Source organism: Pyrus communis, chromosome 5 (genome assembly GCF_963583255.1).
Source record: "Pyrus communis chromosome 5, drPyrComm1.1, whole genome shotgun sequence".
Classification (NCBI taxonomy): Eukaryota; Viridiplantae; Streptophyta; class Magnoliopsida; order Rosales; family Rosaceae; genus Pyrus; species Pyrus communis.
Window position 1 is genome coordinate 614,508 of NC_084807.1, and position 68,869 is coordinate 683,376.

The following is a 68,869-nucleotide window of genomic DNA, read 5'->3' on the forward strand; positions in this document are numbered from 1 at the left end:
TTGGAGCGTACATCTAATCTTCGTCCCAAGTCGAATTTGTGTTCTTCAAGTTAATCATAATCTATATATATATATATAAAGTGAAAAGGCAAAAATGGGGAAACATTCAAAATGGCAAGAAATGCCCCTCCCTAATTAAGAATTTCAAAACAAAACAATTTGATTAATAAGGGTAAAATGGTAAACCACATCATTTTGAAGATTACAAACAAAGCACCCACTACTTGGGTAATTACTTAATAAAAGTAATACTAATATTTGACAAAAAAAATACTAATACATAAACATAATAAATAAAAAAGCCAATTAGCACACACGTAGACGTGTGCTAAGGGGCTAGTAAGTTTCTAAAGCAACAACACAAGTCACACAAGCTAACGTACAAGTCGGATCAATATAGAAAGACATCTGTATTGTAATTTTCACCGTTAGCAAAGCAGGGAAAACAGAAATAAAATAGGAAAAAAATAATAACTAATTCATGATGATTGTTCTTACCAATTTGAGTTGAAATTGAGCGCACTCCCAAAGGTACTTGCTCCCTGAGCACCAAACCAAGTAATTTGGTTGTTGAAATGAGAAGCAACAAAAAATGAAATTAAAAAAGGACACTTAGATCTGCCTAAGTTGCGATTCTCAATTAGACAGATAACTTTTATTTTGTAATTTATTTTTTAATTAAATTGTAAGAGATTTGTTAAATACTAAGATTTACATTCATTATATGTTTGTTCCTCACGTTTTCAATATGTATACTTGTTCTTTATGTTTTCAATATGTTCTAATATTTTATAATCTATTATATCATTCTATTTTTCAATTTATGTATTCTAATAAAATTATGTATTTTTTAATAGACATTTTTTTTTTGTTACATAAAAATTAAAGATCCACCTAGTCTGACTAAAACCCGCCGCCCGATTAACACCTTGTGTCGTTTACGACCATAGTTATATTCCATACGACCGGAATAAAATAAAAACAAAGACTTGTCAATATACTTCTGATGCCGGCTGGGTCCTTAACGTTATGTTGTATTTTGTAAACCCATTTGCAAATGCCGGCTTGGTCCGAACCGGACTTATAAAACAATAAACGTTAAATTGGAATACTCCAGCTACCTGCAGGCTGATGATGCCATTCCTAAAAGTGAAACTACAAGTACCACAATGGAACTCGTCCGAATAAAACCTGATCATTAACACAAATAATCGACATCCTCATCTGTAGACATTCATCCAAGTCACAGACGGGCACATTGCATAAGTGTCAAAATCCTCAACATACACTCATCCGCTCGGTAATAACTTTATTTAGAATTCTGTTACATGTAGTTTACGACAACCGAGCATGTCTTCTCTCCCACAACTGGATAGCCATCCTGCAATCAATTCTGCGTCAAGAATATAAAAAAAAAGTTAGATATTAGGTGTTTATACCGGTCACTGCATTTTGACTTTCACCTTTATTAACAAGCAAAAGACGAATCCAAGAGTAGTTACATTTCAGTCTTATATGCATACAATGCTTTCAAATCCATGCTCAGTGTAAAAATCAATAGTAGGAAGTAATGAGGTGGGACTGAAATTATGATCGAGTGCGCCAAAATGAGAGAAATCGGATAGTACAAGGTTTGTTTTCGGCCTCATGTTCCACAAGAGCGACAATTAAGTTCAAATGAGTGTATGAGAAAGAAAAAAATATTCATACCTCCAGTATCATTCAAGGGAAATATATACTGCAGGTAAAATTATACTTAAAAAGAAATTAAAGCTCCTGAACCACACCTTGCAATCCACTCGAGTATCCTACTTGCAATTGCAAAAACCAGCATGAGAGCTGCGCATGTGTTCTTGTTGCGAAAAAATCATGCACATTTAAGCACACGGCACTTTTTCACTGAAATCATCAATGAAGGGAAAATCATCAATGTGCAACTCTAATAACCTCCTACGGTCCAACCATGTGGTTTCAGGGTGTGCCAATCAAAAAGATTTTATGCACTTAGTATGTTGTACTTGACAACTTAACCTTCAGATTAGAGGTCTGCCCACTAATACATTTCTGGACAACAGTATAAGTAAAGAACCAGAATCCAACCACTGAATAAACTTACATTGGAATATTGTAACGGCATTATTCACCTTATGTGTAGGTCAGCAAGAAAGTCTGACAACCTGGAAAATACCATAGTTTAGTATGAAAAGAACAGTATATGGAGAACTTGAACAAAGGTGCAGAGTAAAACCTAATATTTGTGGCTATCACTGTCTGACCATCTTCATTTCCAATATGACGCAGTGCTGCTTCCTCCAAACGGCCATCTCGGTATGCATGCTGCAGTCAGACCAACAGCCAAGTTCATTACCCAATTACTTTAAAATAAAAAAAAGGATCTGGACCAGCACAGTAAACAATAGTGCATGCAAACAGCACAAAGAGCATAACAGTAAACACCACAACAGACTACCGGCAGAGAAAGTAAAAAGCAGATTCAAACATACTTTGAGACGGAAGTGTACATGACAGTAGACAGACCTAAAATAAAAGCCGCATTGCAGATAAAATTAGATGAGGAAGACAGAATGCATGACAAAGTAGACTTTGTTTGCCCGTAGCAATTGCCATGTGCACCTAATTTTATAGACAACACACTCCAAAATGGGGCAACATGGTGACTGGTCAGATAAGTTTACAACTAAAAGATTATAGCATGAATGGAAATCAAAACCATAGAACAGTTTCGTTCTTCCTTTTCCTTTTTTTTTTTCAGTAAACTAGCCTTCAAATTTAAAGTTAACTTTTGTATCGTTAGCATAAATATCACACTGTTCCAATGAACACTATCCAAGATTCACAAAAATTAACCCCGTTAATAGGGGGTAAATCTGCACATCGTTCATAAATAGGAGTTGTTAAATACAATCCACAATCATAACACAGCAACGCCAAAACCAAGTAGGAAATTTCAGATGATACAAATGGCTAAATCTAGTATCTCAAGGCCATAAATCTATCTCGTCTTCACTCGAGTCACTTGTATACAAACCCATCTGCATTAATGACTCCCTCTCCCATGAGTTTAAAACTTCATTTTCTAAATCTTCAAATATATAATCATCCAATTCTTCTAAGTGCTCGAACATATGAAATATGACATCCATAGGCGCAATATCATATCGCCGTGGAGGAGGCCTTCTCGGAGGAGGCCTTCTTGGAGGTGGCCTGTGAAATTTCCATACATATGAGCCTGGCTTGACCGTATGCTGGAATACAACAAACATTCCATCCATTAAAGGTGTCACAAAGCTAATCCTCTCCGGAAAGTAAAATGAAAAACAAAAGGTACATGATTCTAAGGTTTTACAACTAATAAATCAATAGAAGGTTTTAATATTCTATGATAGACTAAGTCACATACACCGGATGGGGAGACAGAAAGAGAGACAAAGAGAATGAGAGAGAGAGAGAGAGAGAGAGAGAGAGAGAGACTGTTATAAACCCATTAAAGTAGCAAAACCACTTGCAATGATTAGAAAAAGAACATGTTATAAACTAAAACTGCTTCGTAAACCATCTACAATCTGGTGTCACCATCATCACAAGAAAGATACTAAACCAGAGACGAGAAACTATTCAAATTTAAGGCCACGGATGCATAATAGATGCACAAAAAAGAAACAAAGATAATGATGAACCCATTGGTCCTCGTTAGAAACACTAATTTTAGATTGAAGCAATCTGTTATCCAATGTAGCCCCGTGTTAACCAATACCTAGTTGAGCTGGGTAAAAAGAAACTAGAGTAAGCCATTTGACTACAATCCTATAAAGCATACACCACTGCAATCCCTTGGGAGAACTAAAGATGTCTAAAAAGATTATTCAACAACTAAAAATCCATTGATTCTAAATGTTACTAGTTATCGTTGCACGGGCATGAGCATGGGATAAATCAAACATATCACTTGAATACAGACTGCAAATGCCTAAACGACCAAAGCATTAAGCGTAAATTTATTAAAAAATTAATATGGAATAATAAACCACCTTATCATTACCTACCAGCCACTTAACAAGTACGCACTTCAACTGCAGCCAACAAGCCATGTAAATTTTGGTTGGTGACATGGAAATAATGTTTTCATAGAGAAAACTAAGTGTATTATATAACTCAATATTTGGTTAATCATAAAGGATACAAAACAAAGTGTATTATAACACAAAACCTCAAGTACATTACAAAAGCTACACTCTTACACCACAAATTAGGCATCTGCCCCACATTCAATCAGAACAACAATTGACAAGAAAAAAATAAAGCAAGTCCTAAATAGAAAAATAAAAAATAAAAAAATAAATTCAAGGAGCTTAAGCCAAAATCCATCACATAATATACCACATGACTCCACAAACACAAATAAATAATAACAGAGGTACAGTGTCCAGGATTTTCTGTTTGAGGCTCAACATATGCGACATTAACAGATTCAGCAAGTAGACTAACCATCATATACTTATCCAAATCACCATTAGATTGTTGACATGATTAATTGCACTCAACATGACAGAAAAACCAATGCGAATAACAAATGCATCAGAAAAACTCCATGTAGCACTTCTTGTTACCTTATAAAAACAACTAGTTCCAAATGGGCAGTTCCCATTTCCAAAATCGAAGTGCTTGCAATCAATTGACCTGCAATATAAAATAATTATAACTACAAAAAAAATGAGGAAGAGAGAAAGAGATCCCAAAATTCCCACTCTAAAGCCCTTTCCAACTTCAAATCACAATGGTAATATAAACAGTTGATATTTCTGTCCTTCAAATTGAGTAACTTCTTTATATCTGAGATAAAAATAGTAAAAAATATCCAAGAAAGAAGACAGGGCACTTGAATTCCAGCTTTCAAAAGAAAATAAGACATCTGCGAAGAAAACTACCTGAGCCTTGCTTTGTAGCTGTCAACAATTTCCTGTTTCTCTTCTTTTGACTTATACCAAATGACACTTGGAATGACAAAGTATGACAGCTTCCGACATATTGGACAAGCTCTCAATGCGCTATTGACATCCATACCAGATGTTGGGGAACTACTGCGCCAATTTCTAATACAAGATATGCAAAAAGGATGATCACATTCTGAGAGTATCCCAAACTTCCGCTCAGCAACTGTGGGCTTTGACAAAACACGTTCTAGGCAAACACTGCATTCTATTTCTTGACTGCATTTCAAAGCCTCAAGTTGCTTCTGCTTTTCCTTACATATCTTCATATGCTCCTCCCTTTCCAAATGTCTGTAAGGATGCAAGCAATGTTTTCCACAGCTGGGGCATATATCTCCATGAATATGAGGACATTTTTCTCCACGAGGACAATTACCAGCTGCAGCAAATGAACAAATAGCACGATCTTCTGGTCTAGTATTCCTAGTCTCCCCAACACTACCTTCATCATCATCATAATCACCATCCAGAGAACCATTCCAGGCAGGTTTTGAGGGAGCTAAGAAAGGACTACTTGAAGCAGAGAGTTCTGAAAGAGAGAGTGGCGCAAGAGAAACTCCACTTGCTAAGGTTCTTGCAGGAAGAACCAAAGATGCAGAATCAATAACCAGGGATGGCTGAGAATTTGTTGATGAAGACGAACCGAAAGACTGAGCCCGAGAAGCTTTGACATGTTCATATCTGCATCTACTACCAAATGCACAAGCTCCTTTCAGATAAAAGGTACATATCTGTTAAGAAGGACCAGAAAGAAAAGTTAAGAGGGTAACAATTGTTGATCACTATTACTTAATGCATATGCAACTAAAGTAAGTAGCATAAATAGTTTACATTATTTGGTGAAGCCTTCCAATCATGTGAAAACTCACAATGCTCCCCCTTCAAACAGGCGCCATGTGCAAAAAACTTGCAGAGAACCCTGAGGTAATCAGAAATGGCAATACAAGTAGTTCAATTATCTACAACAGCCAATGAATCCTCTTTGTTATATGGCTACTGTCAGGATACAGAAATTAGCAAAACACGCTATTACGTTGAAAATTTCTCAAATTCAATCATCTCCAATACTACCCTACTCTCCAAGTAAGGTTTAAAAAAAAAAACATGCGAAGAGCCGCTTCAACTACATGAACTAAAGGATTTCTTCCATCACTTTTTATTGCAAATCCTTAAAAAGATCAGATTTTGGAATGATACAACGACTCAAAGTTACAAACTCGTCCCAATATTTATCACAAATGATCTCATACCACCATTTCTTAAATGTAAACCAGCCTGAAATGTGTTAGAAATTCACAATAGCAGTAAATATTAAAACAAACAAAAAACATTGATTCACAGAGGACCTCTAACCTACATTACCCAGCAAACTAATCAAAGGGAAATCAACCAACCATACAATTTTAAGAAATTATAAATTAAATTAAAAACAGCTATTCCAAGAATCCTAAGAGAACACAATAAAAATGATAACAAATTCAATATGCAAAATCACAACATCTATAAAATGGAAGATTCAACCAACTCAATATCCAAATTCGTTTCTTGCATATGAAAAAGAACTCACCTTTTGGACATGGCGATCAAGTAATCGAGAGATAAGCAAAAGGGGCTTTTCTGAGGAACAAAAATTGGAAATTGGAAAACCTAAAAAGCTTCGGAACCAATGAAATGGCGAAGAAGCAGAATTGGGAGCGACGATCAGCGTGCCTTAAATCCTTCATTCATCCTCAGACTCTGACAAGAGAAGGGGAGTGAGAGGGAAAGTCAAAATTGTGAGTATCTAGGGTTTTTGTGGCGGCCGGTGTACGATACAAACTGGCCGTTGGTTCTGAATTGTAATTTCGGGAATGCCCCTGTGGACGGGAAAGAGGATTGAATTTGACGGGTCGCGGACAATGCGGAAGGTTGTCAGAAATTACATATTTTGGTTATGACGCTTAATTACATATTTAGTGATCCATCCACTTGGGTCCTCAAATTTTCTCTTTTTATTTTTATTTTTATTTTTATTTTTAATATACAGACGCTATCTTTACACATTAATAGTAGACTAATTACTTTTCACATGCATCTCTTGTATGTAACACATGATTACCATGACTAAACGTTTCTCTTCTTTTTACATTCATCAGTTTCTAACTAAACTTTTAAAATTTTATAAAATAAGGACAACAGCCACTTCAATTACAAAAGTTGACACGAATTAGTGGTGAGTGCCATTTTATTTAGCTGTTTTTAGGGGTAGAATGGACGTAGTGTCGTTCATGTGAGTAATGAATTTCCTTTTCAAGCTACCACAACTTCTATAGAAGATGACTAACAGTTACATCTGATAGCCTAATAGTATATTGTACTGTAAATTAATTTTTCTTCTTTTTTATTCTTCAAAACTCTTACTTAATTGTTGAAAGTAGATAAATAAGGACAACAATTACGTATGTTATAAAAATTGACACGAACTAGTGGTGAGTGCCATTAATTTAGCTGATATTTTGGGTAGAATGGATGCAGTGCCGTTCATGGGAGCAACGAAACTCCTTTTCAAACTACTACAACTTCTATAGAAGGATAGCTAGCGGTTAAGTATGACTAAAGAGATTAAAAAAAAAAAGACAGGTTAGAGTTTTAAAGATAAGACGTGTTTCATGAATTGATATAAAATCAAAAGAGCACTCAGATTAACACAATGTTAAAAAAAAAAATCCTTATTTGATATAGACATGCAAAACAATTTAAATCATAAACCGTCAATTTTCTTGATGTTAAATCTAATTACTTCGATTAAGTAAGTTTAGTGAAATAAAACAAAATCCGCCAAACCGAACCAATGGACTCAATTTGGTAGTTTTATCCGATTTTTAGCATAGATGCATAAATCCTATGTCCTAAACGAAGGTGGTGACATGGCAATAAGTAGATTACATCAAGTTATCGTGAGTTGTAAATCTCTTGTCACCAAGTCTTGCATTTTAATTACCTGATGGATGAATGAGTTGCGTATAATTTATACTACACGAATATCGTTGTCATAGTTTAAGTCATTTTATGTGTTGTCGTCTTATTGGACATAATTTTAAATATTAAATTCATTCAAAATAAAAATATGGTTAAATACTTTAGCTTCTTTTGGTTCAATTGTAATTTATGAAATTCTTAAAGGGCAATTTATGGTATTTTAAATGTTTCACCATTTTAGGGTGCTCATTTTATATATATAGAATAGATGTCCTAAACGAAGGCGGTGACATGGCAATAAGTAGATTACGTCAAGTTATCATTAGTTGTAAATCTCTTGTCACCAAGTCTTGCATTTTAATTACCTGATGGATGAATGAGTTGCGTATAATTTATACTACACGAATATCGTTGTCATAGTTTAAGTCATTTTACGTGTTGTCGTCTTATTGGACATAATTTTAAATATTAAATTCATTCAAAATAAAAATATGGTTAAATACTTTAACTTCTTTTGGTTCAATTGTAATTTATGAAATTCTTAAAGGACAATTTATGGTATTTTAAATGTTTCACTATTTTAGGGTGCTCACTTTATATATATAGATAGATAATACATGCATTTCCCCCATATATCTTTATCGTACAAATTTTTAAATCGAAACAATTTTAATTTTTTAAATTTTTATTTAAATATTATTTCTACAAAAAAAAAAACGATTTGAATAAGATTTCATTTACGCATCTAAATGAATGAAACAAATGGATGTTCTGAGTACCAAATAACAAATTTTTAATAAACCTTTCATTTGTTCTATGTATTTGGATGATTGAGCGATATATGATTCGAATAGTTTTTTGTAAAGATGATCATTAAGTGAAGGTTAAGAAATTGAATACTTCTGATAATAAAATTTAAATTTATCCAGTCTATTAAGAACATAGATGCTCTAGTATGAGCCCATTTGACGTATCTAGACAAAGAAAATAACGGTCCATGACTTTAATCAAACAAGCAAATTGACATCAGATGCAAAGCTAACAATCCTAAAACTCCTGGATTCCAACCCTAAAATCCACCTTACCTCATAAAAACCACTATTTGTTAATTAACCTTACCAAATTTTGGCGTAAACACGATAAGATACGTTATTTGCAAAGAATAATATAAGTGCATTCTCCACATAAAGAGATGCAAGATTATTTGGAAAAAAAAAAAAAAAAAAAAAAAAAAAAAAGGAGCAACTTTTGTTATATTTTCTGTGGTTTATCCCTGCATTTTATTTTTTGAATACTTTTGTTTATCCATACATCCTCTACAGTGAAATGGTCTAATATCCGAACTTTCTCCCACCACCACATTTTTTGGATAAGGAAAAATGTCAAATTAAAGATAACAAAGAAAAGAAAGAACCACACCCCTCAACAGTTCCATGGCTACCATGTTCTCACCCTCAACCTTCTCCTCCACCACCGCCACCAACACCACCATCACATCTCCAAAACCATCCCCAGCTCCACTAACCCCAAAATCCCACCTCCCCATCCCACCCTGCAAACCACTCCTAACTACCTTAACCACCACACTAACTGCCACCGCCGCTGCAGCTGCCATCCTAACCGCCTCTCCACCCTCATTAGCGGACCCCACAGCAACAACTTACCAAATCTACTATGGCACTGCTGCCAGCGCGGCCAACTATGGCGGTTACGGTGGCAACTCCGACAAGAAGGCCTCCGCTGAGTATGTCTATGATGTGCCAGATGGATGGAAAGAGCGTTTGGTATCAAAAGTCGAAAAGGGTACGTACGTATATGCTCACAACATCTACGACATATGTGTCACATGCTAATTATGTTGTAGCACTTAATATATCCATATGTATATTGTCAAACTGTGATTCATAACTCAATATTTAGTATATTTTTCTTGATGAACAGGTACAAATGGGACTGATAGCGAATTTTATAACCCGAAGAAGAAGTCAGAGAAAGAGTACTTGACATTCCTTTCCGGGTTTAGGCAACTAGCACCGAAGGATGTGGTGCTGAACAATTTGGCTCTGTCAGATGTGAACTTGCAGGACTTGCTAGCGAGCGCAGATAATGTGACATCGGAGGAAAGGAAGGACGAGAAGGGACAGGTTTACTACGTGTATGAGATCGATGGAGTTGCTACTCATAGTTTGATTTCAGTGACTTGTGCTCAGAACAAGCTGTATGCACATTTTGTCAATGCACCAATTACGGAGTGGAACCGTGACCATGACTTGTTGCAGCATGTTCATGAGTCCTTTAAAACTATTGGATCCTTTTAGCTTATTACATTTGATGCCTTTTGTCAATGTGGTTCTGTGTGCACATTTGCAATATATACAGATTTTGATCATGAAATAAAACGACGTTTGATCGATCCCTTCCAGTGTAGGCCATCATCGGCTTATTTTTTCGATTTAAATTCCATAAGCACTTCAAAATTAGTGAATTTATAGTTTTTCTGCACCAATAAAAAAAAATAAAAAATAAAAAATAAAGGCTCTCTGCTATTATATGAAATGAGTTGTGCTTCCTCCCTAATTAGTGACTTGGAAGTTGGAATACATAAGTTTTTCTTCAAAAATTGAGACTGTCCTGCACAAGTAGAAACCAGAACAAACCAAATTGTACTGATTAGAAGCACTGGGATGTAAGGTACCGTTTCTGAACTGTCCAAATTGAACAAAGAACAAAATAAGCAGCTTACTGATACTGAATACATGAAATGCGTCTAAAGAAAGTTAGCCGCATTGTTTACAAAACAAACTTAGATGTTTAAAATTCAGCTGGAAACAGCTTCTAATACCCGTGGGCTAGCAAAAGAGGAATCCGCCCGAGAGGGGCTCATGTCTGATTAGCTAGTTGGTGAGCAACTAGCTGATACCATTAGCTCCAAGAGAATGATCAGCCATGCACACTGGGTCTGAACCACAGCCCAGACTCCTACAGGAGGCAGTAGGGGTTTCCGCAATGAGCAAAAGCCTTGACGGAGCAATGCCGCACATCAACTTTCACCCATCAAAGCAAAGTTAATATTCAAGAAAAAAGTTAGAAACTCGGATTGTTACAAATTTATGAACCATTTTTTAACAAACTTCATATTAACAATGTACATTTTAATTATTAATTTGAAGCAAAATTCAACTCTTGCTAATAAAAAGTGAAGCCATCATCATAGGAAACATGCCATCCCCTAAGGTGTGGCATTTTCATCGCAGCTCCATCTCTTCTTCCAATTCCCACTTCCAGTGTTTGGTCTCTTGTTCTTGTCATTCCATTTGTACGCAATCACTCCAGACCTGTGACTCCACTCTCCGGCAATCCCTTGGTGCAAATAATCCTCTCCTACACAATCCATATACAATTATTAACATAACGCTACTTCACTCACCATTTGCTAAATTTACACTAGCGAGGGATTGGAAAATAAATTGGTTATGGGGATGGGGAAATAAAGAGTAAATTGACGATTTGCCCCCGGAACTTACAAGTAAGGAATAAGAATATCATAGATCATTGTACTAGGTGGCGATCATTTATACTATCTTAATTGTATTGTTTACAGTTGAAGTTGCTAATTAGTTAAAATACATGAAAAAAAAAAGGTACACATAAGAAAGGCAAAGCCAAGTTACCATATGTCCATTCATGAGGATAAGGAACAAATATACATTTGGAGATAAGTATATATATGAGCTGAAGATAGAGATAAGACATGGATACACATAAATCTTAGTGTTGCGAAGTATACTATCTTGAAGCCTCGGCATCATGTTCAATTTCGGATGCGGGTTCTTCTTCTTCTTCGAAACACTCAATATCGAACAATCCATGGCCACGACCTAAGGCCTTGATGTGGTCTTTGAGAGACCTCTTTTGCTTAAAATCAGACCCACAAATGCAGTACCAAATCTTGCCACAGTTTTTCTCATGGGTTCTCCAATCACCTTTCACAGCAAATGCCTTGCCACAGCGTTTGCACATGAAGGATCGGACGCCGTGCTTTCTCTTGTAATGTACCTGAAGAGTTCTGAAGTCCTTGAGTGGCTTTGCACCTCTAGGGTTGTCAATGTTGTGCTTACAACCTGGTGCACAACAATAGCAACGGAGTCTTAGCATGGCTGTGGGTTGAGTTCGCTTTAGCGAGTCTGGTCCTTTCCTGTATTGAGAGCCATGCCCCCACATATGCATCTGTACAGTTAATTAATTCCATTGAAAGAAAAAAAAAGTAATGTTAGAGCCAAAAGATTTACAGTATATAATTTCATGTGATAAATAAGTAACCTCATCATGCAACTGGAACTTTTGAAGCATTATAACTGCAACTTAAGCTATACATTTCAAACATCAATAATATGCATGAATAATATAGGGATAATACTTGTCCCCTTCTCTCAAAAATAGAAATTCTTACATTCATACCAATCACAGTTTTTTTTTTTTTTTGCATTTTTTTGCATTTGTTTTTTTTAGTTATGCATGTACGCCAAACAGTAATTAACACAACTAATGTAAAAATTCTTACTTCCTAAAAATGAGCCAAGCTATTATATCCAAAAACTGACTATATATATAGAAGGAATACAAGTATTATTCTTCTATAAATAAGAAGAAGAAAAAGTAATGTTAGAGCCAAAAGATTTACAATATACAATTTCGTATGTATAAACAAGTAACCTCATCATGCAACTTGAACTTTTGAAGCCTTATAACTGCAACTTAAGCTATACATTTCAAACATCAATAATATGCATTATATATATATGTATAATATAGGGATAATATTTCTCTCTCTCTCTCTCTCTCTCTAAAATAGAAATTATTACATTTATACCAATCGCAGATTGACATGTGCCGTGTGTGAGGAAAATTTTATTCTTATATTTTTGATGAGTTATGCATATATGCCAAACTATAATTAACATGATTAATGTAAAAATTCTTACTTCCTAAAAATGAGCCAAGCTATTATATCCAAAAACTGATTATATATAGAGGGAATACAGGTATTATTCTTCTATAAACACCCACACATGTGTGCGTATGAGAGAAAAAAAGGGGCAGAAGAAATATATATAAAATGGGCAAATTTTTGCACTTTGAAATGAATAATGGTAATTTTTTGTACTGGTCACTGGGTGGAGTGCACGAAGCTAGAATTAAGTGTCAATACCATTGACCAAGAATATTCATAGTTTCTGAAGTAGGTGTGTTTTCAGGCTCAAGAAACAAGTTTGATTTAGGGACAGAAATAATCCACGTTTATATTCGCACTAACGCGTGAACAAATTTAACTGGATGACCTAGAACATATGTGGTTGTTAGACTAAACACGTAAACATACCAACTCTGATACCAGTAAGGACTTTGAATGTGAATTGGATCAACTACTTCCCCTAGTGCCATGATTCCTTACTTTACCATTCCCAGTAAGGAAAGATGTCACTAAATCTCCAAAACTGTAAAAGCACAAATGGTAGTCTTTATTTCTTAATCTACAGTGGTAGTCTTTAGTTCTTAGTCTAACTACTGCTAATGTTAATTGTAGTACATATCCAGCTGCCACCAATTGATGTACACGATGATCTCTCCATCACCTTCATCTTTTTCTTTACTGAAGCTGTCCTGCTACGCTATCAGTTAACAAGCAGAAGCAGTGGTACTGGAAGCACTACTCCTAGGTGTAAATGTATAATTAAATCGAACCTGCAGAAGTTTTAAATTCTGAGCGCAGGGGGCTTTTACAGAAGAAGAACGTGAACATTCAAATATAAATGGTACAAGTACACAAATAAAAAGCAAAGATACATGCATACAACACATAGTTTAAGCCACAAGCAATTGAACTTGCAAAGGCAATCTAACTGAGACCGATTAACCTTCAAAATGTAATTAGAAAAAACTAAATGGAAAAAAAATAGTAGAATCTGTAAATGGATTTCTTTCTCTTTATTATGGAACAAGCTAGCCATATGTGTATAAAAAATATATAAAATAAAATAACCTGCAAGTTATTGTATCTGTTGAAGGTTTTGGAGCAAATAGAACATGAGAACTGAGTTGGGCCAAAAAGAATCTGGGAAGGGGTGGGAATCCAGTAACGATCACCCTTGTTTAGTCTGTTCACAGCCACACTAGGGTTACCCGATGAAACAACATCACTATTACTGCTACTGATCAGTCCTTCCTTATTATGAACCTGATCTGCAAACTGAGATTGCACGTTACCAGAATTAGAAGAACTTGGGAGGCCTATGTGTAGGGCTACAATCAAGTTATCCTCATCATTGCCGCTGTCATCACCATCATCATAAACAGCATGATCTTTGTTCCTCGTTTCTTCTTCCATTGGAGTAATAGTGCTGCTGCTTGAGGGCTCATGACCATGTTTCTCTTCTAGGACCCCTCTAGGGCTTAGTAAGTTGTTTAGTAAAGGAAGAGCTTCTTTGAGAGGAGGTGAGGAAACGTTGATATGATCATTAATGGACAAGGGCATCTGTGTTTGAATATTAGAGGATTTCTTATCAGTGAGGAAGTTATGTGAAGAGTAGGTGTGTGGAGGATTAGAAACACTGAAAGTGAGGGGGGTGCTTCTGGGTGAGTTGGCATAAGAAGTAGCAGTAGAGAGCAATGAAGGGCAATCATGAGGGTGGAGTGGCATAAAGTTGATCCATCCATTATTGTCGAGATTGGAGGAGTTATAAGGGTCTGCCATGGTAGAAGAGTATTCTCAGTCTCAGTGAAGGACAGTAGTGTAGGAAGACAGTTTTGGCGACGGTGTGGCACTTTGGTCACAGAATGAGAGATTATGTATATAAATAATGGGGTTGGGGGGGGGGGGGGGGGGAGAGAGAGAGAGAGAGAGAGAGAGAGTATGATCCTGCAGGTAAAAGAAGTAAGCTGAAGTTGTGGAAAATCAAGAAATTTTTACCCCCTGCAAAGTAAGAAACAGAAATTGACAAGATGGGGAGATAAGTCAGGTATCAGATTTGCAGCTTGTCTCCAGACAGAAAGAGAGGAATTTAGCTAGGTTATTTATGGTTTTAACATTTTCACTTTTTATCTTGCTTCAAGCAATCAAGTCGTTTCCTGATGAGGCTATGAGTGCATCCAGCATTTGCTTGGATGGGCGTGAACAATGTTTCATATACATGCAGTAACGCTCCCTCTTTTTGGCTTTGCTGGTCAACAAACTCATGAAAGCAGGTGTGACGTTGGGGTTCGAACTTTTTGAGGTGCAATCTTCAATTTTTTAGGTACTCTTGGATAGAAACACAGAGCGCAAATAAAATTTCAGTTTATTCAGTAAGGTATTTCGATATATATTTGGTGGGTTTGTTGTCGTCGGCCAAACCATGTTTCCCACATGTTAACAGATATCGATATATGCCGGAGAAATCTAATGAGTGATATCAAAAGAAATTGTTGAATGATATCGCCAAAACATGTCAAGATATGCCTAGCAGACATTACATCAAAAACTTGATAGGCACAAAAGGAACACGTACCAAACATTCGAAGGGTTCTCGAGAAACCTTCACATGTATATTTCTCGAATTTCGGGTGGTCCTGTAACATCCCACATCGACCAACGGAGAGAGGGTGATGTGCCTTATATGTACATGCCTACCTCCATATAGCACAAGGCATTTTGGGAACTCACTGGCTTCAGATTCCATTGGAACTCCAAAGTTAAGAGAGTTCAGGTGAGAGCAGTCACAGGATTGGTGACCCACTAAGAAGTTCTCGTGTGAGTTCCCATAAACAAAATCGTGAGGGCGTGGCCAAGGCTCAAAACGGACAATATCGTACTACGGCGGAGCCAAGCCTGAGATGTGACAGGTCTTGAAACCACTATGGTCTTAATGTACATCTGCCCCTCCTTGGAAGGAACTTAAGGTTGCACTTTAAAACGATAATTAAATACTTTACATCTTTACAAGCCTTTTTACTAATGAGAATATTCAAGCCAAGCATGTATAATATGTGTAACCAACTTACTATAATACCATAAAGAAAATTAAAGCTCTACCTAAAGTCATTTGACTATAAAATAGTAGTCCAACTCCTTATAAGTACATATAGTGCCTCTCAACAACACACTCCACATCGTCACACCGTTCAAATATCATCCACTAAAAAACAATAAAAGTAATCAGGCAAAGTTGTTGACACTTTTTAGTAGAGGTGAAGCCTCTTATTATCTACACCACAAAAAATGTTAGCGATAAACCATCATCGTCGCCTAAAGCTAATTTTGTCGCCTAAAGGGTTAAGTGACGACAAATTTCGTCGACATCTTCGTTCGTAGCGATAAGCATGTAAAATGGTTGCCAAGAACAGAACGCAAGGTGATTGTGGAGATAGTGTGCCTCAATTATTTATTCTCTCACTCTCTTGCTTGCCTGCAAAGGATGTATACATACTATTATAGGAATGTGGACTGTAATTGCAGTAGCAAAAACCAGTAGAATTGAAGAATACAATCAAGAAAAAGAGAGACCCAATGCAAAACAAAGAGCTGAGGCAAAATATGTAAATGAAGTTAGGAACTTATGACTAAGTTATTAATTAGATCATCTGACTTCAAACCCATATGTCGTTTGACACAAGACCCACTTGGACATAACCAAAGTATTCCCTTTAGGACTTAGATGCTCTCCTGAGCTAATGGAGAGAATCCTCCTCATCAATCATCCTGTGCCGTTGGATTTTTATCCAACGGCTACAAATATGGGGGTTTCTTTAAAGTTATAATGATTGTAGCCGTTGGATAAAAATCCAACTGCCCAGAATGATTGATGAGGAGTATCCTCTCCATTAGCTCAGGAGAGGATCCAAATCCTTCCCTTTAGTATTGCTCAAACCAAAATAACTTGTTAAATATTTGAGATGAAGACCTTGTCTTGGAGATCTACATTCTATGTTGACTAAATCTTAACTAAAATGAATAGAAAGTTGTAGTTTAATACAAGCTACTATTTTTTTATTCCAAGTGACTACTCCAACCAGTCATCATTTATGAGAAAGGGTGAGACAGAAAAAAAAAAATTTAGTCACTAGGGACACAAATAGAGAAAGAACTTTTACCTCAGCATCCCCCGACTTTTGCTTTGGGTCGGTGGCATCCTGGTCTTGGTCTCTTCTTCACTCTCTTCCACCACTTGTTTCTACTATCTTTCAACCATCTCCATCTTTTTCCTAGTTGTGATCGGCGCTCTCTCATTTTGTCAAGGAGAACCTTCCTGGTTTTTATCATTTTCTCACTCTATGATCTTTCGTAACGGTTAATACTTAATAGTCAACAAATCTTAAGAGCATTGTTTGTTGTTTAGATCTAAAAAAAAAAAAAATTATTTTTATGATTGTGCGCTACCAAAGGACTATAAAAAAAGAAATTTCGTGTGTGTTGAAGGTGACTCAAATTTGACATGTATGTTCCATCTTAATCAAGTTTTTATTTTAAAAAAAATTAAAATCTAAAAAACAACCAGCAATTTTTCTTTCGCCTGATTGAGTTACTCTTTTTTGACATTTTTTTCGACATTTTAGCTAGAGTCAGTTAGCAGAATCGAGATGCTCAGATAAGGGAATGAATTGCCCAAGCAATTAAGAACCAAACCCTAAACCACCCTTAAGAGTTAAAAAAAATACTCCAATTTTCTTCACTTCCAAGTTTTTTGTTTGACTATAGTCCATGCTCATCGTTTAATGATTCCAAGTTTACACGAGTGCATGTGTGTTTGGAAATTGAGCTTCAGCCTTTTGAGTTCCCATGTCCATGACTATTTTCCAAACAACTATGCTCGCAAGTTGGACCTCCCACAAAGAGGATAAAATTTTCAGTATATCAAAAATACGGTTCGATACATTAAATATTTAATGTATTATGACTATATTAGAAATTTAAAGCAATATTACAATCAATTGTATTATGACATTTATTGTATCTGACAATATTCTCGACACACGTTGAAAAACTTCTTCCCAACAACCAAATCAAATCAAATCACATTTGGCTGGCTCCCTAATTGTTTAATTTGATTTGTACTACTTTTACTTCGAAAAAAAAAATACCATCGTCATGGTCCGTCAACAAATAAAATAAAGAGGCTTACCTGCTTTTCATGCACACATTAGGAATATATTGTCGTTCACGGATTTTTTTATGTTGTTTTCGAGTATAGGATAGGGAATTGTTATTGACACTTTAAATTTCTTATTCTACACTTCGAACTTTTTATATCTGGAAAGAAAAATACATTTGTGAAGAGTATAAAATGAGATTTTTAAAGTGTCAATAACACTTATATTTAGAACATATTAATTGTTAGATTTTTAATCAAAAATATAAAAAAATAAAATTTAAAGATGATAAAGTTCAAAATATCTTAATACTCTAGATCAACATATAATTTTTCTTCTTGTTTATTTTAGGTAAAAACTTGAAAAAAAAATTTCTCTCTCTTAACTTGTACAATTTCTCAAATAGATGCAGACATATTTGTACCCTAAGATAAGATTTCATTACCACATCCATCAATTCCAACAGTAATTTCCACTGATCAGTTGAAGCAGAAATAGAAAATTCTCATCAACTGTGGAGCCTAGCTACCATGCATGTACAATCTTAGGAACTATTAGCTGAAGTAATCAAGTTTAACTATAAATAGGCCAACAGATATACAAAATTTGTAACCTGCATTAATCAACTGCAGCAATGGATTGAGTTGTATATTTCAATGTTTGACACACAAACCTGTATATTGAAACCTCATCGTATTATGAAACCCTAGCCCTGGCTTGTAATTTACCAAAAATAAATTAATTTCAATGTATTTAGTTTAACAAGTCTCTTTGCAAATATGAAAGTGATTTGTACCGTATGAACAGGCAGATCCATATTTGAATGAATGTGACTTTCGTCACTCTCCTACAGTTGATGATAATTCAAGGAATCAGACACCCTCACACCTGAGGTTGACCGGTGAGAGGACGTGCATTGGATGCTAACATGACATGATTGGAAGAGGCATTGTTCGTGTACAAATATGACATTCATGTAGGGTATTCGTACATAATTACATATCAATCAAACACTACCTGTATTTTAATTTCTGTTGTAATCTATTAGTTGTAAACATTACTCGTTCAAAAATACTACTCTTACCATATATTTGTACCATTATTTGTATCATTTCTTTAATAAATATAAGACTTCATACGTTGGAGTAGCCACCTTGCACACAGCGACGATGATGAAGAATAATCACTATCGATCTCTTTTTCTGGTTATCGAATGAAATATATATGAAAGTTGATGATCGATCTGGTCATATTAAGGACTAGAGCTGAGAAAGTTGAAAATCAGAATATGCACGTAGCACAGAGTTACGAATATTTACTTTATTATCTCAGAATAATAAAATACAATAAAATTGCCAAGAAAACTACATAATCCAAAGAGAATACAAAAAAAAAGAGCTCTCAGCAAGCACCTCGAAAGCACACTTGAAGAACGAAACTACAGCAAAACAATAGGAAAGGACGGTCATGTTTAACCAGCAATAGACAACAAGGCATCAGTTTACACATTCAGAACCCAGATGACTCAACTAACGAGGAATATGATGCATTCTCATCTGCAGTTGTTGGCTTTCTGTTACTATCCTTATTCGATTCTCGGCTACTAGCCTTCCGAAGTATATCTGTGTCAAGACCGGCTATATCATACAACTCCAACCTTCGGATTTTAGCTGCTTCCATGTCACCTTCCCAGCAGGTTTCTGAAATAATTTCAAGCGCTTTTTCCACCTTGGTCTCAGCCACAAGACCCTCATTTTGCAAGAGGACAAGGTAAACTTGTTCGGCAGAAGCTTTCCGTATCTGTGTAGAGGAAAGAAGAATGAACTTATAAGGAAAATACAACTGAAACTGACCTGCTTCAGCGGTGCAATTATGATTAGGATTTTGATCCATAGATCATTAAATTTCATGGGAACCACAAACCTTAGGGTAGCGATGGCCAAGAAAACTGAGAAGATGTGAGAAGGCCCGAGTGTTGATGGATTCCGAAACTGAAGCAATATATCCAAGTATTGCAATGCCTGCATATAGCTTGGAGAAGTCCTTTGACCCTTTTAATTCAACTTCCAGAGAGTCCAAAACACCAGCACAAAAAACAAGTGTACGAGCCTGTACATTGAAATCGAGATCCAAATAAATCAGAACTATCCTCATGGCGTTCAATCACAAGACTGGCTGCAAAACCATATATGAAACGGGAAAAATGCACTTAAGCATTGAAATTTTTTAATCTGGCAAAGGGCTAACCTCCATACTCAACAATATCTGTTTGCTGAAAAGAATCTCAATTGTCTGCAATACCAAAGAGCTTCGATTACAATCAAGAACTTGACCAAGTAAGGCAGGAAGGTGAACATTGCAATAAATAGGTTATGAACTTACGATCAGCCAAAGGAAACAACATTAACAAATGGCCAGAGCATCATCTCTCTGAAACCGGTCAAGGTCTCAGGTAAGAATAAACAAGAAGCTAAGTAATTATTTAACTCTGCTTTTTTATATTTACAACCAATGGCAGAGCCAGGAATTACGTCAAGGAGGGTCAAATTCAAATAATTATAAGATTAAAAGAAGCTTACTTACAAACTTCCTATGTGTTGAAGAAATAACCATAACTGTTAAGATATTTAACTTCAATATTATTGTTTTAGTATCTTATATCAATTGTTACCTTCCAAAGTTATAACTTAATGAAAATGCTATATGTAAATGAAAATGCTATATGTAAACCAAGTTGTTTTTGTAATTTGAAATAAACAACCGCCTATAACCAACCCATAAGCACACGGCCAAAGACAAAGCGAGTAAAGATGAGTAAAAAGAAAGTAAGGGAAGTCAAATTTTGCAAAGGGTCAGCTATAAGCAAAAGATGATGCACATTAAATTACAACACAAAAGAAGATTAATTTTTCAAATGGGGAGATCAGCTGACCCTTCTAGGCCTTTAGCTGCCTCCGCCATTGTTCACAACGATGCGGTTTTGTTTCAGATATAGTGATAACACAATATCAGACTTTGTGGATTTATTCTTAACTTAAGAACACCACCTATCAAAGCTGTTAAACAATAAAGAATAAAGTAATCAACAAATAAAAATAATAAAAACTAGTCTCGCCATTCCACTAATACGAGGGAAATATAAATTTGGGCATGTAATCAAGAATTCCTTCATAATTTCTGTAAAACAAAAAATTAATGTCTCACTTCTCAAAATAGGGTTTCATCTGACACTACCTTCAATGCAGGTACAATGACTCTGTCACATCTCCTGTACTGTTGGAGAACCCAAAGCATGTCAGTAGATAACATATACTCTCTGGACCTTTCGTTCTGGTCTTCACTTTCTACAACTTGAAGATACTCTAACAATGCTGTGAGTGATGCCTTCCTCAAAGAATCTTGCAACCCACCAATAGAAATGACTAACCCAGATAGCACTGATCTGCTATAACAGCCAAATTGAAGCAGTTGTACAAAACGAGGATACGAAAAAGTTGGCACCTACAAGCAAGCACAGGATAGTCTCTCCGTCAAAGAACTTCAATTACCAATCAATAGTACAGAAGTGGCATGTGTATACTTACCGCCCACTTTAAATCAGCTCCGTTAGGAACAATTTTTTCCAACTTTTTTCTGTGCGGTATATGCGGGACATAGGCTATCTCGGTGTACAAAAGCCTCTGTAGAACCTTTGCAGCTGCTTCTCTCAGTTTGTCCATTTTCTCTACAGCTTGCTTACTAATTCCAGCAACTATACTTGTAGCAAGATTGGCATCATACAATGATTGCAGCTGGTTAATGTCATCACTATTCTGCAAATCCAGTGCAGAATCGACTCGACCTGATCTTCCAGTAAGACCAACAGAATCTCTCTTACAAAGGATATACGTACATCTCTCAAGGCCATTCATAGCAGCCTCACGCACCCAAGAACCCACATCACCTCTGTTATCAACAGAATAGTCATCAAGAGCTTTCAGTAAAGTCATCATTATTTCGTCCTTGATGAGAATAAACAAAGACATGTCACCCTCCACGACATCAATACCAGATTGTTCTTTTTCCCGAGTTAATGCTTCACACACTGACACAAGTCCTTTGACAGCATTGACTCGTGCTTCAGCATCTCTATCATCGGGATTATCCTGTAGGTGAGAAATGTAATTAGGAAATCATCATTCTGATATTCTTCTGCAAAACAGGAGAAAGGAAATAAAGATCCAAAACTCCTTTTGCACCTCAATTAAACAAGAGTTACAAAGCTTCAAAAGCACATCCTTCCACCTATGGGCGAAAAGTTCACATGGTAAAACACCTAGTGCTAGTGCTGACCCTCTTCTTATAGCCACATTTGGGTCACTCAAGAGGTCCAGGTACTTTGATGTTATATCACCAGTACCTCCAACAGACCCAGCAACCAGATATGCTTGCACAAAATGCTTCAGAGCTTTAGTTGCAGCATCCTGCATATAATAGTAAAAAACTTGAGTAACAATTAGATATTACAATGAAAAAAATAAAATAATAAGCAATTAGGTAGAATACTTAAGGCTAAGAGATAACCACCTGAATTTGCGAATTAGGGTGTCTCAAATTCTCATTAAGAGTATCAAGCAGACTACGTTTTATCTTTTCAGGCAGTGACACAGATGATATGGATACACATTCAATGAAGCGGGAAACAGCTGCACGCATTATTTCCCCGCCTTTTCCACGATAAAGGCGTGCTTTCTCAATAGCAGGCACAACACCAGCAACACGTTTTTGCTTATCTGTAAACACCAATTTAACAAAACAGTAATGACTTATGCAATAAAAATACCGATATTGCACCCCACCACCGGAATTGCCCCCCCCCCCCAAAAAAAAAAAAAAAAAAACTGAAAAAAAGAAAAAAAAAAAAAAAAAAAACCGGAAAAGAAAAGTAAAAAGCAAACCTTGTATAACTGCTTTGCTTGAATTGGAAAACAAAAGGATATATTTTATTTTGAAAATTGAAAACCATCTGAAAGGGAGACATTAGGAACGGTATGTTGTCAATGACCTAAGATGAGTTGCCTTCTAGACGTCATTTTACAACATCCTCCTCGTGGATTAGGCTTTTGGTACAACATCTATACACTTGGCAAGCAAAGACTTTGTTTTGTGCGACCTCGTTCTGTAAAACCTTTTTGTTATTTTCATAAAGCAATTACGTCCTTCAAGTTTCAGTAGTAGTGCCACAAAAAAAAAAAAAATCACTGTTTTTAACATTAAGGAAAAAAACAGTGAAAAAAAAGAACATTTGAAACCACTTTTCTATCATTTCACTCCTATAATTTCTCACCCTCTTATACCACTGCACCTGCTTTTCTGCTCACGTTTGTGAACAACAATACTACTTCCTTATCCTGATACCTACCGGAAAATATATAATCATACACACTAGTCAATTTCTAAGAAAGTTTACTCAATTCACATTTGCTCCAGAAAATATATAATCATACACACTAGTCAATTTCTAAGAAAGTTTACTCAATTCACATTTGCTCCAGAAACTGTACTTCTAAAATGTTTCTGAATCTGAAACCTTCTGCTTAAATCTAATTGAAAACTCTTTAATCTAAGATAGACACAAATATCAAGTTTTATCTTACTTATCGTGATCTTTTACTTGTATTTCTAAGAGGTTAGAGTAGCAACCTGCAGAAAGAGCATAACCACACTTGCGTAGTGCCAAAACAAGTTCCCCAGCTGCCAGTGTTGCTCCATGGCGCATGCACAAATCAGATGAGAGAGTGCAAGGAATTATTTTCTCCACAGCATAGTTTGCAAGATAGTCAGGATCATATTTAACAAGGGCAGAAAGAGCCTCAGCCGCAAGTTCTCTCAAACCTTTATCCTGATGACATTGTGTAAAACATAAGATCTACACTGACAGATAAAGGTAGTCTGTAGGGAATTAAAAAACCTTAAAGAATTCAAGTTGGAGCCTACCCAGTGACAAATTTTGTTATACAGCAGCTCATCCACAAATGGATAAAGATAACCCTCATATTGAGCAATAGAGACAGCAACATGAACATAAGAGTTTACTCGTGAAGAAAGTGAAAAATAGTCTGCAGTATTCACTATGTCAATTCCATGAGGGTAACTACCCTGCCTTCCAACATTCTCTTGAAAAGCTGCAGCAGCTGCTCTTCTACAATTAACCTAAGCATCATAAACTAGAATATAAGAACATAAAACACATGTGGTACGAAATAATGATTCAAATCATACTAATAATAAAAGTTTAGTACCTCACGGTCATAGCAGGCCACTGTCAGAAGGTGTGGTGCAAGCTGGTCCAGTATATTTCTCATATCCGTGTGATAATATGCACGGCCAAAAGCCCAACAAACATAAGCTGCAGCATCCCGTACATGAGATCCAATACTATGTGGACCTCTTCGAATATCATAATGTAGTGCCTAATTAGAAGATGTACTCTCATCAGTACTAATTTATATCTCTACGAGCCAAGAATTTATATTTTGTATTTGGTTCAACTTTTGACATCAATCATTAATCTTTCACGGACTACAACAGAGAAACAGCACCACATTTGAACAACCTAGTAAGCTTGAAGCTCCATAAAAGCTCACAAAACCAAAGTAGACTTCAAATACGACATTGTACCAGAAGAGTATGTTCATGACAACTTACACCTAGATCACTATGACATAATGGGAAAAACAATTAACGGAAAAGAAAGTAGGTATTCAAATTTAGAGTAAATGTGAAATCATTTCATTATTGATGAAAAATGTTCGCTAGTGGATCAACCATATATGATATACACTTGCTACAGTTCAACAAAAATGCCAATATACGCTAGATTTATAAGTCGGTATTCCAGACAACCTTCACAACAACAGGTACAACTTTCGGAAGGCTGATAGGTAAGAGCAACCCTCTACGCGCCAATTCAGCCAGTGCTAAGCAACCACCATGCCATGACCCATCACCCTGAAAAAGTAAGACATCAGTACAGCTTTTTGAGCAATAAAATTAGTACAATTATTCACAACTAATGAAGGGGCGTGAAGATGCAATGTTTTAAAGGATTACTGAAATCCATGTAAGCATGAAAGATTTTCCAGCAAGGACATTTTAACCAGTTGAATGGTAGAAGTATGGGAAAAGATACCAAACAAAGCAACCAAACTATACCTCGCCTGGTGAAAACAGCTCCAACACAGACGACAGGACCTCCTCTGAAAGGGCAGATGTAAGACATGAAGTAATGCGGCCAATACCTTTTGCAGCAGACCAACGCACAACAGTGTCCTGCATAAAAATGCTATAAGTACATACCATATGACAGTGGGAAAAATCAAAGAAAATAAAAAAAAATCAAAATATCCAAAACAAGGATGAATCAATAGCAAGTCACATGAAACCCTCGGTTTTAATTTTCTAAGAAACTAAAACTTTTGGAAGAATTAGACCCAAAAAGAAAACTTATGGAAGAAGCCGAAAGAAAGGCTTATTGGAATTCATGTCAATTATAATGGACTCGCATCTCAAAAGGGAACAGAAGACGTGATGATCGTTTCATTCCTCAAGGACCACCAACTATTTTGAGCATTGAACCTCATGGATTAATGAAAAAGGTGGTGGAGAGGATAAACCAGTGAACTAAACTGAACAACAGTTCCTGAATATTTACCACGGCAACATATTGTTCCTCATTTCCAAGGTAATTTAGGAGGATTTCATCTAATGGATCGGACTTTCAGTAAGTGTGATTTCTCATTCCAACATCGAATGTCTCAGCCAGATCATCCACATCTTGGAAATCAGACTTTTAGTCAGTTTTGTTTATCTCGCAAGTATAACTAATAATCCTTTAAGTTTGTCTGTATACACTCACTTATGAGGAGAATCATTTCAAAGCTGCTATGTAGATGGGCTTAGCTTTTCAAGTTCATAACAAACAGTTTGGTTAGAAGGCAAGATCAAAATGTCTGCAGATAAGCAGAATATTGAGGAATGGCAGCTTCTCCAAAGGTTATTTAATATATCAGAAAGCCAGCAATGTTCCAACCAATAAAATTCTAAAGAAAGATCAAGTAAATGACCAAGATGAGACCAACGAAAAAGAGAGATCCATATTGTCGGTGAAACTTTAACAGCAGGAGCTACAAAGTTCGAAGTAACCAAGTTCTCGATGAAATCTCATGCCTTTAAACATACCGTATCTCTCAAACCAGTAAGTAGCATCTCAATAATCTCTTCTACAACTTCTGGAACATCCATTTCTTCATCTTGCTGGCAGCTTGAACTTGGTTCTGAGTTGGAATCCTCAGCATTTAAAGCATAATTGCATCGACCAGTCTTTTCAGATCCAGACAAAGTTATGTTCTCTCCCAAAGAGCTTGTTTTCCCCTGCATCAAAAGTACATGATTAAGGCAAGAGAAAGCCATCAGAGAAAAAACAAAACTATCCAGGACATATAAGGGTTTTTTACGAAGGCCACTAATCCATTGTGTGGTCATTTGTAAAATGCAAAGAATTGCTTAATGTGCTGTCCTATTCAAAAAGATTATACTTCTAGATGCAGAATCACATCTGGTATTTGAATTCTTAAGTACTCTAAGCAGCTTATTCATTAACACTCGGATCATTTTAAGAAGAGCATAAAAATTGAAAAGAAAAATACCAAAAGGTGGGTCATACAACAGGAAATACATACCATTTGTAATGAAAATTACAAGTGTAATAAATTAAGTATCTTAAACATTGACAGAAACAACTTATTATTTTGATAAAACTAAGTTTGAAATATGGAAAGGATAAAGAATTTAGCATTTCTAACCACATAGCGCCATGAAGGTGTATGATGAGGAAGGCAAGTAAGCCCAATCCTCTGGGTTAATTTCATCAGATACTTGCGCAGCAATGGACTCCTAGATGCGTTGCTAGACTTGATCAACAATAAGGTGTCAACCCAAACAATAGAAACCACATCAAGCAAGAGTTTCCGCCCACCAACCTGTCCATTGAAGATAGTATATAAGATACCAAAATATTAAAATAACCTGGGCAAAATAAATGACAATCATTCTAGAAAATAGACTTCTGCTGTAAGTAGATATAGAGCATCCATAAAACAATCTCCATAACTTAACAAAATGCAGTTTTGTTTATATTCAAAAACATGTCAACTGAAGTATCTGCATCAGAAGTTAAACAATATTTTACGCCTCAAAGTGGAAATGAATGAATATATTTAATCATAAAACAAAGTAGGTCGCACAGTTTTTAATATATAATATTGTTACCGCTTTCTCAATGTATCAAGCATAGTTTTGATATGGTGACCTTTAATGAAATTCATTACCCACGTTATCTACTAGAATACAAATTCATTACCCACGTTATATTTTTTATCACCATTTAATTTTAAAGCATTATATTGAAATTCAAGCATTCAAGCCTCCAAGAATAAAAAAAATTACTGAAGAAATTATGTACTGCCTCTCCACACAAAATGAGCATCAACAAAATCATATGAGTTATAAGTATTATAGGGATGTCAAATGCATATCTTCACATCGCAACGATCCCATGAAATAAAGAGGCCACTAGATGTTATATTATGCATGGTCCAGAGAAACAGTCCAATTATTGAAAAACAACAACAAAAACTTCCAGCAAGAAAAACTTTAAAGAGAATCTCGTTAATTTGGTCTAACCCAAACTGAGTTATATGTGGGATTTACCCTGTAACTTGAATTTTCCATTGAAAAGTTAAAGAAAATAAATAAATAAATAAACATATCAGTTTAGAGAATCAAAAACATAAATGCAATATGCAACTTGCAATCCTCTTAAAAATCATCATACTTGCTCAAGGGTCACAGTTATTGGTCCTTAGACATAAGCTTTCTCAACTAAATTGCAAACTATGTTAGGGTTCAGATCGTATGAACTACAAAGAAGTAAAAGCAAACCTTGAAAATAGCAGCCAGTGCTTCTGTAGCTCCAAGTAACCGGAAATGATTGATGGCATCATCTGTCAGAGAAGATAGTACTTCGTGTGTCCATTCAACAAAGCTGAAGAAGAAAATGTATACGAAAAAGGTAAGCAAATGCAGCAATAAGAGTGGTCTAGAATTACAACTAACAGCTAAGAAAGAAATTATCACAGAAACATGCACATCAGTATGTGTGTGTAATGTACAAGTACTTAAGGTTGAGTATTCATATTAAATTTATCACATTCTAAGTTACTTGACATCAAGCGTTTGTACTATCTTATATTCAAAGCATTAGCTGTAGAACCAGTAATAAATTTTAAGTCTCCAAAAAATATTAACAAATTTATAGTGATGCAGAAACCAAAAAAAAAAGAGAGGATTAACTCATATTCTCTTGGCCAGAAGGTTATATTCCATAAATATTAAGGTGTAATCACAGCTCGCACTCAGCTGGAATTCTAATCAATTTTTATCATATGCGCAAGCAATGCTATAGTAGGCAGTTGTACGCAACATTTTATGACCTATATACAAGATGTAAGAAACCTGGAAAAAGCCTTTGGCATGTCTGGGCGTGTTAGAAACTTTGAGAGCAGCAAAGCAGCAATAGGACGCATAGGGCCTGAATTTGAAAGGTAATCTTTGGAGAACCCTACTATCCTCAATACCAGAGGAGCTGGCTCAAGTTTTCCAAGATTACTGTTGTTTGCAATGCTAGTATCAACAGTGGAGATATCAAACGGAACCAACACGAGTATAGACAGCCACAAAAGCATCACACATTTAGCTTCCATCTCTCCTGTACTTTCGTGACGCAGTGATGACACTGACTTTGTGTGATGGCACTTCTCCAAGAGAGACACAGCAAGTTCCAAGTCCGAGACTTGATGCGGAAAGAACCTGACAACCGCCTTGTATCCACAAACTGTGACCAGAGAATAAAGAATGATGCATATAGGTTTAATTACTTCAAGAATTTCATCCGAAGCTACACCTAATTCACTTGTTTTAGAGCGGACAATAAACATGAGCGGGGTAACAATGCTCTCCAGGTACGGTTCAACTAGCTGGCCCTGTTCTTGATACTTGTCCATCTGCATACAAATAAGGAACAAATAGCAAATTTTTAGTGTAGAAAACATTTTCGCCCATCGAATAATGCCTTGAAAGAAAAACTAAGAAACCAACTTGGAGCAGTGTAATCACTAGCTCACCTCTGAATTGATCAAAACGGGTCCAATCAGAAACCCCTACTCCTAAATACATGCAATTGGGTGCATCCCACAAATCCAAAACAAATTTATTTTTACAGCACTAAAACGGGTGTCTTGATAAAAAAAAATTAAATAAATAAAAACTTCAAAAAAGCAAACTAATTTCACATCCTATTCACTTAAAATTGTCTCTAATCACAAAGTAATTAAAGGGAAAAAATGGTATTATTGTCTAATAACAGTAAATTCCAAATGGGTTCAAACCAAAAATTCAATCTTGAAAAATGCAGCAAATATCAAGAGGGATGGAAGAGAGCGTTACAATGGATCGGATCTTGCAGGGAGCGGAGGGATCGGAGACCCGCCCATTGGAAACAATGTCGTCTAAGATGGATTTGACGAGCTTCCATTCTTGAAGGAAGTACTTTTGGAGTACTGCCTCCTTGGCGCCATGTTCGTCGTCGTCTTCTTCCTCACCCATTGCAAGTTCCTGTTTCTGCTTTGGGTTTTCTTCCGCCGCCATGGTTGCCATTTTCGGAGGTGGTTGCAAGTTCCCGCCTTTGTTCGCTTGAGAACCTCCTCCGCTTCCAGTAAACTTCACTCTCTCTTTTTTAACTTTTCTGTTTAAACATCATCTTTACCCCAATTAAAAAGTTTTAATTTTAATATTTTCTTAATTCACCACTTTTGTATCATAAATTGTAGTAATGGTTTTTTAACTTTAATTTAATTGAAACAATGGTTCATCAACTAAAAATTCATTACTATTGGTTCCTCAACTTTAATATAACTGGAGAAATTGCCTTTCAATTTTAACCTAATTATAGCAATGGTCATTCCAGTATAACTCATTTTAACAAAATTTTGACAAAGTTGACGAAAATGACATGCTCGTTTTGATGAATTGAGGGACCCCAATTGTAGCAATGGTCATTCCAACATAACTTATTTTGACAAAATTCTAATGAAGTTGACGAAAATGATTATAGCTACACATTTTGATGAATTGAAATATCAACAGTAATGGATTTTTAGTTGAGAGATTATTGCTCTAATTTGATTAAAGTTAAGAAACCACTACCACAATTTACTCTTGTTGCAGAAATACCCTTAAACACCGACCAACACCACCGCTCCGAAACACCCAAAGCAGATTGGGATGTTTTGCCTGTCAATTATTCGACTCAGTACTCCATCATATTTCCATGTTTATTTTTACTTTAATTGTTCCATATATTATCAATTTAACTTAAATATATGAAAGAGCGGAATTTTCATGATCATGAAAAGTAACAATTCCCACTTCTCACAGTTGAGTTAATTGAATTGAGATCGTGTTTTTGTTGAGGAAGAAAGATGAAACGATTGAAGATTTTCTTTTTGTTATGGCGAAAGATTTTAGGGGAGATACTTTCTATATTAATTGTCGACAAAAAAATGAACATTCTATTCCCGTATGAGTGCTTGAACGAATATTACTATGTGGTTATCAAGCACGTGCCTCATAATAGAGGGTAACTAAGTAGCTCGACTCAAATGAGAGGGTAACAAGACGAAAATGTGATCATTCGGAGTGTCAACTAGAGCAACCTATCCCGTATAGAGTTTATGAAGTGTAAGAGTTACAGAAGGGTGAGCTTAGATGGAGGATTGTGTTTAAATTGAATAACTCTTTTCTAAAGGGTGTGCGGTTTATTAATCTGTTCTCCAAAATTAATTTATATTTCACTTATCAGAATTCATTAGTTCATTCATTTAACTATAATTTAATCTTGATTTGTATATAATTTTTCATAAAGATTGTCTATGCACAAAAAAAAAAAAAAATTAGAACCATATAATCTTGATTAATATGAGGATTAGAACCATGTGTTGTATTTCATTTGATCAAAAATATAATTTATTTTGTATAAGGGTAATTTGATAATGGAAATGGTTTAGATTTCAACTTCTCCTAATTGTACATTGTTTTAATAGGAATTAGTTTTGTTTTCTTTCCTATTTATTTGTTGTGTACGTCAAGTTATGAGTGAAAAATGTAAGAAATGGAAAGGAAAAAAAAACATATATAGGTAACATTCATCCAATTACATTTTTCATTCTCAAATTTTCTCGAATATGCGACAATTGGATCTTCGAAACTATTTGTGCTCGTAATGAATTTCAAGCCTTCAAACGTATATGGGCTCTTAATTAAAAGATCCATCAATGAAAATACTAGGACAATATTAAAATAAGTGATTTTGTGAAGTTTTATTTCTAGACAACTAATTTCCTCTCACAAACTTTTGGAGACTTAAAACAATTTACTAAACTTTCTAGAATATCTTTCGTTTACTTTTTTTTTTTTAATTTATTTTTTCTTTGAACACCCACTTTTCATTTTCTTTGGACACTCCATTTCCCTTTATTAATTATGAGGGGTTTCTCTTTAATTTGGCAATTTCCGCTGATGGCATAATTCTTTGGAGACTCAATTTATGCTTAGTTACCACGTTATTTGTTTCTAAATCCTATAAATGTCCAAATAAAATAATTATTTTCTTTAAAAAATCACTAAACTCTTTGTGGTAATTTTAGATAATTTTAGATATAGCTAGAATAATTTTATTTTTTAATAAAATTGATGGATACCTAAAGACGAAACTTAAGTGTACGAGGAACCACTCTATCAAAATTCGGAAGCTAATAATTTTTTGACCTAGTAATGCACAATTTTCTCAATTTAGTTATTGACCACGGTTTTGTTAATAAAAATAAAATGACATGTACATTTTATTTTTATACGATTGGAATATGAGCCGACTCTCTTTTTAGACTATACATTCAAGTCGGCTCATATTCCAGGCAGACACATACTTTTCCAAATTCCTAGAATGCTTAGCCGGTTAGCCCACATTTACTCAGTCGTCACGGCGCCGTCTATTTAGACAGTTCCTAACCTTCTTACGTGAAATATCATCCGTCAGATCGAACAGTTAACGGCTGCGATTTGAGCAATTCCCAGTTATTCGCTTCTGATGGGTCAGCCGTCAGCCAATAAAAAGGCCCCATTTCTCTCCAAAGAGGCGTCTCCTCCACACCTCTCTCGCTCTCGCTCTCTGTCTCTCTTTTGTCTTTGCGCATTTCAGCGTAGAGTTCAAAGCGGAGACGCCTCGCAGCCACCACCACCGAAGGTATAACTAAATTCTCTCTTTCTCTTGCTATGTTTAGATCTGAATTTTGTCTATATCTCACAGATTTTTGAGATTTTTTTGAGGGTTTTTTCAATTATATTCATTTTTCCTTTCTTTTTCCCAGATCTGTAATTTTGATTTGCAAAGGTGATTTTTTTAATCGATTAATTGTTTTTGTGGATCTGATTATTTGCGGCTGGTTTCAGTGAGATCTAATCTGCTCGATTTGTATGTTTTTACTGTTTCATATCTGTTCGTCGTTGTCAGGTCTGATTTTGTAGTACATTTCTATGGTGGAAGTGTATTGATTTGCTTACTTGTGGATTGTAGATCCAGATCCTTCAGATCTGGACGGTTCTGATTGGTTTTTGAAGTTTGTGATTATTTTCTGTTGTTAATTGGAAGTTTTTGAGATTTTAAAGTGAATAGTCTTGATAAATCTATAAATGGGTAACTCGTGATTTTTTTTGTATGCTTATTTGCGATGTCGAATAATTAATTGTCAATTTTTGGTAACAAAGAAATGGTTCTTTTTGTAGTCTTAAAAATTCTGAACTGTTTGGTCGGACCTATGTTAATTGAATGTTATTTCGGATGATATGGTTTTTAATTTCTCCACTGTTATATCGATTTGGTGATGTTGAGATCATCTGCTACCTCTTGAGATCATTTTGTGTCATATATTTCATTGTTTTCTGATATTTGATGTCAATAGACCTGATGATCGAGGCTCGTCCTCTATTTGTATCTGTCTATCTGGGAGTACAAAGGATTTTATAACTGGTTTTATAGTGTACTTAATGCTCGTAGGCATAAATGATGTCAGTTAGTTTTGGTCAAGTATATCATAATGTTGGTGGTAGATTCTGTTTCTGATATGGTATATGCACACTCTTGTAGGGCAAGTGACAATGGTTGATCAGGTTCAACATCCTTCTGTCGTCCAGAAGGTAGCTGGCCAGCTCCTTCAGCAATCTATCCAGGGTTACGATAATGGCTTCCAAAGACCAGGGATGTACCAAAGACGTGCATATGGGAACTACACTAATGCTGCATTGCAGTATCCCTTCATGCCAGCATGCAGAGCTACCACTGATATGTCTTTGGTTCCATCAACTGCATCTCCTATCTTTGTTCAAGCCCCTGCGGAGAAAGGCCACTTTCTTATTGATTTTCTCATGGGCGGAGTCTCTGCTGCTGTATCTAAAACTGCTGCTGCCCCAATTGAGCGTGTCAAGCTGTTGATTCAGAACCAGGACGAGATGATCAAAACTGGTCGTTTGTCTCAACCCTACAAGGGCATTGGTGAGTGCTTTAGCCGTACAATCAAGGAAGAGGGTTTTGGTTCATTGTGGAGAGGGAACACTGCCAATGTTATCCGTTACTTCCCCACTCAGGTATGTGATGTTATTTTTTAACTAAATGTTCCATTTGCAAAGAAAAGTTTTGATGCGTACTTGTACTAAAATCGTTACCTGGATTTGTTGTAGGCCTTGAACTTTGCATTCAAAGATTACTTCAAGAGGCTGTTCAACTTCAAGAAAGACAGGGACGGTTATTGGAAATGGTTTGCTGGTAACTTGGCTTCAGGAGGTGCTGCTGGTGCTTCTTCTCTTTTCTTTGTCTACTCTTTGGATTATGCTCGTACTCGTTTGGCTAATGATGCTAAAGCTGCGAAGAAGGGAGGAGAAAGACAATTCAATGGTCTGGTTGATGTCTACAGGAAGACATTGAAATCTGATGGAATTGCCGGTCTTTACCGTGGATTCAACATCTCTTGTGTTGGAATTATTGTCTACCGTGGTCTCTACTTTGGACTGTACGATTCACTGAAGCCTGTTGTCCTGACTGGAGGCTTGCAGGTTAGTGAATTACTTTTATTTATTCACTTGCCTTTTTGTTCATGGTTATATATTGTTATGATGGTGTTGGCTGTGTTTACGTTGGTTGCTAGCTCAATTTTGGTTTTTTATTACGTTGTGTGTAATTGTTGAATATCTTGTATGTGTGCATATTGTTATGGCATAATATTTCTTATGTTAGTCATTCATTCCCCTTTTGAGAAAGGACTATTAATTTTGCAAAAGGTTTAATGATGCGTCCGCTCCTGTTTATTATTTTTGGCTTCGCTCTATTCTAATGCTTTCTTTGCGAAGTATTACAAAGAATTGTATGAAGTGTCTATTTATGTTGGTTTTTAAAGAATGCTATATGCTACAATGTTCGAATCTGTTGCCCACAATCATTATCTGCTTTCAGTTGTGTGACATGTTGCTTTTTTGTTTTGAAAACTACAGGATAGTTTCTTCGCTAGCTTTGCCCTCGGTTGGCTCATCACCAATGGTGCTGGTCTTGCATCCTACCCAATTGACACTGTCCGCAGAAGAATGATGATGACCTCCGGTGAAGCCGTCAAGTACAAGAGTTCCCTGGATGCCTTCCAACAAATCTTGAAGAACGAGGGTGCCAAGTCTCTCTTCAAGGGTGCTGGTGCAAACATCCTCCGTGCTATTGCTGGCGCTGGTGTGCTCTCTGGTTATGACAAACTTCAGCTGCTTGTGTTTGGCAAGAAATACGGATCTGGTTCCGGTTAAGAATATTTTTCTTCCCAAGCCATATAGCTTTTAGATGGTGATGAAAATCTTTTTGAGCTTTTAAAGAACTCGTTTCGGCAAAATTTTCTTGAAATAATTCAGTTATAGGGGAGTTAATCCCAAACCGAATTTTACTGCGGGATTGAGTTTTGTTTCCCATAAACCAGATTATTTGAGTGGTGAAAATTTCCATTCATCTTGAAGTTTCATTTATGTGATTTGCTGGTTATTTATGCGTGTTTCTGTTTGCTTTTTCAAGTTTATGAAATCTACCCTGATTCATCATTCTTCGTTCATTGATGTTTAATTATTGTGCTCAAATTTTTGTTTCTGAAATTCTGCTCACTGTTGAAGGGAATTGATTTATGTGCACCTTATTTTTATTTCTTTTTTCACGCCTGCTTATTCCCGGCGACGGAAACAAACAAGTGGTGTGCAAGAGGGGAAAATGGTACAAGCGAAGGTCATTACCTTACTGTCTATGAAATCTACCGTGATTCATCATTCTTCTTTCAATTATGTCTAATTATTGAGCTTAAATGTTTGTTTTTGAAATTTTGCATACTGGCAAAGGGAAGTGAATCTAATTTCTTTTCATCAATGTGATGAAGCCGAAACTTGGTCTCTCTAGCATTACTCCCATTCTATTCTTAACTAACTGAAATGGAAGATCATTGATTCATTCACGTGTCTTCGGACCCAAGGGTTTTAGCTTCCCTCCTTCCTCGTAAAAGCCCCTGTCAAAGGTATTTCGTCTTCAAGGATATGCTTAGATCTCCAAACGGATCCGATCAATTTTGATCTATATTCGGGTCCATTGTAATGGGATTATCAAGTTGGTTTGTATTTGTATCATCGGATTTGACGTATAGATCCATATGCCAAAAACATCGATTTCAAAGTGAATTGAATCCTCGTCGGATCTAATTTATGATCTAGAAAAGTTCATAATATTATTACTAACATCATTCTTTTAATATATTTATCCATGTTAAAATAGAACTTTTCACGTTGTAAAACATAAACTAGTGAATAAGTGTATTTTGAATGCATAAAAAATGTTCAACTTCGATTACACACTAGTATAATCAAATAATAGGTTAATATTAAGTTGAATTGGATCAAAATTCATATTCGAATTCATTTATAATAAGATTTTCTGTCTTATTCGGATAAGTCATATTGGAAGTTCTCAATCGTTGACGTGTCTAAATGTGCTTACTAAACATGAGAATACAATATCATAAACCTCCTTAAACCTCTAATTACACGAACCAAAGAGCCCTTAATTAAATGTTTGGACAGGCATTTAGGCGAATTTAGGTAGAAATATGTAACAAAATATTAGACCGAGAGATAAAAGAATTCAATACACTACATGAATATCAAAAACCGCTAAACAGAGCATTTTTAAAATACTCATTCAACTATTCGTATGCAAATTCCTTTGTGCATTGAGTCTAGTCATTTCAAATACATTTATCAAATGTTTTTGTTGTTCATCTCTTACTAATATAGTCTAATCGCTCAGTAGTTTAAGCCTCAACCATTATAATTATAAATAGCGGATCTATGACATTATTTTTTTACACAATTTTGACACACATTTTTATGGCCGACTCTGTAATATATTTTAACAATCTGAACAATTTATCTTTTATAACATCATTCATAGATCATCTTTACAAAAAGTAGACAAATTTAAACCAATAAAGACATTTATTTTGTAGTGAAGAAAATGGAAAAATACAGTTCTACAAAGAAACCCTAATCCCTTAATATAACATTCATATGGTTTCAGATTTGGGTGATTATTGGTAGATATGCTTTTTGAGGGAAGACCTAAAAATTAAATAATTCGGATGATTGAGATACATTAGAAGTTGCTTCAAAAAGTATGTGTCAAAAATTATGTAAAAAAGTGATGTCACAGATCCAGCTATGATTATATTATAATCATGGTTAAGACTTAACTAAAAACAAAATTAATATTAGCTTTAATGAAGTTGACTCAGCGCATCACTTTGGAATAACTCAGCCTTTTACGTTTAATTTTGACCAGCTTTTTTGTTGGAAGCCCCATGAATTCATTGCTTCTAGTACAAGGCCCTATGTGCCAGCATGGTCCAAGAGAACTCAATCCACCACAACTAGAATATGATCTTATTTATATGCACATTTGCAATGAGCTTTATGACCCCAAAAAACCAACTTATTTAATTTAGGGAAGTAATATATAGCTCTAGGGAACAACGGTTTCTCTTCTTTTTATTTCCTGGTCCCAACTGCTGCCTGCCTTAATACATGTGTTGGATTAAAAAGAGAGAAAGAAAGTTGAATGTTACATTACTCTTGTGCCTAATTTGAAAGTTTTATATTTTTTGACAAATGATAATGTTAGTGGCCTAATTTGAAAGTTGAAGTGAACTAATTTGATTGGAAATGGAAGCGTTAGTAGCCTATTGTAGAGTTTGAGTTCAATATACATTGTCATGTGGATGTGGAGAAAAACATGACATTATTGGATCAAAACATCATGTTATGGTAAATCCATTTAATGTCTTTCCTCCGATTTACGGGTACTGCACCCTGAGCCAAGTGATGAGATTAGCACAGGCTAATCAGTTGTCTTAACTTTTTATAAGGATTGATTATCCTACAAAATGCAAATAAAAAATATACATATTTCCTGTAAATTTATTCATTATAAGTAATCATACCCTAAGTACCGGGTATAAGGATTGAATAAAAGGAAAACTAATGAAAAAAACTTGAAAACTTTGAGTTTTAACGATAAGGACAAAATAAAGGATAAATTGAATAGTACAAAGATTGACTTTTTAGTGTAAAAATGTAATTTTTCGTTAAAGTGAACAGTACCGTGAGCTTTTCTTTAAAACTCCCTTGAATAATTATATATAATGCGATGCTACTACTTGTTCTACCCACCAAACGAGACAACTTCCTTAAGCGGAACCTTAGTTAAAAACCTTCCTTATAGAAGTCCACCCTATTAAGACAATAATTGCTCCGTTAATTAGGTAAAGACAATTATTGATTTGGTAAATAGTAATTGTCCGAATGCATCTTCACCCTATAAATTAATTGCTTTGACAATTGGCATTAAAAAAAAAAATTTAATTAATATTATGTTTAACTTTTTACTAATCTCGTCACGCCACATATCATTATTTGAAATTATAATCCTGTCCTAGTCACTCCACTGTTCATATTCTCCTAATTTTATTTATTTTATTTTTTTACATTTTTCAGTAAATTTTTTTTTTTTTTTACTAACATAACTAATATGGACCTTAGGATGACATTTTTTTTTGTAATCCAAGAGTCCAAGTTGTGCCATGTGGTCATCTGTTTTAGATATTTTCTTCTTTATTTTTTTGAATTTTTTTTAAAAATTCGAATTTATATGGACCTTTGGATTTGGACAATCCAACAGCCCAGGATCGTAGATGGCCTTAGTGCCTACAACGCGTGTCATGCCCCGATCCCGACATACGTCTAGGATCGACACGTGACGTCACCAAATACCCGTATCTCTAACATATCTCGCGCTCCGAGAAATGGCAAAACACAACTTAAGATCCAACTGTGCAATAATTCTTCGTAGACTTTATGGCTGCATCTAACATTCTCGTTAGACTGTCTATGTACCCTAAATAGGGATCAAGCCATTCGTAGTTCATCATTCGTCAAACTCTAATCTTTTCGTAAAATACTTATAGCAAAAAATCATAGAGCACCACACTACACATCAACCTTACACCAAACAACAATTATCATCTTTCCATGCACACAGGTAAGCCATTCTCACACAGATGCTTTCCAATTCATCCATCATATAAATCACTATGTTTCACATAATACCGCAATCATAGTATGGAAAATATCAAAGAACCAACGAAGCACAATGTTATTCTCAAGTCACATTAATCAACTAATCTAATCATAATAATCTCAATCATACCCAACGTCGTTCCACAATCACGTCAAATCAATTCCATGAATAAAAAATGCTCGATATTAACATCTAACTACATTAATCAATCAACAAGATCACATATTAAAGCACGAAATTTAATAAAGGAATTCTACATAATTCCCTGCTTGGATTCCAAGTAATAACATGGTAATTCTAATTTATAGACATAACGTCTATTGTGAGTAATTCCCACTCACTCGAATCTAGGGTAGAACTAACTTTATGAAAATGAACAAGAGTAAGGATTCCAGACCATTCAACGGAATCCAAAATATCTAGCGTTTCTCGTAGTCAACCCAAATCAATCACATGTATAATCAGTGCCTACATCAGGAGAATGGTGCACTGGCCAACCAGAACTCGGATAAACTGCGAAGCAAGGGTGAGTGACAATTATACAAGTATGTGATATGCAATAAAAGAAAGACCATCGATCACCATTTATAAACCTCAAATATAAGTTCGTAAATATGAAAACATAGTCAAGTCTCTAACAACTCCGAAAGAGTCACCCAGACATCCAACGGCTTTTCCTATTCAAACCACCTAGATTCTCAAAAACCATCGTTCATATGTACATTAAAAACTAGGGCTAGAATGATGCAGTTTTGCCAAAGCCTACATAAGTAACCAAACAGGAAGTGGCCCCCTAAAGCGGATTAACCAAACAGAGCCACCCCTAAGAAAGTAACTAAGCAGGCAGTGACCCCCCCAATGTGGATTAACCAAGCAGAGTCACTCCTATAGCTATTAGGAAGTGATCACCCAATGCGGATTAACCAAGCATGATTATTCCTAAGCATACATGGCCATAAGGATCGCCCAATGCGGATTAACCAAGCACGATCCATATATAGTATAGTCCCCCAATGCGGATTAACCAAGCAGGACCACTAGTGACCCCCCAGCGTGGATTAACCAAGCAGAGTCACACCTACAAAACTGATAGGCAGTGATCACCCAACGCGGATTAACCAAGCGCGATCCATATATAGTATGGTCCCCCAATGCGGATTAACCAAGCAGGACCACTAGTGACCCCCCAATGCGGATTAACCAATCAGGGTCATAATCCCCTACTAGCCCTTAATTTACAAAACATTTCCATATGCAATTCGAATCACTTTTCATAAATATTACGAATCTATGAATCAAATCACATTTAATAAAAATAGATCGATGACCAATTATAAAATAATCACGTTTTAACAGAAAACTCATTTATAAAACCATGTCATATCCACAAAGGATATTAATATAAAGAATCGGGTAATCACCATATCACATATATTGAAGTCACTCACCGAGACAAGTCCGCAAAGTTTCACTGAGTCTCTAGTAATACTAATTTTAATAATGCAAATGGTTCAAGACCTGTTGACAAAAATCAACGGTGGGATCCACACCCTAGCAATTTAATCCGGAAGATCCGACATCATAATCTAGATCCGTAACTTCTTAAGGTCCACATTCAAAAAACAACATACTAAAATCTCATCGCGATCCGACGGCTGGATCTCCGCTAATTGCTAGAATTAGGTGGCGGTTAACAATTAACTTTACTAACTTAGAAATCCAATTCAGGAAGATCCATACGTCAGATTCCCGATCCATCAGTTCTAGCTATCCTCAAATATTAGGTTCTATAACGCATTAAAGTTTGGTGATGATCTAACGGTCGAATCATCGATTCAAATTTTGATCAAGTGATGTATCATAATGAAACTAAGTTCAAACAATCAAATCACTTCATACGGATATCAATTATGAATTCAGGGCTTCTAATTGGACATAGAAAGACATCGTCGGGCCACTGGCCATGCACCGCCGCGGCTAGCTGTCGACCGCCCCGACTCGCTGGAAAATTCAACTATTTTAAAAAATTACCAAATTTTATAGGAAAATGTATCTCAGTGATTGGAGCAAGTTTCATACCTGTGGCCAAGTCCAATTTGGCCTGGAAAAGCTCCAATTACCCTCGAACCCGCCGGAAGACCTAGAAATGGGTGTTTCTTGATTCATCGCCAAAACGAACCCCGACGCCTCATCTAATGCTTGGGCCTTGCTCCAGGGGTTGAAGGGAGTCTATTGGTGGTGGTGATCGATGGTAATCGTTGTCGAAATCATCGTAACATGAGAAAACTCGCCGAAAAACCCTCAGCACTTTGTGGCTTCGACCTAGAAAATGGAAAAGAAAAATGGAAATCTAACACTACAGGGATGTAGGACTCGTCAAGAGCTTTCCATAGACACCAAGATCAACAAAAATGGAAGTCTGATGAAGGAGATATGGTCAGGTCAAAAATGATCATTCGCGGGTCCAAAATGACCCAACTCGGGTCTCTCTCCTTTCCTCTCCTTGCTCTTTCCTCTGATTGTTCTGCTCCTCTCCTTTTCTCTTCCGCACTCTCTCCTTTCTCCCCTCTTTCTTGCTATCACTTGGCAGCTTCTAAACATTTATTTCCGAACAACTAAAACGTCTCTAATTTCTTCATTATAACTCCATTTCATGTACGGTTTTCGTCTATGCGTTCGTGAGATCGAGCTCTATTCGAAAATATAAATTATGAACTCAAAAGGTCTATGGAATTTAAATAATTAATTTCGAAACTTCTACCCTCATAACTAGTTTAATTAAAACCCAAATTCAAATAAATTAATATAAATTCCTGAAAAATAATATAAAATCTCAATGATACAAATACGTAGATTATAATAGTGAAATTCAGGAATGGGATTTCACAGCACAGGCCCCACCGCCTACATTTTGTCGAAGCACTCGCCTCACACTCGCATGAAGTACATGTGCTTGGTGCAAAAAACTTATAATGTAAGTGACAACAGAATGACGTCGTCCTGATGTCACATGACCTCAGGCACAAGGTCGGGCTATTCATGGATGACTCCTCAGTTCGGTGGTCTTAAGGCCACCTGTGGCCTGACTGATTAGGCTGGGGTGGATAAGATTATTGGGGTTTTGGGGAATTCAATTGCTCGATTGTCAAAATAATTAGGTAGGGGTGGACTTGCTCTTATAGTTGTTCTATTGTGGTTTTGCACAAGATTCTTTCATTGGTTGAAGTATTGACTTATTCAAGTTAAAATATTTTGCCCCATTTTTTAGAGTGCATTTTTGCTCACCATCATTTAGTGTGGTGTATACTCACCATCCTATTTATTACCGTTAGATGAGTTTGAATTTTGAGATTTGTGCTTATCTAATACACGAATCTCCAAATTCAAACTCATTTAACAGTGATAAATAGGGTGGTGAGCATACACCACACTAAATGGTGGTAAGTAAAAATGCCCCCTTTTTATATGTGTGCTAGAACAATAACCCTTGCCAATGGTTCAATCAAAATGCTATTATATTATTTTGTATTGCGTGGAAACAAAGCTTTCAATGGACCCATATATATACTCAGCCATACCTTTGCCTTTTAAAGAAACCAATAAACGAATGACTTAGACAAAATTAAATACATAATAAACTTTGTAATGACTACTTAAGGCATCATTCAAAAGTGAAAAGTTGACTTATGGTTTTTTAATACAACGATATTATTTACACTAAGAAATAAAAGATGAAGTTAAATCACATAATGGACTAATCGTATAAATCTGGTTCAAATACCTTTTAATGAGAATTGAACCCAAAGTTTCTCACTTTTATTAATGAACATACGACTTATGGATTCTCTAGACTTTATTCAAATTAGCAAAGTAGATAATTTCCCAATGGAAGAAGACTTACATGAAATAGGTTTACCATCACGCTTAGCGTCCTTGTAATAATGCATTGTCATATGCCTCTACATGACAATGTCTTATTGAATCGAGACTCTACGTGACAACAAATCCTTTTTATTTAAGTTGCTCCTCCCAAAGACATTACCTATTTTTTTATTTAAAATCATCACAATTTCGAACTTAGAAATCAATGAAGTGGAATTTGATGCATGTTTTATTCATTTATAGTAATCAAATTGTGTCACATTTGTTGGTGAAAATTTATACTATATGTTTCTTGCTCTAGGGAGCCTTGAAATTTGGGCTTTTCACACTCACATTTCAAAGAAAAACGCCATGACACTCTAAAACTATAGAGTGATATAATAAAAGTTTTACAATCCAAACAATCTTATGCCTTAATACCAACGACTCGAAATAGATTCATCGCCATAGGATAAAATTGGTACCCCAACCAACTCACACCATGATAAGCGATACGGATATCAGTCCAGCACTAATTGCATTGATACTGTTCTCACTTATGCAAAAGATCTCGATGTAATTAGAAATAAAGCTATATTATATAAGTTGTAATTTGTTTTGTAAAAAGGCCGATGTTATACTTTTTACTTTATTCAACAATATATAACAAATTTGCCGCCATATAGGGTCTCAATCCCAATAATGCAAAGTTTTTCTTTGTATGAGTGCATTATTGGACTGAAAGACTATTGACTGACTATTAATAAATTGAAATGTCAAATGATAGTGAACTCATTATGACATAAGTTGCTCCCAATTACACTAGAAAAAAAACAAGAGTAATTAAATTAGATGTTAGATTAGTCACCGATGAAATTCAAACTCATGTCATTATGCAAAAACTCAAAATATTCCTACTAATGTGGTAACTGACCATTTGTTTATATAGTGTTGTATGGAAGGAGATATTTTTCACATTAATTAACCTTATCTTGTTGCACTTTTTGGGGGAATAGGGACCGAACAACTTTTTCTTTTAGTTGAACATATTGTAGGGATCAGAAACCTTCAAGATTTGTTTCAAGCGTTGTTCTGAACTGAGATGTACGACAAAGATTCAATAGAAGAAAGAGACGGATCTTCGGTAGGTGCCGCGGCCCCCCACCACCAGATCTCACCGGCGGTAAAAACGGCTTTTACCCCTCCCTCTGCCAAGCCTTGGTCAATCACTCAATGCCAACCATCCATAAAAACTTTCTTCTTTCTTAATTTTCTTTTACCTCCTTCCAATCTTAGGAAAAGAATCCTCGTCGGATCCTTTTCTTGGGAATTATGGGGATCTTGTGATCGTGATCATTCATCGTACATCGTGCGGTCAAAAATAATTTCAAATTTTAAAATTAAATATGAATAGTATCCAACGAAAACTTACTGCACGATATACGATGAACGATAACGATTACGGAATCCCTAAAATTCCTAGAAAAAGGATCCAGCATCCCAATCTAAAGTATAAACTTTGAGGCCATTTCCAACCGATGGCTGGCCAGAGGGCCTATTTTAGTCCTCTGGCCCTCCAAGATTCTCTAAGATATTAATATTTTTATGAACAGTACATGACCATATTTGCCTCCGTCTCCAATCGAGGGCCAAAGGGTCATAGGGCTCATTTTAGTCATGTCACAAAAAACCGTTTCCAACCGAGGGCCAAAGGGCAAAACATAATTTATTATTTAAATTTAAAAACTACAACAACTTAAATTCAAATCCAACAACTTAAATTTAAAAACTACAACGATAACTGGCCCAAAAAACCAAAAAAATTAGAACTTAACTTTAATGAATGGTTTAGGTATTTATAGGAAAAAAAATTAGAATTTTTAAGAATTTAAAAAAAATATAGCCCAAAAAACCAAAAAAAAAAAAAAAAAAAAAATTGAATACAACGGCTAGCTGACTAGCCGTTGTATTCAAATTTTTTTGTTAAGCAATCCTGTCAGTTATAATCGATAGGAATATATTTAATTTTTAATATAAATATATTCATGTCGGTTATAACCGATAGGAATGCTCTATTTTCTGGCCAACCTTGGGCTGGCTCCAACCCTCTAGCCCTATCCGATTCCGTGGGGCCTTCTTAGATTTCACAGCCCTCTGGCCTAGGCTTCGGCTGGAGACGGTTTTCGGACTATTTTCGGCCCTCTGACCCTTTGGACTCTTCGGTTGGAGATGGCCTGAGACTATCAAATTTGTCCACAAGTAACGGCTGTTTCGAATCATTGAAGGCTAAGGAGAGCTTTTTTGTTCAAAATTTTTTTAATTTTATAAAGATGCAAAATTGAAAGAGGGTTCTAATTTTGTTTTTTTTTTTTTTATTACTTCAATTTTAGTTCATGTGTTATAAATAAACATGTCAATTTAGTCATTGTGCTTTAATACCAAAACAATTTCGATTGTTTACGCTGAATTGAAGATAATGTTCGCACATAGACCGCTCGCTATTCGGACACATGCAATTGAACAGAAATGATTAAAGAATTGAAACACGTAATAAAATTAGTCAAATTAAAAACACAACTTACCAAAATTGCAATTAGAGCAAAATATAAATTTCTCGTTCTCCGTAATCACATCAAACTATGATAAACATCATAATCATGGATTAAAAGCTCCACAATGCATGATGTTGTGATACACCGTTTTAGTGAACTGCTAGATTTATCAACTTTATTCCAAACATTTTTCAACCTAATTGTTCATAAAAACATTGCATATTATGTACCCCGGTATATAGAGAAAGTAGTCCATAGACCGTCCTATATAAATACAAGTATTAATTACATAAAGTGAAATGGTGTAGCATAGAGTAGACTGTAGAGACAGCGCTAGCAAATAGGATTTAGGAGGATTGTTGTAAAGGAAGTGTTATTGACACTCCAAAAATCTCATTCAACACTCCTCACAAGTATATTTTTATTTTTTTTTCTAAATATAGAAAGTTTGAAGTGTAGAATGAGATTTTTGGAGTGCCAATAACAATTCTCTTGTTGTAATCTTGTTTAATAACAGGTTGGCGTGGTAGAGCTAGCCAGAGACAACAAAACAAAACACAGAACTCAGAAGGGAAGCGTGTTCGTGAAAATATCAAATTTAGCTGCTCCTCTGCACAAAAGCCAAACGCGACACAAAAAAAAAGGATAACACAATACAACTCTAGAGAGAAACTCAAGGGATAACACAATACAATTCTAGAGAGAAACTCAAACACAACAGAGAAAGCCTCTCTCTCTCCTCTCCTCTCAGTATCAGAGACAGTACTCTCTCTCTCTCTCTCCCTCTCTCTATATATATGTATGTGTGTGTGTGTGTAAAGGGCAAACTCAAACATCTCTCTCTGAGTTGAAGCAAATTTTCTCAAGAAATTAAGGGGAAGAAAATTTGAACTTAAAAAGAAAGAAGACTACAGTTTCTCTTACTTATCCTCCGAGCTGGCGATTTTTGCTTCACAGCAAAATGTGAAGGGAGTTTTGGCTTAAAAGTAAGGTACCGCTTCTGCTTCTTTACACAATCTTGTCATGCGTTTGTCTACCGAGAGAATCAAAGCGGAGGGCAAAGAAAACAAAATGAATCTGAGAATGTCCATGTCCATGTCCATGTTTTGCCCGAAATTTTGCAAATTTTAAGAACATATGTTGTAATTTGTCACAAATTATTAAAGTAAAATTTTCTTTTGAATTTATAGTGAAAGTTCTCTGTCTATGAGGATATTGCTACAATGTACATATAAATATATACGCAAAGATGAATTTATGTGAAAGTTTTTTGTTTTTTTTTTATTTCCATTTTTTAGCATTAGTATTGAAAGATTTCGGTTCCGTTTTGTAGCTAGTTTATGTGAATCTCGGTTTGATAAGTGGTGCAAAAATGAATGAGAATGGACAATACCTAGACGCCGGCTTTCCTTACACACCTACCGGAGGCTTCATGGGTTTCTTTGACGGTCTTTCTCATGTACCGATGAATTATGGTCACGCCATGCTGATGCATGATCAGGCATGTTTGCTTTTTCCATTTTTTATGTGTTATTTTCTTGTGAAAGTTATTCTGTGATGACATATTGTTCGCCGCCTCATAAGATTGTTCTAGATCCATCTTGCTTGTAAATTTGGAAAGCTGGTGTTTGTTCAGATGCATTTGCTTTAATCTTTTGTCTGGAATCCATGAGATATCGGAATGAGCTGGGGAAGCTGAAATGTATTATTGCCCCTTCTGAGTGTCAACTTTGAGTTGTCATTACAAATATTCAGAAGCTATGGTTACCATTTTTACTGAGTGAAATACTGTATTATTTTCATGAATTGAAATTTTAGTATTTGCAGAAATGCTAATCTTTACATGCTGTGTGTCCAGGAAAGTGCATACTGGTCAATGAACATGGGTTCGTACAAGTTTTTACCATCTGGTCCGGAGAGTACTTCTTATTACAGTACTTACGAGGTAAATGATCATTTACCAAGAATGGACGTCAGCAGGAGGACTTGGGAATACCCTTCAGTGATGAATGCAGAAAAGCCTGCAAACACCGATTCACAGCCAGAAGAAGATTCTGTCATGGAAGCGCAAGCTACACCTGAAGAATGTTAGTCAGAAACTTCTGCTTATTTGTATTCTTATACTGAAAATTGTTTTTAATTGATCACACTTTGTCATGCTTTGCTCCTTGTCCTTGGAATTTGAAATTAAATTTTAGTTCAATTCAGTTTTCTGTGCGACCAGTCACTTATCCGGTGAACAAATATTATGTTACTGGCCAGTTGGAGTTATCAAAGACCATTTTTTCTTGACATTTCGTATTTTCATTAGGTTTTAAAACCCACAATACCATTTTGTTGCAGTTGATTTCTGATGGTGCTATAATGTTAGTATTTAAGTGATTTTAGCTGAAACAAGTTTATTCAATTTACTTGTTTTTAATCAGAGCCCTTGGATTACATTCCAAATGGATGCTCTAGATTAAGTTAGAGTAAGTGGTGTAGAGTGACACATGTAACTATCTCATAGGATAGATGACATGAATGGCTGAGATTGTTTTCATTCTGTTAGAGGAGAGAGAAGGGTAATATTCCCTCCTTGGTGCAACGGTAATATTTGTTTTGCTATGTAAAAGGGAGAGAGAGTAATTCAATGAAATGTATGTGAGGCTTCCATCATTGGAGAGCTCTCTGAAATTATTCAATCCTTCTTCCAGATATCTTTCTTAGATCCATTTGAATCATGGTACAAAATCACACAATCTAGCATGGTATCAGAGCCAGGTTGCATCATCTGCAACTGGGCGTGAATATGTGAAGAGTGCAATGAAGAACTCGAATTGATCGTCGAGCTTTGTTGCTAAAGGAAAATTCAAAGAAGAAATCTCAGTGATATCAAATCGAGTCTCATATGGCTAGGTCAAGTGGTGCTGATCTTCAAGCACTGGTATTCAATGGAGACAACTTCGATTTCTGGCAGATTCGGATGAAGACCATATTTCGATCTCATGAACTCTGGGATGTTGGCGAGAAGGGTTTCGCTACTCCAGCGAAGAAGGATGAAGAACTCACTGAAGCTGATAGCAAGTTGGTGAGGGAGAACATAGTCAAAGATGCAAAGGCACTTGGAATCATCCAAAGGGCGGTTTCCAATCAAATCTTTTCGAGAATTGCCATCCAAGAGACTGCACGCAGCTTAGAATGTCCTGAAGCAAGAATTTGTGGGAGATAAATAGCTCCAAGGCTTACGCCGTGATTTTGAATATACTAGAATGGGTGAAAATGAAGCTTTCTCTGCATATCTGGTTAGGCTATTTGATTTACTTAGTCAAATGAGGAGTTATGGTGAAGATATTAGCAATCAAAGAGTTGTTCAAAAGTTGCTGATAAGCTTACCTAGATTGTATGATAGTATTGCTTCTGTGATTGAAAATACTAGGGATCTAGACACTGTTGATGTTTAAGATGTTGTTGCTATTCTAAAGGGGTATGAACAAAGAATTGATAGGCATGATAAGATTCACACTGAGAAGGCATTTGTTAGTCTTAATATTGCTTCAAAATAAAATAAGTACAATGGGAATCAAGGGTTCAAACCACAGAAGAATTGGAAGTCAAAGTGGAAGAAATGGGATAATAGACTTGCAAATCAAGCTGGAAAAGCTGCAGGTACCTTTGAAGGAGCTAATAATCCTTGTATACACAGTGATAAGCTACATTTTGGTGAATGTTGGTTCAAAGATAAGCCTAGGTGCCATAATTGCCATAAGTTGGGGCATATTGCAAAAGATTGCAGTGGTAAGAAGGAGAAGGCTAACCAACATGTAAACTTTGTTAATCAAGTCAATGACACTCCTACAATGTGTTTTATGTTTGCAATAATGCCACGGTGAAGAAATGTGAAGACACATGGTATGTAGACAGTGGATGTAGCAACCATATGACTGGAAGGGAGGATTTGTTGGTTGACATTGATAGAACAATGACTGCTAAGGTTGAAATAGGCACTAGTCAGCTTATTGAAGTCATTGGCAAGGGAAATTTGGTAGTTGAAACCAAAATGGGGAGCAGATATATCAAGGAAGTGATGTTCGTTTTAGGTTTAAAAGAAAACTTGCTCAGTGTAAGGCAGATGATGGAACATGGTTACTTTCTAGTGTTTGGTGGTACAACTGCTGCAATATATGATGATAACTCTATGTCGAACTTGGTAGCCAAAATACCAATGAAAGGAAACAGGAGTTTTCCCTTGAAACTTAAACCTGAGATGCAGATTGCTCTAAAAGCTACTGTATGTCAGTCTTCTGCAATTTTGCATAAGAGGCTAGGGCATTTGAATATGGGTAGTCTGAGGCAACTCAAAGACCAAGATATGGTACTGGGAATGCCTAAACTCAAGTTAGTAGATAAGATATGTGCAGGGTGTGCCTTTGGGAAACATTGCAGAGATACATTTCCAAAGGAAGTATCATGGATGGCTTCTCTTCCTCTAGAGCTTATTCACTCAGATATCTGTGGGACTATGCAAATCACTACTAAGGTTAGGAATAGGTATTTTCGTACCTTTATAGATGATTACACTTGAATGTGTTGGATCTATTTCTTGAGAAACAAGTCTGAGCTGTTTAGCATATTCAAGAAATTCAAGGCCACAGTTGAATTACAAAGTGGTTACAAATTGAAGAAGTTGAGAAGTGATAGAGAAGAGGAGTATACATCTGTTGAATTCAGAGAGTTTTGTGAAGAAATGGGCATGGAAAGACAGTTAACAGTGGCCTACACACCACAGCAGAACAATATGGCTGAGAGGAAGAATAGAACCATAGTGGAAATGGCAAAGTGTATGATGGTTGAGAAGGGTGTTCCATTTGATTTCTGGGCAGAAGCTATCAACACAGCAGTGTACATCTTAAATAGATGTCCCACTAAGTCTCTTGATAAGAAGACCTCCTTTGAGGCATATAGTGGGAGGAAGATAAGAATCAAACACTTGAAGATCTTTGGTTCTATATGTTATGCTCACATTCCAAGTCAACTTAGACAAAAGCTAGATGAAAACTGTACTAAATGTATTTTCTTGGGATATGACATATGTGAGAAAGGTTATAGACTTTATGACCTTGTCTCAAAGAAGATAATTGTGTCAAGGGATGTGATAGTTGATGAAAATACTTGCTGGGATTGGAAATCTCAATTTAAGAAGACCATCAGTATACCAATGCCTGAAGTAGAAATGTGTGAACAAAGGGAAGAAGGGAGTTCAAGTGACAAATATAATGTAAATGATGAGTCAGCATCTGAAGCTTGTGAGTCAATTGAAAATGGCTCAAGATTGGTTCCAATGCAGAATAACACATGTCCCCAAGACTATGATCACACTCATTTGAAGTTCAAAAGCTTGACAGAAGTATATGCAAAATGCAACTTGTGCATTGTTGATCCTAAGAACTTTGAGGAGGCAGCACAAGATGAGTCATGGCATAAGGCAATGGAGGCAGAAATTGGCATGATAGAGAAGAACTGCACTTGGGAACTTGTTGACAGACCATTTGATAAACCAGTAGTTGGTGTCAAGTGGATCTACAAAACAAAATTGAACCTAGATGGGTCTATACAGAATAATAAGGCAAGGTTAGTTGCCAAGGGATACTCTCAAAAGCCTGGGGTCGATTTTAATGAGACATTTGCCCATGTGGTAAGGCTTGACACTATTAGGACTCTAATTGGGCTTGCTGCACAGAAAGGATGGAAGTTGTTCGAACTTGATGTGAAATCTGCATTCTTGAATGAGGTTCTTAATGAAGAAGTATATGTAGACCAGCCACTTGGTTTTGTAATTGAAGGCAAGGAGGACAAGGTTTACAAGCTCAAGAAGGCCTTGTATGGCTTAAAATAAGCACCAAGGGCCTAGTACAAAGAGATTGACTCTTATTTCTGCAATTCTGGTTTTCATAGGAGTCCAAGTGAGGCAACTCTGTATCATGCAATTGAGGCATGAATTCTCATTGTATCCTTGTATGTGGATGACATTATATATACTGGAAATTCAAGTGCATTGATGGATGATTTTAAAACAGAGATGATGCAAAAATATGAAATGTCCAATCTTGGTTTATTGCATCATTTCTTGGGGCTTAGAGTGATACAAACAGAAGGATGCATTTTTCTGCATCAAAAGAAATATGCAAGGACCTTATTGGAGAAGTTCGGATTGAAGGATTGCAAACCTATTGCAACTCCACTTGCAGCAAATGAAAAACTTAGCAAAGAAGATGGGAGTGAAATGGCTGATGAAAGTCTTTATAGGCAGATGGTTGGTAGCTTGTTATACCTAACAGCTACAAGACCTGATGTCATGTTTGCTGCAAGTTTGCTAGCTCGATTCATGCACAACCCAACTAGAAAACACATGGGAACTGCAAAGAGAGTGCTGAGATATATCCAAGGAACTCTAGACTATGGAATTGCATATGAAAAAGGCAAAGATGTTGTCCTTATTGGCTATTGTGATAGTGACTGGGCAGGGAGTGAAGATGACATAAAAAGCACTTTTGGATATGCTTTTAGTTTTGGTTCTGGAGCATTTTCTTGGGCTTTAATCAAACAAATCAATGTAGCACTGTCCACTGCAGAGGCTGAGTATGTTAGTGCTGCAGAAGCAACTGCTCAAGCCATCTGGTTAAGGTTTGTTCTCTCAGATTTTGGAGAGGAACAAGTGGAGCATACTCAGATCTTATGTGACAACACTTCTGCCATGACAATTTCAAAGAATCTGGTAGCACACCATAAGACAAGGCACATAAACAGAAGTTCCATTTCATCAGAGATGCATTGCAGAATGGTGAAGTTGATCTGATCTATTGCAGAACTGAGGATCAAATTGCTGATATATTTACAAAAGCCTTGGCAAGGGATCGATTTGAGTACTTGAGGAAAGCTTTGGGAGTGATTTCAGCTAAACATTTAGAAGGGAGTGTTAGCATTTAAGTGATTTTAGCTGAAATAAGTTTATTCAATTTACTTGTTTTTAATCAGAGCCCTTGGATTACATTCCAAATGGATGCTCTAGATTAAGTTAGAGTAAGTGGTGTTGAGTGACACATGCAACTATCTCATAAGATAGATGACATGAATAGCTGAGATTGTTTTCATTCTTTTAGAGGAGAGAGAATGGTAATATTCCCTCCTAGGTGCAACGGTAATATTCGTTTTGCCATGTAAGAAAGAGAGAGAGTAATTCGATGAAATGTTTGTGAGGCTTCCATCACCGGAGAGCTCTCTGAAATTATTCAATCCTTCTTCCAGAAATCTTTCTTAGATCCATTTGAATCACAGTACAAAATCATACAATCTAACATATAATGCCATAATGTGATTTGAATTTTTGTCAAAGCTTTATACTTCACTCATGTTTTGTGAAATGAAATTCAACCAATCAGTTGAACACTATCTCTAACCATAAAGAATTTCTTTTTGCTTTTTCAGGTATTCAGTATCAGCAAAATACAAGTTCTTCTGAGGTATGGATCCTGTTTTGTGGTTTGTGCAATTGCATGTTTTTCCTTCTGCTGGATTATTTTGGTTAGTTTAGATGCATTTACTGTGCACTATTAAGTCTACGAATTTGTTTGAATAAATGCACATAATTATTTCGAACTTGAACTCCTACACTGAAGTTATGCTAAAGTTCAGCCTTTTGGTCTCTGTATATCTGCAGGTTGCATGGCAAGAGGACATTGATCCTGATAACATGACCTACGAGGTTCGTTATGTGTACCTTATTTCTTTACCATTTTGTTCCACAAGAGACTTATTAAGCACAAACACAAACCTGGGCAGTTGCACGTCCCACACATACCTTTGTTCGTCTGTCTCTTTGAAGTTAGTAATGCATGAAACTTTTCATGATTCTTTAGACTTTGAAGGCCAACGATGTAGGTACTTTGAGGCTTCAGAAACTATTATATCACATTGTGATATATAGCATAGAAAATTACTTCAATATTGGACTAACTTGTTTATACCCAGCCCAAATTAAGAGTACGAGACATATTGCATATTAGCCATTTTTGCATTATAGATTGGGGATACTTAAGGCAAGCGGTTTCACTGATCTTGTGTCTTGGCTTTTCATTGTTTTGTTATTTACATTGGGTTCACACGTCCAGTACAAACTATATTAGGATTTCCAAACTTTTCATGAATGTTATTGAAATGTTTTGTTTTATATATTGGCACCAGGAATTACTTGACTTGGGTGAGGCAGTTGGCACTCAAAGCCGAGGTCTTTCCGACGAACTTATTAGTTTGCTTCCATCGTCAAAATACAAGTGTGGAAACTTCTTCTTAAGAAAAAAATCAGGAGAGAGGTAACATTATGACTCATGGACAGTTGAGTAATGTGAATTTATCTGCCAAAAACAATAAACCTATTTTCCAACCTATCATTTCCTTATCTCAGAAGCAAATGTGATGGCCTCTCTTCTCATTTTTAGTTCTCTAGACAATCTGGATATCTGTCTGGTATAATGCTAAATTTGGTAGCGTCCTAATGAGAAAAATCTACCATACTAATGCAAATAATCTTGTCACAAACTCTTAACCTACCAGAAGAGAAATTTTCCCCGCTCGAACTCTATCATCATCTACAAGGCACTAAGAGTGGAGACATAAACCTCTTTATATAGCGACCGAAAGTGTCTCGAGAAGAGTTGTCTTAGAAACCTCTAAGATGAACCCGAATCCTTTAAAAATGTAAAATATATGGTGATGCTTTTGATTTTAATTACTGTCTTAACAGTGTTTTCCCAAAAAAAAAAAAAATTATTAGCATATAATTGCTCTGATAAAATGGGCAAGTTCGTGGCGCACCCTAATTAGTCTCCTTTATTTAATGATGATTTGTTCAATTGGTTTGCGTTGCAGAAGTTATCAAAAGAACACTTCTTTTCCCATTCTTTTATTTGTTTCCGGAAAACTTGACGGAGGATTCGCCTTTGACCAAAAAAAGAAAAAGAAGAAGAAGCCTCCTTTTTCTTTTAACCTTCTTGAATTCTCCCCTTGATACGATTTTTCCACGAGCAGGTGTGTGATTTGCCAGATGCGGTATAAAAGAGGAGATCGACAAATCACATTGCCATGCAAACATGTCTACCATAACGAATGCATCAGCAAATGGCTCGGTATCAACAAGGTAGGCCAACGCCTTAAAATTATGGATTTCAGAATTCAGAATACCATTATTTTCTTTCTTCAATTTGATGATCCATCCCGCTAACTCACGCTCATTTCCGTTTCCATATTTGTTTAGGTATGCCCAGTTTGCAACCTCGAGGTTTTCGGTGAGGAGTCAAGGCATTAGAGCATCAGTTGGGAAAACAAAAATTAGGTAAAATCTACATCCATTTCCTAGCTGAAGCTGAAATTTTATCTTCCTTCCTTTCGTGTGGTTTGGTTATTTTTTTCTTTGCCTATACATATAGTAGTTGAAGACTATGGTCCTCCCCCTTTCTCTCTTTCATTTAACATGCTCCAGTGAAGTACTAGAGAAAACAAATCCTTTCTCTCTTTCGTTTAACATGGTGAAGTACACTCATATATGAGACATTTAAATAGAATTCAAGCTCCTTAAGGTCAAGATACACCCTGCAAGGATTTGGTTGAGCATGTATGACGTCGAGAAGGAGAACGTTGATGATGGATAATCTTGACTGTATTAATGTGTTATGTTATGTAATAATTTTGCATGCACTAAGTTGGTATTTTCTAATAATAAATTGAATTGTCTTCGTGTGACAAGTCTCTTCCTAGTACGTTGTTAAAATTATTGAAGGCCGTTTGAATTATTGAAGGTATCTATTGGACATCAAAATGTGCAACAATAAGTACAATAATTATTAAAGGCATTTAAATTAATAGAAACAATAATTAATAAGTCATAAACTTAATACAAACAACATTTAATAAACCACATAAACTTAATACAAAGGACAATTAATAAACCACATAAACTTAAAAAAAAGGACAATTAATAAACCACATAAACTTAATACAATGGAAAATTCATAAAATACATAAACTTAATGATGATATCCACCATCTTGACTTGGTGGTGGACTTGGGATATAGCCTTGAGATGAATCATCATCTTGAAATATACTCCTTATGGCAGACCTTTGCAAAATTTCCTTTTACTTACCACGTAAGTACTTCTTCCTCTCTGGAGTGTATTTGTTGAGGTCCTCCATCATGAAATTAATTTCAAACCTCTCTTGCTCCATATCCCCTTGTTGCGTCATAGCCACACGCATTCAGGCCACTTCCTCAGCTATGGCTTTCGGTCAATCTTGCAAATCTAGTAGCAATTTGTTCACTAATGGGATCTTGGGACTTCCCTTTTCTCTTTGCTTCCTTTTGCTTATCTCTTCCCGGTGGCCTTGCAAAAGAAGAAATTGGGGTCATTTGTTCGACACCTTCATTCACACCTTCATTGACATCATTGGGGGTGGGGCTTCACCATGAAATAATTTTCCCCATTGTTGGTCCGCATCGACTCCCCACCTCGGACAATCCTTGAGGATGTTCCAAGCATGATGAAACTTAACAGCTTGATTTTTTGGTGCAGTTCTTGTCATGTAAATTGCTATTGCTTTGTCACCCTATGCAACAAATACATAAAAACAATTAGTTGAAAAATACTATTATGTAAATGACAAATAAAATATCAACAACGAAACTCACAATTTTTTAGGCGCTCTTTCCACTAGCCATGTCAACCATAGCTCTCTCCAAGCTTCCCTTCCACAAAGTGCACGCTTTGTTGATAACATTCTACCAATCATAAACACCACCACCTTCCCTTCGGGCAGTGTTGGAGTTTTCATGGAACTTATCAACAATTTTACCCGACAAAACCTTTTTATTTTGATTCGTGCCGGCACCATCTTCGCTAATAGAAACTCATGCCAAACATAAAACAATATCTTCCTCAAGGGTCCAATTACGACCTCTAATATGCTCTTTTGCCATCTTGAAAATGAGAAGAAATGGTAGAAAGAAAAATTGGAAGAATTGTAGGAGAAAAGTGAGTTTTATGTGGATGTTTGAACAAATACATAGGTATTTATAGAGTGTTTGGGTGAATTTTGAGTTAAATAATTTTTTTTTAATTATATTAGCCGTTAGATTTAAATTTGGAACGTTAGATTTGATTATATTTGATTTAAGCCGTTGGATTCAATGTATTTTAAATTTATATTTTTATTAAAAAATTGAATTTGGACCGTTGGATCAATCAACAGTCCAAAGAATCCAACCATCCGATTACAAATAGAGTCGTTGGGCTCGTGATGGTGGTCGACAGCTGCCCTAACAGTGGGCTCCATCAGTGCTTTTGGGCTAATTTGTAGCCGGTATTTGGCTTCCATTTGAGTTTTAGGTTTTAGCCTAGATTTTCAACTTGGGTTGGGTGGGGGTTTTTTGGGTGGGGGTGGGAATAGAAGTGGAATTTTGACATTTAGCCTAGGGTTGGAGAATGCCGAAGTAAATATGAGATTCATATTAGAGATTGTCAAAAAATGCACCTTCTAGCCACTCTTTTAGTTTCTTGTAAATCGCCAAAGGAATTTATAGTGTGCTTAAAATCATTTATTCGTGTCGAAGCTAGATGTAAGGTTTAGTTTATTTCAGCTTGTGTTCTTTAAAATATTGTTATATCAGATTCATGTCAATTTATTTAGTCAATTGTAGTAAATTGATGGGAGACTTGAGGAGACCGAATAGATCAGATCTTGTTTGTGATTATCAAATTCACTTTTGGGTTCAGTGAAGTTGATGATTTGGTACTGATTTGATCCATTTATTTATTAATGGTACTGTGTTTTTTCATTTGACATAAAAATCTTAATAAGCAGAAACTGACTAGAAGGGAAACAGAAAGCTATTGGCACTCTAAAATTTTCGTTATTCAGTTAGATCGATATATTGGTAGTCTAAGTTTTTGAGAAATGTCGATAAATGTATAGATATTGGTGAAAATATCGGTTTCAAATTAAAATCATGACTGTTTTAAAAAAGTATATAAAATCATGGAAGCTTCAATTATGTTTCCCTCAAATATATACAACTATGGGATGGGTCGCGGGCGCCGTTGTCAGGTCGATGGATCTTGGCGTTATTGAATCGTTTGATTTGGCGTCGTTGAATCATTGCGACCGTCGGTCTTGGGGTGGGTCGCGAATAGCATTGCGGGTGGGCGGGTCGTCATGAGCAATCGTCATTCTCGGGTTGTTGGGAGCAGTAGTCGATCTCGGGGCGTCGCGAGCAGAGGTGTTGCCAGGTCCATCGCGAGCAGTGTCGTGGGAGGTTCGTGAATAACGGTTCAGAGGGTCGAGAACGACTGTTGTGGGTGTTGGTATGTGGGTAGGTCGTGCCTTCCTTCTGTTTCACCAAGTTAGTTTTCAACCCAAATCTAATCCTATTGGGAAGTCTACGCCAAACATTAGACACCCAACTTATCCAATATAATCCTAGTCTAACCAGTCCAAAATCCAATCATGTCCGTTCCACTAAACGTGCCCTTAATGCAAGAAGCATAGATGTCTCCCACATAGGTTATTGTCCTAAAATGTGATAGATCAAGCAAATCTTATAAAGCCTCACATGATTATTAAATTTAAAGTCACGTGTACCTTCGAAATGCAAAAGATTTTTCAATGTACCAAGAGTATGACCTGGTATACAAAGAATAATAATATAATTAGTTGAAAATTTAGAGAAAAAAATTCTGACAAATTTTATACAGCACAATGAATCCAAGACTGGCAATCCTATTGACTAAGCCACGACCCCAATAATTAATCAAGGGTGTTTTTTATTAGCACTCTACAAATTGTTGAATACACTCCACTCAGTATTTAATACTAAATGACTTGTATAAAATGACTATTTAAGCCCTAAAAAGTGAAAAAATAAAAAGAATAATTATTTCAGGAGAATTGTTATTAGCACTCCAAAAATTTCATTCTACACTCCTCACAAGTGTATTTTTCTTTCTAATTATAGAAAGTTTGGAGTGCCAAGTGAGATTTTTGGAGTGCTAATAACAATTCCCTTATTTTAGTTGTAGTTTTTAATTCATGAATAATGCATTACAGTTGTTTGGACCCGATTTTGCATTATTGGCCCGAGTAATCGATTGCCGTTGAATGACAGAGTGATTGAAATGATTTTCCATTATTATTGAGAAATAATGTTGTGATTTTAATCATGATATTATCTCTTAGTAATATAGTAAATTATTTAAACCTAATATTTGTCTAAATCCCCATTGATTTGACCATTTGGGATATTGGGATACGTAAGGCAATGAAGCATGCGAAGATGGATGAATACATGCGTGGGTTAATGCGACAATAGAGTGATAGGCCTGGCTTTTGGTGATGTGATAAGCCTAGGTTTTATTTTTGTTTTATCTGAAAAGTCATGTATAATCATAAAGGACAATGAGGTTCGTCATATGGTTTTTAATAGAAAATGGTCTCTTAAAGTGATCAGGTTGTGTTGCAAATGAAATGCAATTTATTATGCATGCACGGTTGTACATGGACCAACATGGTGGAGAAAGAGAAGTTTCAGTTGGAATAGGATGCATGCATTTGGTGAGGTCACGAATGTGGAAAGATATATATATATATATATTTTTTTTTCAAGGAAAATTAAGAGATAGCCTTTATGATATCTTAGAGATATTGGACAGCCAAGGTGATTAGACACCAGTTCTGAAGTGATATTTGACAGAGTTAGAGTTGCAATTGGACTCTACAAAATTATTATCTGACAAGTAGAAGACAGAATGCTATAAATACAAGATGCTCAACGACGGAGAAGCCCCTCTAATTCAACACACAAATTGCCCTGCGTAAACCTTTCAAACATCTTAAGATTTTTTTATTTTCTTTTTCCGCCAACACATCTTCAGTTTGGATAAACAGCACTGTGAAGGTAACCGGCAAACATCTTCAGTTTGAATAAACAGCACTGTTGCCGTAGAATCAGCCGACCAAGGAGCACCTTCAGTTTTGATAAATAGCAATGCGTCGAGACCGACTGGTTACCTATCCAAGTCTTGGTTGAGAAGGGTTTCCAAATCCTTATTGGCAGAGGTCATCTTATTAGCCTTCTCGGCGAAGTAAGGTGTTACAAGTTACTACATTCGGCACATTGAACGCCGAGTGATTTTATGATTGGATACTCACAAGTGAGTTTCAGAGTTCGGCATTATGACGGCCGAACCACATTTACCATCAAGACATGCATCTCTTTTGAGTACCTGTGTCCGTATAATTTGGAGCCGGATCGATGTGCTTATACTTTTACGAATATAATCACCGTGACCGAACCTGACGCCGACGATTCGTGAACTTCATAGAACTAGCAGCCTTGTCTTTAGGCTCAAGAACCCAAAGGCCGAGACGTGTTCCTTCCTCGGTCGTAGTTGCAAGATCAAGAAGTCAGTAGCATGTTCAACGCAACATCAACAAATTTTACTCCTCGGGCGAGCTCGGCCGACGAGTTGGCATGCCTCACATCAACCGAATGACGTAGTTAGCTCATTAGTTACTCGACCTACGTGCCACGTAGGTTTTGTAGTTTTTAGGGTCAACAACAGCATATCAAAAGACTAAGTGGTTTGATTTCTTGAACCCCAATGACAATTCCCTCGATGATCACGCCTGGTTTTTATTAATGCCAAAAACATGCAAAATGCACTCAAAATAGAAAGATCATGTACTTCAACATCCAATAAGTTTTTGATCTTTTGAGTACTCATTCTTATAGTCCCAGTAGCGCATTAAATGTGTTTATTTGCTAAAGTTCCAATCGGTGTCAAACGCATGCTCGTTTGATTTTTTATTAATGTCGAAAACAGTTCAAATGCACTCCAAATAGAAAAATAGTGTAGTTTCGACAGCCAATAAGCTTTTGATCTTTTGACTACTCATTCTTATGGTTCTAGTAGCGCATTATATGTGTTACTTTGCTTAAGTTTCAATATATGTCAAATGCATGCTCGTTTGTTTTTTTGTTAATGTCAAAAACAGTCCAAAAGCACAAAAAATAGAAAAACAATGGACTTTCAACACCCAATAAGCTTTTGGTCTTTTGAGTACTCATTCTTATGATCATATTAGCGCATTATATGTATTTATTTGAGTAGTTAGGATCATATTTAACAGGGGCAGAAAGAGCCTCGGCCGCAATTTCTCTCAAACCTTTATCCCGATGACATTGTGTAAAACATAAGATCTACACTGATAGATAAAAGTAGTCCATGGGGGATTTAAAAACCTTAAAGAATTCAAGTTGGAGCCTACCAGTGACAAATTTTGTTATACAGCAGCTCACCCACAAATGGATAAAGATAACCCTCATATTGAGCAATGGAGACAGCAACATGAACATAAGAGTTTACTCGTGAAGAAAGTGAAAAATAGTCCGCAGTATTCACTATGTCAATTCCATGAGGGTAACTACCCTGCCGTCCAACATTCTCTTGAAAAGCTGCATCAGCTGCTCTTCTACAATTAACCTAAGCATCATAAACTAGAATATAAGAACCTAAAACTGATGTGGTACGAAATAATGATTCAAATCATACTAATAATAAAAGTTTAGTACCTCGCGGTCGTAGCAGGCCAGTGTCAGAATGTGTGGCGCAAGCTGGTGCGGTATATTTCTCATATCCGTGTGATAATATGCATGGCCAAAAGCCCAGCAAACATAAGCTGCAGCATCCCGTACGTGAGATCCAATACTATGTCGATCTTTCTCTGACTACAACAGAGAAACAGCACCACATTAGAACAACCAAGTAAACTTGAAGCTCCATAAAAGCTCACAAAACCAAAGTAGACTTCAAATATGACATTGTACTGGAAGTATATGCTCATGACAAATTACACCTAGATCACTATAACATAATGGGAAGTAAGTTCAAGGAAAAGAAAGCAGGCATCCAAATTTAGAGTAAATCAGAAATCATTTCATTATGGATGAAAAATATTTCGCTAGTGGATCAACCACATATCATATACACTTGCTACAGTTCAACAAAAATGTCAATTTACGCTACATTTATAAGTCGGTATTCCAGACAACCTTCACAACAACAGGTACAACTTTCGGAAGGCTGATAGGTAAGAGCAACCCTCTACGCGCCAATTCAGCCAGTGGTAAGAAACCACCATGCCATGACCCAAATTGGTACAATTATTTACAAATTACAACTAAAGAAAGGGCATGAAGATGCAATGTTTTAAAGGTTTACAGAAATCCATGTAAGCATGAAAATTTTCCAGCAAGGAAATTTTAACCAGTTGAACTGTAGAAGTATGGGAAAAGATACCAAACAAAACAACCAAATTATACCTCGCCTGGTGAAAAAGGCTCCAACACAGATGACCTCTGAAAGGGCAGATGTAAGACATGAAGTAATGCGGCCAATACCTTTTGCAGCAGACAAATGCACAACAGTGTCCCGCATAAAAATGCTATTAGTAATAAGTACATACCATATGACTGGGAAAGATCAAATTCAAATAAAAATATCCAAAACAAGGATGAATCAATAGCAAGTTAACAACTTAAGTTGCTCTCTAGTGCAACCTTATCCATGCACATGAAACCCTCAGTTTTAGTTTTCTAAGAGATTAAAACTTTTGGAAGAATTAGACACAAACAGAAAACTTATGGAAGAAGCTGAAAGAAAGGCTTATTGGAATTCATGTCAATATAATGGACTCGCATCTCAAAAGGGAACAGAAGACGTGATGATCGTTTCATTCCTCAAGGACCACCAACTATTTTGAGCATTGAACCTCATGGTTAATGAAAAAGGTGGTGGAGAGGATAAACCTGTGAACTAAACTGAACAACTATTCCTGAGTATTTACCGCAGCAACATCTTATTCCTCATTTCCAAGGTAATTTAGAAGGATTTCATCTAATGGATCGGACTTTCTGTAAGTGTGCTTTCTCATTCCAACATGGAATGCCTCAGCCAGATCATCCACATCTTGGAAATCAGACTTTTAGTCGGTTTTGTTTATCTCGCAAGTATAACTAGTAATCCTTTAAGTTCGTTTGTATAAACTCACGTATGAGGAGAATCATTTCAAAGCTGTTATGCAGATGAGCTTGGCTTTTCAAGTTCATAACAAACAGTTTGGTTAAAAGGCAAGATCAAAATGTCTGCAGATAAGCAGAATATTGAGGAATGGCAGCTTCTCCAAACGTTATTTAATATATCAGAAAGCCAGCAATGTTCCAACCAATAAAATTCTGAAGAAAGATCAAGTAAATGACCAAGATGAGACCAACGAAAAAGAGAGATCCATATTGTCGGTGAAACTTTAACAGCAGGAGCTACTAACTTCAAAGTAACCAAGTTCTCGATGAAATCTCATGCCTTTGAACATACCGTATCTCTCAAACCAGTAAGTAGCATCTCAATAATCTCTTCTACAACTTCTGGAACATCCATTTATTCATCTTGCTGGCAGGTTGAACTCTGTTCTGAGCTGGAATCCTCAGCATTTAAAGCATAATTGCATCGACCAGTTTTTTCAGATGCAGACAAAGCTATGCTCTCTCCCAAAGAGCTTGTTTTCCCCTTCATCAAAAGTACATGATTAAGGCAAGAGAAAGCAATCAGACCCAAATTGAGTTCAAACCCAGCAAGAAAAACTTTAAAGAGAATCTCGTTAATTTGGTCAAAGTTCAAACCCAAACTGAGTTATAGGTAGGGATTTACCCTGTAACTTGAATTTTCCATTGAAAAGTTAGAGAATATAAATAAATAAACATATCAGTTTAGAGAATAAAAAACATAAATGCAAAATGCAACTTGCAATCCTCTCAAAAATCGTCGTACTTGCTCAAGGGTCACAGTTATTGGTCCTTAGACATAATCTTTCTCTGCTAAATTACAAACTATTTTAGGGTTCAGAACGTATGAACTACAAAGAAGTAAAAGCAAACCTTGAAATAGCAGCCAGTGCTTCTGTAGCTCCAAGTAACCGGAAATGATTGATGGCATCATCTGTCAGAAAAGATAGGACTTCGTGTGTTCATTCAACAAAGCTGAAGAAGAAAATGCATAAGAAAAAGGTAAGCAAAGGCAGCAATAAGAGCTGGTTCGATATTGAGGTGATTCTGAAAAAAATTGCTATAAAAAAAAGCTGGGAGCTGTTTTTATGTTTGGTAAACACTCAGCTTCATCTTTTTTTCACAGTTTTGAATGAAAAAAAACCAAAAACAAGAAGCTGCAAAACCCAGCTTTGAAAAACTGGTTTTTTTTCATATCTGTTTTACATAAAAGTTTACCAAACACTCTAATACTGCGCATTTTTTTTTTTCAAAAGCACTTTTACAAAAAAAAGTTTACCAAACACTCTGCTGCTTTATTTCACAGCTGCTTATTCTCACAGCACAGCAGAAACAATTTTTTTTCAAAGCACATCAATACCAAACTAGCCTAAGAATGGTCTAGAATTACAACATAATAGCTAAGAAAGAAATTATCACAGAAACATGCACATCGGTACGTGTGTGTAATGTACAAGTACTTAAGGTTGAGTATTCATATTAAATTTATCACATTCTAAGTTACTTGACATCAAGCATTCATACTATCTTATAACTTTCTGACCTAGTAAAACACAGATCAGGATCCTCTCCTGATCTTAAAAAACTAAGTCTGCTGAGCAGGTAATCGTGGCTGTTGAAATTTGATCCAACGTCTACAAACAGGAAGCCCCTCTCAAAGTTATAATAATTATAACCGTTGGATCAAATTTCAATGATCACGATTGCCTGCTCAGCAGACTCAGTTTTTAAGGTTCAAGAGAGGATCCTCATCCGTAATACACAACCATCTCAATTCAGTTATTGGCCACGGTTTGTTAATAAATAAAAAAATGATGTAATACACAACTATGTCAATTCAGTTATTGGGCACGGTTTGTTAATAATAAAAAAATTGATGTAAGTTTGTCATTCATTGTGTGGTTTGATCGAACTCTCCATTCTCTTAAAATGAAAATATCGATGTATTTAGGAAAAAAAAAGGAAAATTCAAAACCGTTACGGCCCATATTCCAACCTAATACATACTCTTCCAAAGCAAGGGCTTTGCCCATATTACTCAGTCGTCAAGAGTCTATCACTCATTGTGTGGTTTAACCGAACACTTCATTCTCTTAAAATGAAAATATCGATGTATTTAGAAAAAAAAAAAAAAAAAAAACACAAAGGAAAATTCAAAACCGTTACGGCCCATATTCCAACTTAATACATACTCTTCCAAAGCAAGGGCTTAGCCCATATTACTCAGTCGTCACGGGCCGTCTATTTAGACAGTTCGTAACCTTCTCACGTGAAATATCATCCGTCAGATCGAACAATTAACGGCTGTGATTTGAGACGTTCCCCACTAATTCGCTTCTTATGGGTCAGGCGTCAGCCAATAAAAAGGAATCGTTTCTCTCGAAAGGGGCGTCTCCTCCACACTTCTCACGCTCTCGCTCTCAGTCTCTCTTTTGTCTTTGCGCATTTCAGCGTAGAGCTCAAAGCGGAGACGCCTCGCAGCCACCACCACCGAAGGTATAACCTAAATTTCCTCCTGCTATGTTTAGATCTGAATTTTGTCAGTATCGCTTTCAGATTTTTGAGATTTTTTTTCATTTACTTTTAATTTTTTTTTCCAGATCTGTATTTTTTTTCTGTAATTTTGATGTGCAAAGATGATTTTTTTAATCGATTAATTGTTTTTTTGGATCTGATTAGTTGCGACTTGTAGTGAGAGATCTGATCTGCTCGATTTGTATGCATTACTGTTTCATATATGTTCATCGTTGTCAGATCTGATTTTCTAGTACATTTCTATGGTGGAACTGTATTGGTTTACTTATTTGTTAATTTTAGGTTTGGATCCTTTAGATCTGGACGGTTCTGATTGGTCTATGAAGTTTGTGTTTGTTTTATTTGGTTTAGGTGATTCTTTGCTGTCGTTAATTCAAAGTTTTTGAAATTTTAAGTGAATACTCTTGATAAATGTATGAATGGGACACTCTTATGTTCATTTGCGCTCGATGACGAGTAATAAATTGTCGATTCTGGTAACAAAGAAATGATTTTTTTTTTGTTAGTCTTAAAAATTGTGAACTGTTTAGTCGGACCTATGATTACTGAATGTTATTTTGGATGATATGGTTTTCAATTTCGTCGGTGTTTACGATTTGGTTTATTGCGTACTGTGATTCAATTTTTTGTCATAGGTTAAAGGGTTGGATGTTGGGGTTTTTATTCTCAAACTTGAAGCCATTTATTTTGTAGCATAGGGATTGAATTCTTTATTGCTTAGGTGCAGATTTTAGTGAGTAATACACGGATTACCATCTGATATGTTGACAGTTCATGTTTACTACCACTTAAGTTTCCATGAAAACCCAACTTTTTTTATTAAAAAAAATGTTTTTTTAACTCCCCGATTTGACGAGGTTGTGGTTCTATTTGAAGTCTTGATGGATGTTTGGATATTCTTTTGTTCCTTGATAGTACCATGATGTTGACTGCATCTATGACAAAATAGTGCAAAGTTCATCGCACATTTTATAGAATAGATGATCTGTGTCAGATATTTAATTGTTTTCTGATTATTGATGTCAATAGACCTGAAGATTGAGGCTCGTCCTCTATTTTTATTTGTCTATCTGGAAGTACAAATGATTTTTTTAACTGGTTTTATGGTCTACTTGATGCTCTTATACATAATTGACAGTTTTGGTCAAGTAGTATCGTTTACATCAGGAATGGTTATTATTTTTGGTTATTGTGGTAGATTCTGTTTCTGATACAGTATATGTACATTCTTGTAGGGCAAGTGACAATGGTTGATCAGGTTCAACATCCTTCTGTCGTCCAGAAGGTAGCTGGCCAGCTCCTTCAGCAATCTATCCAGGGTTACGATAATGGCTTCCAAAGACCAGGAATGTACCAAAGACGTGCTTATGGGAACTACACTAATGCTGCGCTGCAGTATCCCTTCATGCCAGCATGCAGAGCTACCACTGATATGTCTTTGGTTCCATCAACTGCATCACCCATCTTTGTTCAAGCCCCTGCGGAGAAAGGCCACTTTCTGATTGATTTTCTCATGGGTGGAGTCTCTGCTGCCGTGTCTAAAACTGCTGCTGCTCCAATTGAGCGTGTCAAGCTGTTGATTCAAAACCAGGATGAGATGATCAAAACTGGTCGTTTGTCTCAACCCTACAAGGGCATTGGGGAGTGCTTTAGCCGTACAATCAAGGAAGAGGGTTTTGGTTCATTGTGGAGAGGGAACACTGCCAATGTTATCCGTTACTTCCCAACTCAGGTTTGTAATGTTATTTTTCTACTAAATGTTCCATTGGCAAAGAAAAGTTTTGATGCGTACTTGTCCTAAAATCGATACCTGGATTTGTTGTAGGCCTTGAACTTTGCATTCAAAGATTACTTCAAGAGGCTGTTCAACTTCAAGAAAGACAGGGACGGTTATTGGAAATGGTTTGCTGGTAACTTGGCTTCAGGAGGTGCTGCTGGTGCTTCTTCTCTTTTCTTTGTCTACTCTTTGGATTATGCTCGTACTCGTTTGGCTAATGATGCTAAAGCTGCAAAGAAGGGAGGAGAAAGACAATTCAATGGTCTGGTTGATGTCTACAGGAAGACATTGAAATCTGATGGAATTGCCGGTCTTTACCGTGGATTTAACATTTCTTGTGTTGGAATTATTGTCTACCGTGGTCTCTACTTTGGACTGTACGATTCACTGAAGCCTGTTGTCCTGACTGGAGGCTTGCAGGTTAGTGAATTACTTTTATTTATTCACTTGCCTTTTTGTTCATGGTTATATATTGTTATGATGGTGTTGGCTTTGTTTACGTTGGTTGCTAGCTCAATTTTGGTTTTTTATTACGTTGTGTGTAATTGTTGAATATCTTGTATGTGTGCATATTGTTATGGCATAATATTTCTTATGTTGGTCATTCATTTCCCTTTTGAGAAAGGACTATTAATTTTGCAAAAGGTATAATGATGCGTCCGCTCTTCTGTTTATTATTTTTGGCTTTGCTCTATTCTAATGCTTACTTTGCAAAGCATTACAAAGAATTGTATGAAGTGTCTATCTATATTGGTTTTTAAAGAATGTTATATGCAACAATGTTTGAGTCTGTTGCCCACAATCATTATCTGGTTTCAGTTGTGTGACATGTTACTTTTTTGTTTTGAAAACTACAGGATAGTTTCTTTGCTAGCTTTGCCCTTGGTTGGCTCATCACCAATGGTGCTGGTCTTGCATCCTACCCAATTGACACTGTCCGCAGAAGAATGATGATGACCTCCGGTGAAGCCGTCAAGTACAAGAGTTCCCTAGATGCCTTCCAACAAATCTTGAAGAATGAGGGTGCCAAGTCTCTCTTCAAGGGTGCTGGTGCTAACATCCTCCGTGCCATTGCTGGTGCTGGTGTGCTGTCTGGTTATGACAAGCTACAGCTGCTTGTGTTCGGCAAGAAGTACGGATCTGGTTCCGGTTAAGAATATTTTTCCTCCCAAGCCATATTAGCTTTTAGATGGTGATGAAAATCTTTTTGAGTTTTTGAAGAACTCGTTTCGGCAAAATTTTCTTAAAATAATTCAGCTATAGGGGGAGTTAATCCCAAACCGAATTTTACTGCGGGATTGAGTTTTGTTTCCCATAAACCGGATTATTGAGTGGTGAAAAATTCCATTCATCTGGAAGTTTCATTTATGTGATTTGCTAGTTTTTTATGCGTGCTTCTGTTTGCTTTGTCAAGTTTATGAAATCTAGACTGATTCATCATTCTTTGTTCATTGATGTTGAATTATTGTGCTCAAATTTTTGTTTCTGAGATTCGGCTTACTGTTGAAGGGAATTGATTTACGCGCACCTTATTTTTTTTCTTTTTACACGCCTGCTTATTGCCGGCGATTGAAACAAACAAGTGGTGTGCAAGAGGGGAAAATGGTACAAGCGAAGGTCATTACCTTGCTGTCTGCAGCTGTGAATTGAAGTAGCAAAACTGTAGAAGTGTGAAACCTAAAGGGGTTGGCTTAGTGGAAAGTAGCGAAAGTGTGAAACTCTTAAATCGAGTGTGAACTTTCGCGGATGCGATTTTTGGGGCAACCGGCTACTGTTTGACTTAAGTGTTAAAATATTATTTGCGCCTCATGTGGTATCGGAACTGATGGAGAAAGGGATTATTTTTTTCATGAATGTGGGGTGAGATTCTGAGATACCCCTACTAAAAAAAATAACGTATTTCATGAACTTTTTACTGAAAAATAAAATTACCATGGATTCGTTCGTCTCAGCTGGAGAAATGATTATGAAGATAGAGGAATCAAACCTTGATCCATGATGTCCTTTGAAAATCTAGCCTTCTTTTGTCTCTGTTTCATTGACTGCACGTCTAACCATCCAT

The 68,869-nt window shown here is 36.1% G+C and overlaps 7 protein-coding genes across 10 annotated transcripts; 4 read left to right on the forward strand and 3 right to left on the reverse strand.

Moving 5' to 3' along the window:
* Positions 1-1,170: 1,170 nt before the first annotated feature.
* On the reverse strand, positions 1,171-6,956 carry LOC137735323 (putative RING-type E3 ubiquitin transferase C3H69). 4 transcript variants are annotated; one of them, XM_068474741.1, is made up of 8 exons: positions 6,577-6,954; positions 5,841-5,928; positions 4,947-5,740; positions 4,629-4,698; positions 2,249-2,337; positions 2,145-2,177; positions 1,788-1,899; positions 1,171-1,393 (listed from the first exon to the last, which is right to left on the reverse strand). In XM_068474741.1, the coding sequence occupies exons 1-7, from the start codon at positions 6,585-6,587 to the stop codon at positions 1,878-1,880; spliced, it is 1,107 nt and encodes a 368-aa protein (XP_068330842.1). In that variant the 5' UTR covers positions 6,588-6,954; the 3' UTR covers positions 1,171-1,393; positions 1,788-1,877. The 4 variants fall into 4 exon arrangements, with proteins under 4 accessions (XP_068330842.1, XP_068330843.1, XP_068330844.1 ...); XM_068474742.1 differs by having other exon boundaries at positions 2,117-2,177; positions 6,577-6,953; XM_068474743.1 differs by lacking the exon at positions 1,788-1,899 and having other exon boundaries at positions 2,117-2,177; positions 6,577-6,953.
* Positions 6,957-9,326: 2,370 nt separating this feature from the next.
* Positions 9,327-10,376, forward strand: LOC137734915 (thylakoid lumenal 19 kDa protein, chloroplastic-like). Its single transcript, XM_068474238.1, has 2 exons — positions 9,327-9,770; positions 9,909-10,376. The coding sequence occupies exons 1-2, from the start codon at positions 9,401-9,403 to the stop codon at positions 10,283-10,285; spliced, it is 747 nt and encodes a 248-aa protein (XP_068330339.1). The 5' UTR covers positions 9,327-9,400; the 3' UTR covers positions 10,286-10,376.
* Positions 10,377-11,753: 1,377 nt separating this feature from the next.
* Positions 11,754-14,664, reverse strand: LOC137733356 (zinc finger protein WIP2-like). The gene is made up of 2 exons (XM_068472508.1): positions 14,008-14,664; positions 11,754-12,194 (listed from the first exon to the last, which is right to left on the reverse strand). Exons 1-2 carry the CDS (start codon positions 14,662-14,664, stop codon positions 11,754-11,756), a joined length of 1,098 nt encoding a protein of 365 aa, XP_068328609.1.
* A 4,727-nt stretch (positions 14,665-19,391) lies between these two features.
* Positions 19,392-29,906, reverse strand: LOC137735021 (tubulin-folding cofactor D). The gene is made up of 17 exons (XM_068474378.1): positions 29,634-29,906; positions 28,644-29,191; positions 28,071-28,173; positions 26,933-27,109; positions 26,310-26,501; positions 25,284-25,400; positions 24,975-25,079; positions 24,371-24,541; positions 24,066-24,281; positions 23,772-23,970; positions 22,656-22,861; positions 22,328-22,552; positions 21,674-22,234; positions 21,324-21,590; positions 20,337-20,381; positions 20,013-20,198; positions 19,392-19,889 (listed from the first exon to the last, which is right to left on the reverse strand). The coding sequence occupies exons 1-17, from the start codon at positions 29,841-29,843 to the stop codon at positions 19,599-19,601; spliced, it is 3,819 nt and encodes a 1,272-aa protein (XP_068330479.1). The 5' UTR covers positions 29,844-29,906; the 3' UTR covers positions 19,392-19,598.
* A 2,424-nt stretch (positions 29,907-32,330) lies between these two features.
* On the forward strand, positions 32,331-35,314 carry LOC137735172 (ADP,ATP carrier protein 1, mitochondrial). The gene is made up of 4 exons (XM_068474567.1): positions 32,331-32,487; positions 33,388-33,884; positions 33,978-34,349; positions 34,785-35,314. Exons 2-4 carry the CDS (start codon positions 33,399-33,401, stop codon positions 35,079-35,081), a joined length of 1,155 nt encoding a protein of 384 aa, XP_068330668.1. The 5' UTR covers positions 32,331-32,487; positions 33,388-33,398; the 3' UTR covers positions 35,082-35,314.
* Positions 35,315-46,689: 11,375 nt separating this feature from the next.
* Positions 46,690-54,955, forward strand: LOC137733279 (E3 ubiquitin-protein ligase BIG BROTHER-like). The gene is made up of 7 exons (XM_068472421.1): positions 46,690-46,851; positions 47,209-47,437; positions 52,815-52,849; positions 53,047-53,091; positions 53,571-53,698; positions 54,414-54,522; positions 54,640-54,955. The coding sequence occupies exons 1-7, from the start codon at positions 46,723-46,725 to the stop codon at positions 54,688-54,690; spliced, it is 726 nt and encodes a 241-aa protein (XP_068328522.1). The 5' UTR covers positions 46,690-46,722; the 3' UTR covers positions 54,691-54,955.
* Positions 54,956-64,861: 9,906 nt separating this feature from the next.
* LOC137735173 (ADP,ATP carrier protein 1, mitochondrial) lies at positions 64,862-68,195 on the forward strand. The gene is made up of 4 exons (XM_068474568.1): positions 64,862-64,991; positions 66,266-66,762; positions 66,856-67,227; positions 67,665-68,195. The coding sequence occupies exons 2-4, from the start codon at positions 66,277-66,279 to the stop codon at positions 67,959-67,961; spliced, it is 1,155 nt and encodes a 384-aa protein (XP_068330669.1). The 5' UTR covers positions 64,862-64,991; positions 66,266-66,276; the 3' UTR covers positions 67,962-68,195.
* Positions 68,196-68,869: the final 674 nt, after the last annotated feature.

Excerpts from the sequence above, each read along its gene's own strand:
- LOC137735323 (XM_068474740.1), bottom strand. Across the intron at positions 4,699-4,946 it reads AGCTACAAAGCAAGGCTCAG|GTCAATTGATTGCAAGCACT; the intron begins GTAGTTTTCTTC and ends TTTATATTGCAG. Across the intron at positions 3,267-4,628 it reads GAACTAGTTGTTTTTATAAG|CATACGGTCAAGCCAGGCTC; the intron begins GTAACAAGAAGT and ends GTTGTATTCCAG.
- LOC137734915 (XM_068474238.1), top strand. The coding sequence starts at position 9,401 with ATGGCTACCATGTTCTCACCCTCAACCTTCTCCTCCACCACCGCCACC. Across the intron at positions 9,771-9,908 it reads GGTATCAAAAGTCGAAAAGG|GTACAAATGGGACTGATAGC; the intron begins GTACGTACGTAT and ends CTTGATGAACAG.
- LOC137733356 (XM_068472508.1), bottom strand. The coding sequence starts at position 14,664 with ATGCCACTCCACCCTCATGATTGCCCTTCATTGCTCTCTACTGCTACT. Across the intron at positions 12,195-14,007 it reads ACAGATACAATAACTTGCAG|ATGCATATGTGGGGGCATGG; the intron begins GTTATTTTATTT and ends TTAACTGTACAG.
- LOC137735021 (XM_068474378.1), bottom strand. The coding sequence starts at position 29,843 with ATGGCAACCATGGCGGCGGAAGAAAACCCAAAGCAGAAACAGGAACTT. Across the intron at positions 24,282-24,370 it reads TGGCCTGCTATGACCGTGAG|GTTAATTGTAGAAGAGCAGC; the intron begins GTACTAAACTTT and ends TATGATGCTTAG. Across the intron at positions 22,553-22,655 it reads ACCCTAATTCGCAAATTCAG|GATGCTGCAACTAAAGCTCT; the intron begins GTGGTTATCTCT and ends TATTATATGCAG.
- LOC137735172 (XM_068474567.1), top strand. The coding sequence starts at position 33,399 with ATGGTTGATCAGGTTCAACATCCTTCTGTCGTCCAGAAGGTAGCTGGC. Across the intron at positions 33,885-33,977 it reads TCCGTTACTTCCCCACTCAG|GCCTTGAACTTTGCATTCAA; the intron begins GTATGTGATGTT and ends GATTTGTTGTAG. Across the intron at positions 34,350-34,784 it reads TCCTGACTGGAGGCTTGCAG|GATAGTTTCTTCGCTAGCTT; the intron begins GTTAGTGAATTA and ends TGAAAACTACAG.
- LOC137733279 (XM_068472421.1), top strand. The coding sequence starts at position 46,723 with ATGAATGAGAATGGACAATACCTAGACGCCGGCTTTCCTTACACACCT. Across the intron at positions 46,852-47,208 it reads CCATGCTGATGCATGATCAG|GAAAGTGCATACTGGTCAAT; the intron begins GCATGTTTGCTT and ends CTGTGTGTCCAG. Across the intron at positions 47,438-52,814 it reads GCAAGCTACACCTGAAGAAT|GTATTCAGTATCAGCAAAAT; the intron begins GTTAGTCAGAAA and ends TTGCTTTTTCAG.
- LOC137735173 (XM_068474568.1), top strand. The coding sequence starts at position 66,277 with ATGGTTGATCAGGTTCAACATCCTTCTGTCGTCCAGAAGGTAGCTGGC. Across the intron at positions 66,763-66,855 it reads TCCGTTACTTCCCAACTCAG|GCCTTGAACTTTGCATTCAA; the intron begins GTTTGTAATGTT and ends GATTTGTTGTAG. Across the intron at positions 67,228-67,664 it reads TCCTGACTGGAGGCTTGCAG|GATAGTTTCTTTGCTAGCTT; the intron begins GTTAGTGAATTA and ends TGAAAACTACAG.